Source organism: Miscanthus floridulus, chromosome 8 (assembly GCF_019320115.1).
Source record: "Miscanthus floridulus cultivar M001 chromosome 8, ASM1932011v1, whole genome shotgun sequence".
Classification (NCBI taxonomy): Eukaryota; Viridiplantae; Streptophyta; class Magnoliopsida; order Poales; family Poaceae; genus Miscanthus; species Miscanthus floridulus.
This window is the reverse complement of record NC_089587.1, coordinates 136,565,408-136,637,496: the sequence shown is the minus strand read 5'-3', so window position 1 is coordinate 136,637,496 and position 72,089 is coordinate 136,565,408. Positions and strand designations below refer to the sequence as shown.

The 72,089-nt window shown below is 47.2% G+C and overlaps 1 protein-coding gene and 1 pseudogene across 1 annotated transcript; both read left to right on the top strand.

Annotated features, from left to right (window-relative positions):
• The first annotated feature begins 21,591 nt into the window (after positions 1-21,591).
• LOC136477294 (probable protein transport Sec1a) lies at positions 21,592-59,553 on the top strand. The gene is made up of 21 exons (XM_066475415.1): positions 21,592-21,926; positions 22,766-22,821; positions 23,534-23,615; positions 29,702-29,780; positions 30,920-30,970; positions 31,056-31,152; positions 31,250-31,282; positions 32,567-32,695; positions 34,720-34,911; positions 35,075-35,158; positions 35,255-35,353; positions 35,431-35,504; positions 38,147-38,243; positions 38,906-39,031; positions 39,112-39,207; positions 47,864-47,980; positions 48,067-48,144; positions 49,168-49,358; positions 58,846-58,936; positions 59,087-59,176; positions 59,254-59,553. Exons 1-21 carry the CDS (start codon positions 21,857-21,859, stop codon positions 59,305-59,307), a joined length of 1,986 nt encoding a protein of 661 aa, XP_066331512.1. The 5' UTR covers positions 21,592-21,856; the 3' UTR covers positions 59,308-59,553.
• Positions 59,554-60,231: 678 nt separating this feature from the next.
• Positions 60,232-63,002, top strand: LOC136469912 (uncharacterized; annotated as a pseudogene).
• The last annotated feature ends 9,087 nt before the right edge of the window (positions 63,003-72,089 follow it).

The following is a 72,089-nucleotide window of genomic DNA, read 5'->3' as shown; positions in this document are numbered from 1 at the left end:
CAACATAGTTTAGTACATAACTTCATAGTTTCAAATACATTGCCAGATCTTAGTCATGTCCCACCAAAAGCATCTTCAGGTACGAGAATTAGGAGAGACTGTGCCCAATGGTCTAGTCTTCATCCCTAGCCGGGAGAAGGCAATACTTGCAGCAACCAAAGTAGAACTGGTCATCTGCAACACGTGGAAAATAAACCCTGAGTACGAGAAGGTACTCGGCTAGACTTACCCATCAAAACTAGAAATAAAGGACACCAAGGGTCATGCAAGGCTTATGAGGTGGGCTAGCTTGACACAGTTGCATAAAAGAGCTTATGAATATAGTGACCAATTTAAACTTAGCATCAAGTTTATTATCATTTACCTATCCACTAGATTAGCACCTGTACTAGAGCACTCACTTATTAGGAGCAACCAATATTAACTATAGTAGGTATAATAAGGCTATCATCATCATACCATCATTCCTGAACCATTATGTTATTTAGTGTATCTACTTTGGAGATAAGCCCGTCAAGTTCTTACTATCCAGTGAGAGACGGTGACTCAAATCGAATTACAACTCAGCTGAGGGGGTATTCCTAACTCTCGTCCTAGCATACTTTGCAAGGGTAGCCGTGGGTCACCTTTGGTACAACTCAGGAACCAAATTCATAGATTCGATCAGCGCCAGCACTCTCAGGGATTACCCTTCTGCCAGGACGATTAGGACTTTTAAATCACCTGCCCTTGGACTCACGCCTACGGCTCCCTTCCGAGGCATACTTTATACTTATCGACTCTCGGCCTGAGTTGACCTACTTGGCTTCGTGGTCGGTCTCCAGACCCGGCCAACTAAGAGAGAGGCATGCGTTCAACATGAACAGGAAAGGCTCCAAGATTCGGTCCTTAAGCGACATAGACGGAGTCACTGCAAACTAGCAAGCCTCCGCCCGATCTTCAATTCAAATTAAGACAGATTCTTTTCCACGATAGCAAATATAGCCAACTGTGCCATATGTATATCCCTATAGCTCGCAGGTGATAGGAAATCACCTGACTTCTACCGCATTTAAGCAGGGCTAAGCACTACACGAGCCTAAGCTACATAGGATTCAGGGTATCAGTATCTGGACAAGGATTGGATAACCAATGCAGCAAGTGTTTGCATCCAACACCTAAACTTAATGCAACAATATATATGTAACAATAATACTTTAATTGCATTTTAGAAATTAAGAGGTTTAATATGCTCTGGGGCTTACCTGGGATCCCACACTGAGTCAGTGTTAGTTAGACGACACTCGCTAAGTGGGCATCTCCTATCCTAGCACTTGTCTAGTCCTTCCACCTTTGGGATAGGTCCACCATACACCGTCTTTGGGTTCGGCTCCCACATCACGTCCTTCACATGGTTCATCTAGTGCACCTAGATGAGATGCAAGATGCAAGTGCATGAATATGAAGAATGGTAATACAAGAGGCATCACATAAGCATTCAAGACAAACACAAGATTATGCAAGACATAGACACCAATAGCTATTTAACTAACATCACACAACTAACTATAGAGAGCAAGCACATCAAGCATGACATAGGTTTTACAAGGTCACAAGCATCATAACTTGATCATCAACAAGGGCACAAGCCACACTTAGCAACACATGAAGTAAACAACCACAACTAGCATATGTCTATTTCTGGACTAGAAACAATAGCTTCATGTTTCGATCATAACTAGAGTTATACAAATCTAATAGCCATGCAACAAGACATTATAGAAAGCTTATGACATTTTCTACAATTCATCTTTAATCATCTTAGCATGATTCTCTAGCTAACTAAGTCAAATATACCCATTTACAAACACTGGTCCACAATTGACAGAGAGCAGCCATTTCTGAAGCCCAACTTTAAACAGGCATCACTCACAAACCACAAGACCAAATATCACCAAATTTTAACAAAAGCTAGATACATTAATTATCTACAACTTTGTTATTATCACCAAAAGCTCATTCAAATCCTAACTAGATCAAACACTAGCATCTTTTAGATCTGCTCAGAATACAATCAAAACCTGACAGAAGACTTAAAAGTCATGTAACTCCTACACTATCTAGCCTATGACCTTACAATTTGAACACAAGCAAGATCATGAAATTTTCTACAACTTTTGTATTCACTACAACCATAGCAAACATCATTTACACCATGAAAATAATTGCACAAGCAAAACTACAATTGCAACCCAACAGCAGTGGTACAGAAAACTGATAAGAACTTCAGAGAAGCACAACTAGAGTTCTAGACCTCCAACAAACATGAACCATAACTTTTTGAAAAGCCTAGGAAGTTACCTACAACTTTCTTATTCTCATATTAAGATGATTCTATAGTTAGAAGGGTCAATTAATCCAATAATTGCATCTCTATCCAAAACATAGACAGAAACTGATATGCCACTTTAAACAGCTATAAATGGAGTTATACATGTCCAATAAATGTGTTTCTAGACTTTTTAGAAATCTTATCAAATTCTAAACAACTTTTCTGTAAACACCTAAAGCTAATTCTACTATTAAGAAGGCCCCACAGTAAGAACAAGGAAACCCTCTCTGGGTTGGGGCAGAAACAGCCACAGAGATTTAAGCAAGTATAACTCAAGATCTACTTAACCAAAAATCATGATATTTAGCTTTTTGAAAAGCTTACCAAAAGTAATACAACTCATGTATTATCATAAAGTCATGATTCATAACTTAACTAAACCAATTAATTCAAGCATGCGGGACTATTCAGAGTTGGAGCAAAGCAATACAGTACATTTGTTATTTTTATAACTCTTAAAATATAAATCCTATACTTCTGAAATTTTTACCAGACAACAACAATCACTTTATGAGCACTCCATAAAAATGTCACATTTATTTGAGCAAAAGAACTACAGCTATGAAAAAGACAAATACAACTAGCATTAAAAACCTAACTGCATAAATCTATTTTTACAGCTAAACCTTTAAACTAAAACATGTAATATTATAGATCTAGTGCATAGATAATTTCACAAGAATTCCAAAAAGTCCTCATTTACTATTTTACGAGTTTTCTATAAATTACTACGAATTTTCAAAGTGGAGCATTCAAATCTGTAAAAACCAGAGAAAAGGAATTGAAATCTTGCATCGGGGTCCCTGTGGAAAACATAAATTAAACGTCAGCGAATCGACCCTTCTCGGCACTATTCACTAGAGTCACGGTTTCTTCACATAACCCCCTAGAGAAGATTCCATTTCCACGTGAGGTCCTTCGCCTTCTTCACCCGGCCGGAACAAAGCAGCACGCCGGCGCTCGCGCTTCCGGCCACCGTGGTGCTCACCGGCGGTGAAGGAGGGGTGGAGGAGCACCAAGGGAGCAGAGCGGACCCGCAGGACTATCTTGCTTGGCCTAAGATGGGCCCAAACGGCCTGGCCATGGCAGCGGCGAACTCGGCCCTCCTCGGCCATGGCAGCGTCCGCGCACGCCCGGCAATTGCAGCTGCGAGGCGACACGGAAGTGGAGGTGGACGGCAACGTGCGTGTAGCTAGGCATGGAGAGTCCGAGGGGCAGCAACACTGGCAGTAGCGCTGGCAGCAGCAAGCTCAGCGGTGGCATTCATGGTGGCCGTGCGAGCGAGAGGTAGAGAGCGAGAGGGGCGATGGGAGGGCGAGCGAGTGAGCTAGAGGGGAGCTCGGCATCCACCTCTGGAGGGCACAGCGGTGCAAGGATGTGCATCACACATTGTAGCGAGCAGGGCACACGGCTGCAATGGTGGGCGTGCTCTGTGCATGGCGGCCACGCCCTGGACACGCGCTGCCCAATGGGGCGTTTTACCGAGCACGTGGCAGGCAGCAAAGCGATCAGCGTGGGCACGATTCTGGGCCGTTTACAGGCTAAATTTGGACATGGGCCCAAAAGCAAAGTTGTAGCCCACATAATGCTCTACAATTTCTATTTAAGGTGCACTACCATAAGGGCTATGTATTAGCGATTAATTGTGCTCCAAAGTGATAGTGTCAGCGCATTGACAGCGATGAACAAAAGTCCAAAATTGATGGTCAAAACAAAGTCCAACGAGTGCCATCTTTTTATATGCTCTTCTCCCTGAACTTAGCTCCAACCTTTATTTTGGGGTCAAGTCAAGTTGCTTAACGAATTTTGGAGAACGCAGAATGCCAACGTCGTTGCTTAGCGAAATTCCAGACTTAGAATAAGTGCTGAAGACTATAGCCGAATCAATCTTGTGACCTTTGTTTGTCAAGCTTAGATGTAGATTTAGACTTGGGTCCTTAAATAAAGTTTGTAGTACACAAACTATACTACAACTTTTATTTAAGGTCAAACCTTGTATCTTGAATATAAACCATTCTTTTACCTTGGTCAAAGTAGCATCTCGTTAACCCTAGAATTAGAGTTTTCGACCAATTGAGGCCTTTTCTTGACATGTGCTCAACACAAACCCTTCATGACTTTGGTTGTGGAGTTCAATTAGAGTCATTTGGGCAAGGTTGCAAGGTTTGGTTGATGACCTATATTTCCATTCACTTAATATTGCAATTCAAGCACTTAGTAAAGCCATTCCAATAAGGATATTACTTATCATTTCATGTGACTTTTTGATTCCAAACTTCATGAAACTTTTCTAATGATCAATATAGATGGATATTGATGTGAAACACATGAAAGAAGTGCATCCAACATTACTCAAGCATACTTTTTGAAAAGGCAACATGTAAGCAATGGTGCATGGTCCAAGTTTAAGTGGTGGCTCATTTTCATATGTTTGACCTAACGTCTCTAACACCACTTAACATGTCATGGTTGAGCTCAAACCCATTGCTTAACTGGTGACAAACACGTGGGGTGTTACAACATTGGCCTTTCCTAGGTGATAATGGACTTCCAAGTTATAATCCTTTATCAATTCTAACCATCTCCTTTGCCTTATATTCAGTTCAGACTGAGTGAAAATATACTTGAGGCTCTTGTGATCTGTAAAGATATGCACTTTGTTGCCCAACAAATAGTGCCTCCAAATCTTTAGAGCATAGACCACAGTAGCCAGCTCTATGTCATGAGTGGGGTAATTCACTTTGTGCTTTTTTAGTTGGCGCAAAGCATAAGCTATCACATATCCATCCTTTATAGGCACACATCCCAACCCCATCTTCGAGGCATCATAGTATACATCAAAGGGTCTATCAATGTCCAGTTGGGCCAACATAGGAGCAGTGGTCAGAAATGTCTTCAGAGCTTAGAAGGCTTCTTCATAGGCTGGGCTCCAATCAAACTTAGCTTCTTTTTGGAGCAGCTTGGTCATTAGCTGAGCTATCTTGGAGAAATCTAGAATGAAACGCCGATAGTACTCAGCTAGACCAAGGAACTGACGAATCTAGTGCATAGACTTGGGAGACTTCCAATCCAATACATCTTGCACCTTGCTGAGATCTACTGAAACGTCATCAAGTGTCAGCACATGCCCCAAAAACTACACTCAATCTAACCAAAATTCACACTTGCTGAATTTAGCATATAGCTTGTGCTCCCTTAGTCGAGCAAGTACTATCCGAAGGTGTTGGGCATGCTATTCATCATTCTTAGAATATATCAGGATATCATCACTGAATACCACAACAAACTTATCCAGCTCCGGCATAAAGACTGAATTCATCAGGTACATGAAGAAGGCAGGAGCATTGGTGAGACCAAAAGACATCACTAGGTACTCATATAACCCATATCTAGCATAAAAAGTTGTCTTTGGTATATCATGTGGTCTAATCTTGATCTGATGATAGTCTGATTGGAGGTCAATCTTTGAGAACACCTTGGCACCAGCTAGTTGATCGAACAAGGTATCTATGCAGGTAAAGGATACTTGTTCTTAACTGTTACCGCATTAAGAGGGCAGTAATCCACACACATCCGCAGAGTACCATCCTTCTTCTTCACAAAAATGGCTGGGCAACCCCATGGTGAAGAACTAGGATAGATGAAACCTTTTTCCATCAACTCTTCCAGCTGTTTCTTCATCTCTGCCAATTCCTTTGGAGCCATGCGGTATGGGCATCTGGAGATAGGAGCAATACTAGGCTCTAGGAATGTGATGCACCAAAATCGAACAACACATAAGCTAGATGGGAATCAATGGTAAACATACCAGCCATCATCGGTTCTTGCTGCAATATTTGCTTAGCATCTATGAAAATTCACCTATCCAGATCAAGTGGCAAGCACCTTCCTCTTGATCACGGTTTGCTTGACTAGCCTAGAGTTCGCCGATGGTTTAGCAGACTAAGCTGGCTGGTTCTGGGGACACGCTCGGGCATAGTGGCCATCTTTTCCACATTTGAAGCAAGCGTCCAGCTTGTTTCCAAACCCTTGGCGAGGTGGGACCTGCTATCCCTAAGACTACTGGGGATGCATCTGCTGTGTGGGTGCATGGTACTACGTGGAAGAAGTCTGAGAAGTTTGCTGGGTTGCCGAAACAAAGGCCCTCCTGATGATTGATAGGGCCCCGTCGGACAACCTATACCTTCTGAGTATGAGGGTGGCTAGAAGACCCCATAGCCACCCGCTTCCTCTTCCACTCTATCTGGGAATCTTGCTGCAATCCCTCCAAGGCAATGGCAGCATTCATCATTGCCCCAAAAGTCTGATAGTTCGCAGTGTACAACTTCTCCTGAAGGATATAAGAGAGACCACGAAAGAAGCGGTCCTTCTTCTTGTCAGTGTCCACATGAATGCCAGCATACTAGGACAAGTGATTGAACTTATTAACATAGTTCATCACTGTTATACCCCCCTATCGTAGCTCTAGGAACTCAGTTAGCTTCCGGTTGATGACACCAGTAGGAATATAGAACTCTCTGAATGCTGTGGTGAACTCCTGCTAGGTTGCTAGATGATCTGGCTACTGCATGGCATGGAAGGTATCCCACCATACACTCACGGGCCCTAATAGTTGCTGTGCTACAAAGCGCACTTTCTGCTCATTGGCCACATTGAGCAACAGAAACTTCTGCTCTAGAATGTAAAGCCAGTGCTCCGCATCCAGAGGCTCATCTATCAGTGTGAAAGTGGGCAGGTGGGACTTGAAGAAATCCTAATAAGAGGAGGGTCCCTCAGGACGGCGGGCACCACCCCCGTTCCCACCATTGCCCCCATGGCCACCGCGGGTGAAGCCAGCAACAACTTGTGCCATTAGCTCCATGGCATGGGATGACTCTTGGTGAGCAGCCATTAGTTCCGCCATCATCTCTATAACATCCTGCCTCCTCGAGGCTAGGCCCGCTTACATCTGGTAGCTTTCCTAGGACATAGACTGCCCTCATAGACCAACATCAGTCTTTTCTGCACACTTTGTCCTCACTCATGCGCCCCTAAGAAAACTTCCTGGTCAGTCACCCATCGCTCTAGGCCAAGCACGCTTAACCTTGGAGTTCTTAAGAAATAGGCTTTGAGAAAAGAAGTTGCAACTTGTTGGCATGAGTATCCTATTAATCCTATTAAGCCCTAGGCCGGGGTGTTACATCCTCACCCCCTTAGGAGACCAACGTCCTCATCGGTCAACCCTAGGCCAGGAACATCCCCTCTTAGCCATGTCCGTGTGTCTAGTGCCAGCGCATGTGCCATGCTGGGTGACCACTCTAGGTCCACACCAGCCATGCGCACCATACTTGCACAACTAACACACGCACCCGTGAAACCGCAAGGGTCGGCTCTGATACCATTCTATAATGTCCCGCCTCCTCGAGGCTAGGCCCGCTTACATCTGGTAGCTTTCCTAGGACATAGACTGCCCTCACAGACCAACACTAGTCTTTTCTGCGCACTTAGTCCTCACTCATGCGCCTCTGGGAAGAACTTCTCGGTTGGTCACCCATTGCTCCAGGACAAGCACGCTTAACCTTGGAGTTCTTAAGAGATGGGCTTCCAGAAAATAAGTTGCAACTTGTTGGTATGAGTATCCTATTAATCCTATTAAGCCCTAGGCTGGGGTGTTACATCCAACTGTAACAACCCAAAAATCCACACACCAAAAATCACAACTACAAAATTTTTGTTGTTACCCTATGCAATGTTGAGTGACATCTGTAGGAGCCAACCCTAGGTGTTGCATTAGATGTAACCCAACTAGACAATTTCATGAGCATGGCATGTCAATTGTTAATTATGTTTATTTAAATCCTAACAAATAAAATGTAGAATACATTGTTAATTCAAATGATGATTTGGATTTCCATTTGCTTTATGTAATGTTTAACAACTCCTTTAAAGTAATAAACCATAAAGTAATTATTAATCAAACCAAAGAATAAATGCTTAAAAGAGAAAACTATTTCTATTTTTGTATAACAAAACTACACCTATTATACAAAATAGCTAAATAAAGTTCCTAATATGTATAAGAGTGTTGTGGACCTCATATCTAAAACTCCAATGAATAAGTACACTAGTTTTGAATTCAAATTCCAAATCAAATTTGAATTCAAACAAAGAAGAAGAAAAATTAAATAGAAAAAGAAAAGAAAAGAAAAAGGCCTCGTAGCCGGCTCGGCCTGCTCGGCCCGCAAGCCAGCCCTGCTTCGCATGCAGGCCAGCCCAACATGCGTGACCGAGTGACCGACCCAGCAAGCCAGCCCAGCACGCGCTCATGCCCGCGCGCCCTTCTGCTTTCCCTTGCTGCCGCTGCCACCTGACCCCACGCGTCAGCCACTCCCGGTCACAGTATCTTCTTCCTCCCCATGCCGGCACCTCCTCCAACCGAGTCCCGACCAAAACGACAGGCGTAGGCCCAGGGTCACGCAAATCACCTAGCCCTGTCCCTTGGCACCGCGCCCATGCAACCCCTGCGCCAACCACCCACACCCGTGATACCGTTTGATGCCAACGGCGCATCGCCAGCCGTCTGCCCCGTCCGCCATGGATGAAGCTCGGACCCTGGGGCTATAAAGCGACGCTAGAGCGCCCTAGGGATTCCTCATCCCATGATGCCGCTGCTTGGTGGCCCAACAGCCCACACCGCACGGAGAGAAGAGGGCCGAGAAGGAATTCAAAAGAGGAGAGGCGAGCAGGGAGCTCGGAGACGCTGATCACCGGAGCCAGAGCTCCACCCCAAGCGCCTACCCTGACGACGCGCCTCGCCACCGCACCACCACCGAACACCGCCAGCGCCACTTGGTGAGTCCTTTGGCTGAGACCTCCTCCTAGCCCTTGGACGCCGTAGCAGTGCATGTGCACGCCGCGCTCACAATGCCGCCATCATGGCGCAGCCACCACTTGCACACCCGGCCACCTCGCCGAACTAGGAAGTAGCCATAGCACCACCGTGACGCCTAGAGGATAGTCGTGTTGACCTAGACCCCGTTAGCCGACCATAGCGCCTTGGCCACGAGCACCGGACATCGAGCAGAGCTCCACCATGCACCACCACCGCGAGCGGACTCCGCCACGCCCTATGGTCATCGTCGACGATATACCCTATCTCCCGCTAGCCGTCTAAAAGGAAACGGGGCACTAGGACCCCTGGAACAGCCCTGAGATGCCCCGCCGGCGAGCACCGCCACGACCGAGCCGCCGACCACCATGGCCAACGCCCTAGGAAGCCCTGGCCGCCACCTTGACCCCACCACCGTATTCGCCGAGGCCTGACGAAGCTTTTCCCCACCTCAATTGGATGCCAACGCCGATGTGGGAGCTCGCCGGTGAGCACACCACTGGCGAGAACACCACCGGGGAAGGAAGCAGAGGATTCCCCTCACCGGCCACATGCACCTGCACTCGGTGCACATAGACTAAGCCAAAGGGAAGAAGGATAGACTCGGTCCACTGAAGACCCAGCCTACGGTCCATGGACCGTGAACACTAGTTCACCGTGAGCCATGTGGTGTGGGCCGAGCTATGGACGAAGCCCAGTGGAGGCCCTTGGCTACGATGTGGTAGCGCCATAGCATGCCACATGGTGGGCCAAAGCCCAGCCCATATCCAGGCCCAACTGGCCCAGTTCGAACCCGGTCCGTGTTGACCGTTGATCGGTCAACGTTGACTGATTGACCAGACCCACATATCAGCGACACAGAGACTCTAGACCCACTTGTCAGTAGGTGACGTCATGCTGACATCATGACGACATCACGTGGTCCCACCTATCAGCAACAACACAGCCGAGGTGACGTCATGATGACATCACGGTGACGTCAGCTGCTGACGTCAGCAACTCTGGCCCCACCTGTTAGTGATTATGATCTGTTGACCATTGACTCACCCGTTGACTTGATATTGACTTTGACCGGACCCACATGTCAGTGACCCAAGAGCCCCGGTCCTACCTGTCGGAACTAATGACGTCATGCTGACGTCAAGCTGACGTCAGTAGGACCCCACTTGTCAGCTCAGAGCTGAGAGGATGACGCCATGCTGACGTCAGCATGCCACGTGGACCAGTCACAGTGTGACACGTGTCAGCCCAGGATTAATTTAGCCTTTTCCATTTTTAGAGATGAATTAAACTTTGGAAATTCATAACTAATTCATACGAACTCAGAAAAATACAAGACCAGGACCAAAATTCATCTAAAATCGAGCTTTATGCAATGAACCCATGTTTGAGTGCATTTGGCTCTTTTAAATTTTCATTGCTTCTTGGTGCTACTCTATAGACGTCGCTAACGCGACTATAATTCGAACATATGTAGACTCAGAGGAGAACCAGATGAACGAGAATCGTGAGTACCGTAAGGAGTACGGAGATGACTACACTAAAGGTGCCACATCCTACCCAATCTCGTAGCACCTATTATGCATGGCTAATATAGAACTACTATTGCTTTACTTTACTGTTATAATCATACTATGATAGGACTTGTATGGTAGTATGCTTACTTGATGGCCTCTACCTTGACGCAACCTTACCCCTGCATACCCTGCCATTAGGCTAGACACACGCTTACTGCTATATTTCATTTGCTTGTACTTCTACTACGCTTATACTACATTAATGCGTGGTGTTATCTGGGCTATGGGGAGAGTGCTGCATGTGTGACTTGGGTGTGTGGAGGGTGAGGGTTGTGTCAACCAAGTTGGAGTATACGACGAGCCTAGGGTAAACCTTGCCATGGGGTGCTACCTGGGCACCCCTAGAATGGATACCTGTGGTGGGTAAATGGTATATGAGGTGGTCCTAGGTGTCAACCTGTTATGGGAGGAGCCCGAGATGGAGGTGCTGTGGTGGCATGATAAATAGAAACCCTGATGGAGACATTCTGGCTTGGTCATCACTAAGGACTTACTAGTACTTAGATTCACCGGGAAGCCTTACGTACCACTCGCCCTATATGGTGCGGGATGGTCGGACTACTTGATAGGATATTGCCACTACTGCTAGGTTGATAGCAGATAGTGTAAGGAGGTACGGGGCGTGGAGGATTTCCCCCACACCCTTCCAAGACTTCATGGAGACCTTGTGGACCCGGCTCATGACTCACAGTTTCAGTCACCCTAGACTAGACTTGGGGTGTACCAGGGCTAAATGGTAGAGTGGCATTATCCTAGGCTAGCAAGCGGCCGGGATCAGCCTAGCTGACAATGGTCAGTGAAGAAGGCAGATCTTGTGGTTATGTGAAATCTCTACAGAGTGTATGGTTGATCGATCGATACATGTGCCGACTTGTTGGCTATGGACCTTTCCTGGGTTTCGCTTAAACTAGATAGTGAGATGAGTCCTTCTCTTCTTTCCCCGTAAGAGAGTGTCGATCGTAGCCAGGGGCTACGGGCCATGAGACAGTGCCGAGAGGGAGTTGGCCTATCGACTGAGCGATGGTATGGTGATAGTGTGGAGATGGTGGTATATCGATCCCCGGATCGAAATCTGGCTCTGGGCGGGAATGGGGTGGAATGTGTATGGGAATGGTGTTAAAACTTGACCAACTATTATTATACAATTGATATGCTAATACATAGGAAACCCTAGCTTTATAGGTTCCTTTTTTATTATATCCAACTTGCATCCAATTTCCACAAAGCAATGCTCATAGGGTGGGAGTGGCTAGTATAAATCATACTGATAAATTTTGGCACACAGGTTCTGCTGAGGAGTATAGCTTCGAGGAGTTTGACGGTTGAGGGGTTTGTTCCTACGCTCAAGTTTGGCGATCTTATCTTCAAGCTATTCTAAATGAATGCTACTTTTGATTCCGCCAATGTGGTGATGTAATAATTTATATAATTCCGCACTATTTGTACTCTGATATTACATTGTATGGATATGATATTCGACTGGAATTTGGGTAATATGATCTACAATGGTCTTATTACACTTTGACTCTGTGGATTTCCCTTTACGGAAATCAGGTCGTTTCAATCTCCATGTGAGTTATCGGAGGCAGCGGTGGCGGAGGAGGAGGAGCCAGAAGTGGAGCCCCATGGCTCTCCCCATTGTGCTCATTGGCCTAGCCACTCTTGCCTTGGCCCTCGCCAAGACCGTGAGCTGCCCTAGCACTAGTGCTCCCATGTCCGAACCTTAGATTCATCTGTAAGAGATAGGAACCATCCATTTAGAACAACCTTCCCGATCAGAAGCACAGGATTAGAGAAATGATAGCACATTTATTAAAGCATTCTTTTAATTAATCCTATCAATTTACTAATCCAATTATACGTGTAGGGAGATTTTAGTTTAAGCAAGATGCTATTATCATGATGCATGTATCGTCCTATACGTTCACTCAAGCCAGAATATAGCAGCATTCGTAAAATTTTTGACACATCGCACACACACTTTCCGTATGCTAGACGATTTCTTACGTAACGTAAGTCAGTGTACCTATAGAAAATTGATTAGATCAAACCAGTGCCGCAATCCTAGATAGACCATATTGCTAGGGCTGATACTTATTTATATAATTTAATCGCATCCTACTTTTCGTAAAACTTTTGTTGGTCAAATTTTTAAGTTTTGAAAAAGAGTGATGAAACTCGTAACCATTATTGGCTCTAGTACCAACTATGGTAGAACCGCCCAAGATAGCACGCTTACGGAGGCAGTTGTCTTCCACCAGACACTAAGCACCCGAAAGCAGGCTACAGCGGGCGGTATCCGTCGGGCACACCGCGAGAGAGAACCCGAAGATCCACATTTTTCCCAAGGATCCAATAATGAGAATGAGTTACAATACTTGTCCATTTCATATATTAGAGTTTCTTAAAAAATTACATTATTACATTATCAAATGTCAGAGTGCGGAATGATAAACAACGGAATTTAAAATAAACATCTAACGATAAGAACAAGGATCTGTCTAAGCCCACCAGAAGAATCCTCCACACAACGGTACTTCTCATGCATCACCTGCAACAGGGGTAAATAAACCCTGAGTACACAATGTACTCGCAAAACTTATTCGACTAGTAGGAATAATTTCCTAACTCTAAGGAATATGAGAAGCTTTATGGTTTGTTGGTTTTCTTTTAGTAGAAAGCAATACTAATAGTGAGTCCTTATTTATGATATTATTATCAACCGTATTAAGTTATTATCTATCTAGTCTATGTAAGCACTTGTTCTACTTTCAAGCAAGAGTTGAGCAATCAGTTCCATTTCACAACCTTCCATGTTTTAGTTCTTACTATGGTGCTAAACCATAGACAAGCCGTACCAGATTTCTCGATGATTCGTGAATCAATGCCCCCAGCTGGATACCCTGAAAACACACGTCTCGCTTGTACTCTAGGCATAAGCAGGACTAACCCATCACCCTCCTATCCTAGGTGTCTAGGTCCCCATCCAAACTTGGACTCCAAGCCTCTACTCCTGAGTCTCAGACTCAGTGCAGTGCAAGGACCTCCACCATCCCCGCATCAAATTAGTTGGCCGAAAAGAGCTGGATCCACGATAAGAGAGCAATGAGTTTTACATGTGCCCATACCCAAGTATGTGCTCGGGATAATAAGTCTATGACTTGCCTAGAGCCATATGCAACGACCGGTCCTTAATTGACACAGACAGGGAAAAAGTGTAACCGAGCTATGCCCTGTTGGCCATAGGACACAACCCCTTACACCCAATAGTACCCAAACCATATCCCTGCCCCATCACCATTTTCCTTTCCACCCTTTTATCTTGAGCGATCATATTTATCACCTATTTGTGAGTAACAGCAGGTTACTCACACTACCGATATCCTAAGCATAGCTGCTACTTGACCAATGCTAGTAGGACTCATGAGTAGATATATTTATACATATAGTTTCCATAAAATGCCTATCACTTAAATGCACATGATATATATATATATATTCAGTGATCATAAAATAGGGGTTATACACCGGGGCGTGCCTTGGGTAGGCAACGGGTCAGCAAAGTCAGCACTAAAAGGCTCCGGGGCTCCCTCCTACACGAGGATCTCCTCCTCATACTCCTATTCGTCCACCGGCACGAACTCTACCAACTCGTGATCTATATGCATGAAATGATGATGCAACACTTAGTATTACGGCAACAACAACTCTTAAAATAAGAATGCATCTATCAAACTACTAAGTAAGTTCTACCAACTAAAGTGCTAAGCTACCTACTGTTACCACTAACAAGTATAAAAGCATGACATACCTTACCATAGCAACTAATGGTATTCTTACTCCTAATACTGATTTACTCTATATACGATAACACAAGGATAATAGCTACTCTATTTATCAACCTACTCTAGGGCTACAAAATTTACAGCAAGTATATAATAATCTAATGAATCTACTGTAAAAAATCTCATAGCTATATGTATCACCAATGTGCCACAAAAATTCCTACAAACATTAATCTACATAATACTAAGCTCTCTAGTTTGAATTTATAAACCTACCATTATCACAACTAACTATAATCTAACTACACTAACATGTAGATGGTATTTTTGTGAACCTAACAAAATTGGTTCCACTATTTTTGGACAACTACACAATTTACTATAATTTATCAAAGTTCAGCTAGAAATTATATTGAATAGACATTCATGAATTTACTGGAAAAATGAAAACTGATTTCTATCTCGTGGTCCAACGCAAGCGGCTTGGCCCAAACTGGCGCAATGCGCGCGTGCACGGCATGGCTCACGTGGGGGCATGACCCAGCCAGGCGACGATGGCCCATGGCTGGGAGGGCCCGCGCGCGCCGATCAATATGCAGAAATGCCCTCGAACTACTCCATAATCACACGGGCGCTAAGCACACTATTCTGCTAGTCTAAATCTTACAGCTACACCCTCGAAAAATCCTACCTTCACAACAGCGATACCCCTGACACCCGCGCCTGCGCTCCGACGCGGCGGCGTTGGCACCGGCGACTACACCGGCCACATCAGACCTTCCCCACCCTAACTACCGAGCTAGCCCTTACCTAAGAGTGAACATGAAGTGCTGGGCGAAGGAAGCGTGAGCCGAGACGCTACAGCGAGGTCAGACCACGGTGGCGGAGACCCTATAGTCACGGCGATGGTGTTCTGGTGAATGACAGCAAAGCCGAGGCAAAAGGGGTAGCTAGTGAGCTCAAGTGACTCACCACAAAACCCCTCGAGGCAGTGGTTTGATCGAAGATGGTCCCACATGCGTGCAGCCATGAGGCATCAATGGCAATAGTGGCCGTGCGGCGGTGCGCGTGAGCGCGCTTAGGGAGCAGCGACACCAGTTCGGCGAGGCGATAGCCAGGCCCACTGGTGTGGTGCGTGAGACCGGCGGCAGGGCCGGCTAGTATGTTGGTAGGCGTGCAGTGGGTGGCCAGGATGTGGCAACGGCAGTAGCGGTGGTGCGAGCTACGCGCCAACGCATGGTGGTAGGAGGCCATGGCCAGCAGCGTAGGGCCATGCGCGCGATCGTGCTTACATAGGCACAGCAGTGGCGATGCGGCTAGCATAGCAGCACGTGCTAGGTAGGCTAATGCCATGGTGCTAGGCCAACAGAGGCGGTGACCATGCCTGGAGATGGAAAACGTGTCATGCACGCTTTTTTAAGCTGCTACAAAAACCAACTCGATGATCCAAAAGCCAAACCAGCCATTCTATCCTCAAGTGGGTACATAGGGCTATCGAACTAAGCCAAGACACCTCACCACTTCTTAACCCGATCGTTCTACAAAAATTATCGAATATGGCTTCGTCGACCCATTTTCAAACTTACGCGAAACGACTAAGCATCAAACGGTTCGCGTTGAATTCCTTTTCCAAGCTACTTGATACACTAGCTAGCGAACCCCGTCCTCGACCGCATATTTTATCGTCGCCTGTGAAGTTTGTACTACAAACTTTATCAAAGTTTCGCATAAGCGTTCTATAGCATTTTTGTTCGATAAAAAATCACTTAGAATACTAAACGATATAAAGCGACATGAAATATAACATTTGTTTCTTATTTCAGATGAACGTTTCAAGTGCTGTACATGGATTTACACTCTATATTACACATATTTACACATAAGTATGATGCTCATGCAGTGTTTTAGCAAAAACTATACAATGTAACACCAATGGTGTTACAGACCCCACTGACACAACTAAGACGGTGTGGATCAGGACCTAGCTCCTGGCCAGATAGGAATGTGAGCTCATCGACTTCCTGTGCGCCAATCGTGATGTCTTCGCATGGAAACCATCAGACATGCTAGGCATACCATGGGAGGTCGTCGAGCGCGCACTACGCCTCGTCCCAGGCTCAAAGCCCGCCAAACAATGCCTGCACCGCTTTGACGATGAGAGGCATAGGGCCATAGGCGAGGAGGTCGCCAAACTCCTGGCAGCCGGCTTCATCAGAGAGGTATTCCACTCCAACTAGCTTGCCAATCCTGTTCTTGTTAAAAAGAAGACCAAGAAATGGAGAACGTGCATTGATTATACTGGCCTCAACAAGGCGTGTCTTAAGGATCACTTTCCTTTGCCATGCATAGACCAGATAGTCGACTCCACCTCGAGATGCGAGATCCTCTCCTTTCTGGATGCCTACTCAAGCTATCACCAGATCATGATGAAAGAGTCTGATTAGCTCGCAACCTCGTTCATCACCCCGTATGGTTCGTACTACTTTGAAATCATGCCTTTCGGTCTAAAGAACGCTAGCGCCACCTACCAAAGGTGCATGCAGCAATGCTCCACTGACCAAATTGACCCGCTCGAATAGCCTGATCAAACCAAGCGGCCGAAACCAATAATCGCTGTCTATGTTGACAACATAGTGGTCAAAATGGCTCAAGCTTGCGACCTGATCGCAAACTTGGCCGTGACATTCATGAACCTCCAAAGATTCAACATCAAACTGAATCCTAAAAAATGTGTTTTCGGGGTTCCGAAAGGGAAGTTGCTTGGATACATCGTGTCCGAATGCGGTATCAAGGCCAACCCCGAAAAAATGATGGCCATCTCCAACATGGGCCCTATATGCAACGTCAAGGGCGTACAAAGGCTCACCAGTTGTCTGGCTGCCCTGAGCCAGTTCATCTCCCGGCTCGGTGAGTGAGGGATGCCTCTCTATAAGCTACTTAAAAGGACAGACACGTTCGTCTAGACTGAGGAAGTATAGTAGGCTTTGGAGACCGTCAAAGCATCACTGACGTCGGCCCCAATCCTCATCGCTCCTGAACAGGGAGAACCCCTCGTCCTCTACGTCATATCAAGCAACCATGTGGTGAGCGCCGCCTTGGTCGTCGAAAGGGAGGAGCCGGGACACCATCTTAAGGTCCAATGACCCATATACTTCGTCGGAGAGGTACTCACTGACCCCAAGGTCTGGTACCCCTAGGTGTAAAAACTCCTATACGCCATGCTGATGGTGACCCGAAAGCTCCTGCACTACTTCACCGACTATGAAGTCACGGTTGTCACTTCATACCCACTCGGAGACATCGTCCACAACCGTGATGCCATGGGACGAATCTCCAAGTGGGCACTCAAACTCATGGGCCATGACATCAGGTATATTCCCCGTACCGCTATTAAGTCTCAGGCTCTCATAGATTTTGTTGCCGAATGGACGGAGGTCTAGCTACCGACACTAGACGTCACCCATGAGTACTGGACAATGTACTTCTATCGGTCCGTCATGGTGCCCAGCTCGGGGGCTAGAGTGGTTCTGATCTCCCCAGACTGGAGTAGGCTCCGCTATGCCATCCGCCTCCACTTTTTAGCCTCAAACAATGCCATAGAGTACGAGGCCCTCATCAACGGACTACGTATCGCCATCGAGCTTTGCGCTACGCAACTCTATGTTCATGGAGATTCAGAGCTGATCGTCGACCAGGTCCTGAAGGAGTCCTCCTGCAAAAGCCCCCTCATAATGGCATACTGCCAAGAGGTGCGCAAGCTCGAGGACAAATTCTAGGGGATCGAGCTGCATCACGTCCCCTGAAAGGATAACAATGTCGCTGATTTTCTCACAAAATTGGCCACCAGACGGGATCCGTCTCCGAGCGGGGTCTTCATCAATGACCTCCATGAACCGTCCACCCACGTCTTGGAAGGTCCGATCCAGACACATCCCGACGCCAACCCAGTGCTCGAGGGCTCTGACCCCGATGCTAAACTAGCGCTCGGGGGCTCCGACCCTAGTGCCTCATCCATGATGACATCGCCCGCCGATGTTGCCATGTTGGCACTCAATCAAACCGATTGGCAAGCACCACTACTCGCCTACCTCCTCGAGGAGGTTCTCCCACCCGAAAGGACTGAAGCTCGACGAATCGCTCGACGTGCCAAGACGTTCGTCGCCATTAGTGGTGAACTCTATAAGCGAAGTCCATCGGGGGTACTCATGAAGTGCATCCCTACCAACCAAGGGAAACAACTCCTCCTTGAGGTCCTACACCTAGAATCTACAGACATCACGCGGTCCCCATGGTCCGCTAGGTCGAAAAAACCTTTCACCAAGGGTTTTACTGGCCCACCGCACTACGAGATGCTGAGGAGGTCGTCTACAGGTGCGAGGGATGCCAGTTCTATGCTTGGCAAACTCATCTGCCGGCACAGGAGCTCCAAACCATCCCCATCACCTGGCCGTTCGATGATCTAGGGGCCTTCGACATGGTAGGACCCTCTCAAAAAGGGCCCTAAGCGGCTTCACTCAGCCTACTCGTGGCGGTCGACAAGTTCACCAAATGGATAGAGGCTAAGCTCATCACCAACATCCGCTCGGAGGGAGGCAGTCAAGTTCTTCCTCGACATCATCTACCGGTTCGGCGTTCCTAACTATATCATCACTGACCACAGAACTAACTTTACCGAAAAGAAGTTCCTAGACTTCATTGATGGATACGACATCAGGATAGACTAGGCCTCAGTCGAACATCCACGTACTAATGGCCAGGTCAAGCGTACCAATTGCATGATCCTCCAAGGACTTAAGCCACACATCTTCGATCGACTCAATAAGTACGCGGGGCGATGGGTTGCAGAGGTCCCAGCGATAATCTAGAGCCTGAGAATGAGCCCAAACCGATCTACAGGGTTCACACCCTTTTTCCTAGCCTACGGAGCTGAAGCAGTGCTGCCCTCCGACCTCGACCATGACGCCCCAGAGTGAAGGCCTTCGACCGTGATTGAGCCGCGGAGGCTCAGCAAGACACGATCGACCTACTCGAGGAGACCCATGAGACGACCGTCATCCGCTCCGCTCGCTACCAGCAGATGCTCTATAGGTACCACGAGAGGAAAATCGGAGGAAGGATCCTTGAGGTCGGAGACCTTGTGCTTCGAAGGACCCAGTCGACCAAGCAGAAGCACAAACTCTCTCCGCCATGGGAAGGACCTTATACGTTGACCGAAGTTATCCGACCGAGCGCCTACCGACTGAAGGACGACAACGGCGACGTTCTCACCAACACATGGAACATCGAACAATTACGTCATTTCTTCCTCTAAAATTCGGTCTTTACCGTTTTCTTTCATTCAAACGTTCGCTCCTACAAAGCACCTCGCCCCGAACACTTTCGGCCCGGGTCGCTCGGGGGCTCCATGAGGGTACGATACCACCTCTTTTATCATATGGTAAATATATTTTTTACCTGAACGAAAGAGCCGCGTTTGTTAATCTGTATTTCCACACACGGGCACTGTGGCCACCTCTGTTAATCTTGAGTAACAAATGTGTTGTATTCGAGGCAGACACGATGCCCGCTTGGGTAAATAGTTTTTGACCGCTTGGATAAATTATTCCTATACAAGTGTTTGGTGTCAACAAGGAACTCAAATAAAATATTTTGAACTCATAATAAGATTGTAAGAAGGTTCAAATAAGAAGATTAAGCTGGCATGAAGACAAAAATATGTCAAATTAATATGAGGATTTATGAAATCATTTCAATTTTTCACACTAATTTTTTTTCTTACTAACTAAATCTTGGATAATTTTATAAAAACTCTTAAGCCATTTATTTTATTTAGCATAAACTATTCACAACCCAAAATAAAAAAAATTGAATGGTAGCAAACTATCCTATTAATAAAAATCTTGTACCGAGATTCACGGAAGTTATACCGATTATAAAGAACCAACTTATTCCATGTCATAATGACAAAAACATTCAAACACATGAACAAGCACACTAAATGATATGGTCATGTTGACGCTCATTAAGTCTGCACAAAAAAAAACTAGGACGCCTGAGACCGCACAAGACCTAACACGGATAGTATAAAACTTCAAATTATGATATTTTTATGAGTAAATACTCATGTGCCTCACTAGGGCAGGAAAAAAATCAATCAAAGTTATACTTTAATTTGATAAAAATTTAATAAGACATTGTCATATTATTATAAGTACTAACTTATATTATGGATGTAATGATTATTAAAAGATAAATTATAGCTTTATATTTCATGGAAAGAATAAAAATAAAATATACTTCCTCTATTCAAAATTATGTCATTTTTAAGAATCAAAGCATCTCAAGTTTGATGAAAATTACAGAAAAATTACAAAGATATGACATCAAATAGGTATACTATAAAAATATAATTGATGAAAAATCTAATGATACTTATTTGATATTATAAATATTATTATTTTATTAATAAATTTAATCAAACTTAAAATACTTTGACTCTTCAAAAAAGTTAGAATAACTTACTTATAATTATAATTTGGGATGGAAGGAGTAGATGGATATGTCCTGTATTCAACAGTTCGGCTTTTCATGTACTCCTTTTGATCCAAAATAACTGCACTTCTATAATTTTTGGTAAAGAGATCAATATTCCTATAAAGATATAATAATTGCATTTTGAGAAAAGAGAAAGTAGAAAAGACAACTAGAGCCAGTGGTCTTAAACCGGTTTTAATGGGATTTTATGTCCCAGTTTTTAATATACCCGTATTTTTAAATCAGTGTATAAAATTTTTATGAGAATAAAACTCTCTTTATTACCGTAAAACTTTATCATCTCTCTTCGTAAATACTTTGCTACGTAAGTATATTCAATGCCATAAAACTCTCGTGAAACCCGTATATTTTCCCGTTTTGTTCCGATTCACGGCCGTTTTCGATATGCTCGTGGGCTATTTTCGAGGCCAACCAAGCTGCAGGGCAGTACCGTAATTTCCGTGGCCAGTTGCGGCCGACGACCTCTCGAGAACGAGAACGACTCTTCCTCTCCCGTTTGCTTCCCCTGCCAGCACTCTTCCGCGTCAATCTCGCGCCCGTTCCCGCTTCCGCTGCCGCTTGCCAGCTTCCTCGTCGCCGCCATCTTGCTCCGGTCCCGCCGCCGCGGCCGCTGCTTCAAGTGGGAGCCGAGTGATCTCTCTGGCAGAGGACCCAGGCTGAGTCGGCGTCGCCGGCAGCAGACGCGGGAGACTTCGCCGCCATGTCGTTGGACTCGGAGGCCTCCTCGCAGGGCGGGGACTACCGTAGCTTCCGCCAGATCACTCGAGATCGTAATCCCTCTTCCCATCCCGATTTGGATTTGCTCGCTCGCTGCTGCTGGAAATGGATCTGGCAAAATTGCTTACGGAGCTTTTTTTTTTGAAACAAAAATTGCTTACGGAGCTGGAAATACCGACATGCGGTTTGTTGCTCTGGAGTCTAACCTCTAGTCGCAGTAGAGAATTATACGGCGTAGTGACCTGTGCTTAACCCTGCATTGCTGTTGCCAACTGAGTGATGGCCCGTTGGTTTTGCTTGCCACACTTGTGGCTTCAGTGTGCGGCGGATACCTTGATCAAGAGAGTAGTGGCAATACAATGAAGTGGGCTGTGCTCTCCTCAGCACTAGTAGCCAAACAATTTGATACCTGATAGAAGTAACATGGCCAAAATTTACTTGGAAAATCAATAATGTTACTGGATTGAATATAGCCAAAATATAGTGACACTGTTAGGCTAATAGCTTTCGGAATGTTAGGAAGTGTTGGACAACTGTCATCTTGTTATACATATTTTATGGAAAAAGTCATGTAGTATTGCCTCAAAGAGGAATCTTGATATGGAGTGATTTTCATGCATAGTTAACAATTGTGTCAACCCACCACTTTGCAGATGGTCATTATTAATAATTTTCTAAGTATCCATCCAATAGTTTTGTAACATCTTTGCTCACTGTATCATATACAATCTTGTTTGTTTTGTTTAACTGATTACATATGTATCGGTGGACCTTTGCGGCTACTTATGTTTGTGTTAACTAATATATTGCATATATTGACTTGCTTGAGACTAAAAGGATTTCGATGCTGCTGCTGTTGGGTTTATAAATAATTGTGCTTTGACAAATGCAGGTTTATTATTTGAAATGCTCAGATCAACTAGGAAGAATTCGAAATCAACATGGAAGGTATCCTTTTCCTTTGAACATTTTTACTAATATCTGGAATGGTTTTCTTGAAGTGCCCCTGTATTATGAAGTACTTACCTTGAAGTTTCATTTTGTCAATTTATTGTGTTTGTTCCTAACTATTGCTAACTGTCTTATGGTTGATGTGATTATTTGTTTTTATCCCTCGTTTATGCATATTTCCAAGGGACCATCCTTGAGTTTTTTTTTCCTATGTGAAGCAATTTCAGATTACTTGCGTTATTGGATTGGTACACCGAGATTACACCCTGTCAGTTTAGTGCAGCTGCTTTTTTTTGTGTCTTATGGTTTTTATGATGTAATAACTGGAGAAACATCGAACCTAGCACTCTTAATTGATCTATGTGCTTGGTCAATTTGCTTTCTGACATTCTCTAGGTTCAACTGATTTTGCTTCATCTGGCAACAAACACAATAAAGGGATTGCAGGCATTCTATGGAACATGTGTGTTCAAGAAAAAAAAAAAATCTATGGAACATGTTGTGATGAAGTAATCTAATGTTGCTTGACTAATTTGTTTCCAAAACCAGTTTAACTATGTCTAAGAACTTACATTCTTTTTATTGACATATTTGGTATATAGTCTAAAACGCATGAGATAATTGTGACATTTGTTTTACTCCCATTTTAGAATAAATAATCCTGAAAAAGTTTTGCATTTTATTCACAAATTGTCATGATCTCTTCTAGGTCCTTATCATGGATAAGTTTACAGTCAAGATTATGTCTTATGCATGTAAGATGGCAGATATCACAGAAGAAGGGGTTTCATGTAAGTGGGCAGGCATGATTTGTTTTTTGTTATGAGTTTTGTTTTTACTTGCATAAACAAAGTTTCCTTTTCCATTGCTGCTAGAGTATATAAATAACAAAGTGGGAAAAACAGATGTAAACCAGTGGATTGCCACACTCACCTGTTGTTTTGACATTTTAGATCCCCTAAATACTAAAAATTCATTAATTTAGGACTTGCAAAATCAGGCATGACTTTCCATAATTATTGAAGAGGCGGTTTTGCATGGGTTGGGATGGTTCTTCAAGTTCATGATAAGGGGTGGGGGTAGGTGTCCAGCCATAAATGTACCTACTACGGGTGTGAACAATTGTTTAAACTGCTATAAATGCGTGTTTGTTCTATGGTTCTGTACTAGGAATTTTGTAACATTTTAGCTGAGTTACACTAGAAGGCTCTTCTGGTTACACTATATACATTTCCAAAATTATCCGCATAGAGTATTTCTTCAGGCAGACACCCTGTGGACTGATAGAAGGACCTTGTTGATATCGCCACTGAATAATTTGGTAATTAGTATTCAGTAGCCTAATGCAGTCTGCCTTGTGTGCAGTATAACTGCATTTTGTGAAATTGTGAATTACCATTTTGAATCTATCGCATCCCATGAGACCTATGTTTTTTTTAGTATTTGTGTTGGGCCAGGAGGGCAGCTTGTCCAAACATGGCCGCTTGGATTGTATTGCAAAAAGACTTAGGATACAATGCTACCACTGCATATATGCAAGTGGTGTACCTACTTTCTTAGGGGCATTATTCTAACTGCAATAAAGCAGATGCATGATTCCTACTTGTGCCAAGGCCACATGACAATGGTTGCCAAGGAAAACATTACAGAGAATAGTGAAAATAGCTTATAGCAGGTAACATGAAAAACAAGAAACTTAGGCTAACTACTGACAATTCTCCCCTTTAGCCTTGTGGTCCTTGGAAGTGATATGCTTGAGCCCAATTCTTCCCCTCATCTCTTCAAATTTTGATCTTCCAAGAGACTTGGTTAGAATGTCAGCCAGCTGATTAGTGGTGGATATGTGATCAGCCTTGATACTTCCATCTTCCAAGCAGTTTCTAATGAAATGGTACTTGATTCTGATGTGTTTACTGCGCTCATGAAAGACTGGATTCTTGGCTAGAGCAAGTGCAGACTTACTGTCAACCTTCAGTTCAACCACTTCCACATTCCTTCCAAGGAGGTCTGCTAGCAACCTGGATAGCCAAATAGCTTGTTTTGCAGCTGTGGTAGTGGCAATGTACTCAGCTTCACAACTAGATAGAGCTACCACCTTCTGCTTCACAGACTGCCAGCATACAAGATTGCTTCCCAGGAAGAACAGAGTGCCACTAGTGCTTTTGCTGGTGTCAATGTCCCCAGCCAAGTCACTGTCGCAGTATCCAACAAACCTTGCTCTCCCTGGAGCTTTAGTGTAGTGAAGTCCGAATTCCAGAGTACCAGCCACATATCTCAGGATGCGCTTGATGGCAGCTTGGTGCTCTGCTGTTGGTCTTTCCATGAACCGACTGACAAAGCCAACTGAGAAGGCTAAGTCAGGTCTTGTGTGGACCAAGTATCGCAGGCTGCCCACCAATCTTCTGTATTGGGTAGGATCAACTTCTTCAGCCGTGCTCTGCCTGCTCAACCTCAGCCGTTCCTCCATTGGTGTATGGGCAGGGTTGCAGGCATCCATGCCTCCTAGCTCAAGGATCCTCTTGGCATAATGGGTCTGCCTCAGAGTGATCCCAGCTGAATCTTGATGTACTTCGACTCCCAGGTAGAAAGACAGAAGGCCGAGGTCGCTCATGTCGAAGACCTTCTTCATCTGAGCCTTGAAACCTTCTATGGCTTGAGTGCTGGCACCGGTGATGATCAAATCATCAACATAGACACCGATCAGCAGCAGCTCCTCCCCTGTTCCTCGCCTGTACATCGCAGCTTCATGGTCGCTTTGCTGGAAACCCATCTCCTTGAGGGTGGCATCCAGCTTGGCGTTCCAAGCTCGAGGAGCCTGCCGCAGGCCATACAGAGCCTTGCGCAGACGGTACACCATCTTCTCCTTCCCGGCGACGGTGAAGCCAGACGGCTGCTTCACATACACCTCCTCCTTGAGGTCGCCGTTGAGGAAAGCAGATTTGACGTCCATGTGGTGGACGCGCCATCCTTCTTGGGCTGCCAGCGCGAGGAGAACTCGGACGGATTCCATGCGCGCCACGGGAGCAAACGCGTCGTCGAAGTCGATCCCTTCCTGCTGGACGAAGCCCCGCGCCACCAAACGCGCCTTGTACTTGGTCACCGCGCCCCGCTCGTCCTTCTTGAGCTTGTAGACCCACTTCAGAGTGATGGGCCGATGACCGGGAGGAAGCTCCACAAGTTCCCAAGTGCAGTTCTGCTCAACTGCCTTGATCTCCTGCTCCATGGCGGCCTGCCAGGCAGGATCGCCTTCAGCCTCCGTGAAGTTGGCTGGCTCGCCGGCGTGCGTGAGATGAAGCTCGGCGAAGAGACGTGAAGCCGGCAGCGGTGTGGGTGCGTCCCCGATGATGTTGGGCATGGTACGGTACCGCAGCTGCTCGCCACCGTAGGAGGCATCAAGGCGATCGTCGTCGTCCTCGAGCGGTGACGCGAACTCAACTGGGTCCGCCTGCTCTGTTTCTGCTGCTGGTGAAGCAGAGGAAGCTGGTGAAGTAGAGGAAGCTTGTGGATCATGCTCCCTTGGAGCTGGTGACGGCGTGTGCGGCGGGGCTCCGTCTGTGTCGACTCCCCAGAACTCGATGTCGAAGTCACTGGAGGCGGAAGCAGACGTCCCGGCGGCCGAATTGGACCAATCCCAGCCGCGCCCTTCATCAAACACCACGTCGCGGCTCACCTTCACGCGTCCCGTCACCGGATCGAGGACCCGATAGGCCTTGGCGCCCTCGGCGTAGCCGATGAAGACCCCAGCCTTGCCGCGGTCGTCGAGCTTGCGCAGGTGTCCGAGCTCCCTTGTGTAGGCGACGCAGCCGAATGTACGCAGGTAGCTCACCGCCGGCGCTCGTCCATGCCAGGCTTCATGGGGGGTCTTGCCTTGCAAGCTTCTTGTTGGCGCGCGGTTGAGCAGATGCACCGCCGTCATTACCGCCTCCCCCCAGAATTTGGCCGGCATGGACCTCTGCTTCAGAAGCGCGCGCGCGGTCGCCACGACCGTCTGATTGCGCCGTTCCACAACACCGTTTTGCTGCGGTGAGTGTGGTGCAGAGTAGTGCCGCTTGACTCCTTCGGCGGCGAAGTACTGCGCTAGCTCGCCGACGGTGAACTCTCCTCCATTGTCGGTCCGCAGTACCTTGAGCTCACGGCCGGTCTCCTTCTCTGCTTCGGCCTTCACCCGCTTCACGGCATCCGCAGCAGCATCCTTGGTCGGCAGAAGCACCGCCCACATGAAGCGGGTGGCGTCGTCCACCATCAGCAAGAAGTAGCGGCGCCCTCCTGGCGTCGCCGGCGTCACCGGCCCACATAGGTCGCCGTGGACGAGGTCCAAGGGCGCCTGCGCGCGGTACTGCGCCTGCTGCGGAAATGGCTTGCGGCGGAGCTTGGTAGTGACGCAGGTGTCGCAGACTTGCTCCGCATGCTTGATCACCGGCATCCCCCTCACCATCTCCTTCTTGCCGAGCTGGTGCAGTGCCTCGAAGCTGAGATGCCCGTAGCGCTCATGCCACCTCCATGACTCGTCCTCTTTCGTGGCGGCAAGACATACCGGCCGCGCGGCCTCCAAGTGCAGGACGTACAACCGACTGGGCCCGCGATGTACCTTGGCGAGAAGACGACTACGCCGGTCCCAGATGCGGAGCACTCCATGATCAATCTCCACCCTGGAGCCTCCTTCGTCGAGCTGCCCCAAACTCATGATCGAGTTCCGGAGCGCTGGGATGTAGAAGACGCCGTGGAGGACGCGCTGATCTCCGTTTTTGGCCTGGAAGACGATGGAGCCGGTCCCCTTGATTTCCACTCGAGACGAGTCGCCGAACCGCACCGTGCCGCGCGCCGTGGTGTCGAGCTCGGCGAAGAGCTCCCGGCGGCCGGTCATGTGATGCGTGGCCCCGCTGTCGAGGTACCATCCGTCGAGCGCCTCCTCGTTGGCGCTGGTGTTGAGGAAGACTCGCGCGCGCGGCTCGTTGATGTCGAGGGAGACCGTGGCCTTGGAGCAGACGGCTTCGTCCTTCTCGTCAAGCTTGAGGAAGCCGTGGGCGAAAAACAGAGCACCATCATCGTCCTCTGCTTCTGCGACGTGAGCAGCTCCGCCACGCCCTCCACCGCGCCTTCCTCCTCGATCACCTCCAACACGGTAGCCTCCTCCGCGTTGGTTGCCACCGCCACCACCGCGGTCACCACCACCACGGCGCGGCTGGCGGCAGTCGCGCGCCCAGTGGCCGCGATCACCACAGTTGAGGCAGGTGTCGTCGTTTACCCCGCGATCGTCGCCACCGCGATTTCCCTTCCCGCGCTGCTTCTTGCCGCCGCGTGGACGACGTCGTGGTTCCTTGCCCGACGCGGAAACGGCAGCCTCCTCCTTCTCCTTGGCACGCCACTGCTCCCTTGTCAGCAGCAGTCCACCGATGGCGGCCGGTTCCGCGTCCAACGCCTCCATGTCGTCCACCGTCTTCAAGCGTCCAGACACCTCCTCGATGGTGAGGTCCTGGAAGTCCAGAAGCGTCTCGATGGCGATCCGGAGCTGAGCGTACTTTGGCGGCACGGCGCGCAGGAGTCTCTCCACCGCGCGCTCTTCATCGATGTCGTTGTCGCCGTGGAGAAGAAGCTGCTGCTTCAGGGCCATCAAGCGAAGGGTGAAGTCCTCGATCTGCTCTCCTGGACGAAAGGCGAGCTTCTCCCAGTCGCTGCGGAGTCGCTGGAGCGTGGCGCGGCGCACTCGATCGACTCCGATTCGCGCGGCGGCGATGGAGTCCCAGGCCTCCTTGGCCGATCCCTTCTCGGACAGCGGCATCTGCATCTCCTGTGGCACGGCGGCGATGATCGCCTCCACCGTGCGCCTGTCCTCATGGTATGGCAGGTCCTGGTACTCGATCGCATCCCAGAGTTGCCGCGCCTGGAGCTTCAGCTTCATGATCGAGGCCCACTCATGGTAATTTGTCTTGTTGAGCATCGGCCAGGTGGAACTTGCGCCAGAGTCCTTGTACACGGTCTGGATCACCGGCGAGCGGCCCCTGGCCCGTCCGCGGCGGCGATCCTGATCCCGATCGGGCGACCGCGTCTGCCTGCGCTCGCGCTCCGGACTCCTCCGCGGAAACGGGCGGCGATCACGCGGCGGATCCTCCTCCACCAACTCTCGACGCAGAGCCGCGGCCGTGGCGGCTGCGTTCCGAGCTGCTGCTGCTGCGGCCTCCGCGGCCTGCTGCGCCTGCGCGGCTGCGGCCTCTGCCGCGGCCAGACGCTGCGCCCGGTGCTCGGCGGCGGCGGCTGCTGCTGCTGCTCTCTCTGCGGAGGTGGCCATGCTCTTCCCTATCTCTCAACCGGCTCTGATACCAATTGTTGGCTGCCAGAGGGCAGCTTGGCCAACAGGCCGCTTGGATTGTATTGCAAAAATGACTTAGGGATACAAAGATGCTAACCACTGCATATATAGGCAAGTGGTGTACCTACTTCTTAGCATATTCTAACTGCATAAAGCAGATGCTATGATTCCTACTTGGTTGCCAAGGCACCATGATCAACTTGGTTGCCAAGGAAACACATTACAGAGAATAGTAAATATCTTATAGCAGGTAACATGAAAAACAAGAACACTAGGCTAACTACTGACATTTGTATCATAGATCTTTATTAAATGACAACAATAGTGTTTAGAAACTTTCTCCCTTAAGCCCAAGTTGAATCATCTCTGTTTTCTTACATATCTTGTCCTTCAACTTCCTGAATATGGCATGCTGGTCATCACCTATTGCCTTGTTTTTTTTTTTTTCATATTTTCTTTCTAAAGTTCTATTCCCATTCCTTCAGATTAAAGTGCTCTTTGTGAGAATATGGGATTTCCACTAGATGCTTAATCTGACGTAGAGTCCGAATTATGAAAATTGTTTTGCAGTGGTCGAAGATTTATATAAACGGAGGCAGCCATTGCCTTCACTGGATGCCATATATTTCATCCAACCAACTAAAGAAAAGTAAGTTATAATGCTTGAAATATTCTTGTTACAAATCTTGTATCATAGAGCGATAGTATTTTCATTTTTACATTTGGAAATAGTCTGTATGCCTGTATAAAACACTGTAACTGGATAAGTATGATTAGAACAGCTATCTATATTCCACTACTAAGTGGTTTGGCTAATAAGATGCAGATACAGTTTTCTGGGTGTTAGTGGCTTTTGGACATTTTGATCTTTTATATCCATTTTGCAGTTATGCTATCTCTAGCCTTTGTACAAAAAGTGTTCTTTAACACAGGAGGCTCCAAAAATGCCCAAAGCTCCAGTTTACATGGACTCATAGCATAAAACCTGACCCTCAATTCAATGTGTGATAAACCAATGGCCAACATAATTCCTGTTGTTGAATGAGGCTAGCCATAATAAAATTTTGAATTTCACGCATCAATTAGTTCATCCATGCTTAAGCTGCTGAAGATATATAGGACAATCTGCTCATATGTCAATATTTATACTCACATCCAGGTTCAGCCAGGACAATCACTTCGTGTGACATGGGCTAGGACCCATTCCACTTTTGGAACTCTCTTTGTTGCCCTACCGAACATCTCATTCATCATAATGCTGTTATTGTTTTTTTATAAGTTTGTGCTAGCCAATTCTCGATCTTGTCTTGAATTTAGGATATCTGGCTATAGGATCATGTTAAATTTGATTTGCCAGCATTTACATCCAGATGCTTAAGCTATCGAGTTAAGGTGGCTAATCAACTCAGGTTGTGTCCATAAATGGAGATTCAGATTCAACACCTTATGATTTCTTCCAAATCTGAAAATCCTAAAAATGTCAAGACCGATCTCCCTTTTCCAAACAGGCTCATACTGTCATACAGCAACGGTAATTAGTGTCTGAAACCTAGAGATCAGTAGATTACTTCAAGCATGGCAATTCGTGAAGAGATTTCACTCTTTGAGTGTATGTGACAATGGAGGGTTGACATTACCGTTTGCATGTTTGCACTTATTACCCATGAGCATAGAGCATGGCATGTGCTGAATTGATATAGAAAACAAACCTTGAGTTCTGCTTGCAGCCATATGTTCCATCTTTTGATTTGACTGATGCTCTTAACCATCATACCATGGTGATTGCAGCATTGTCATGTTCCTATCTGACATGTCAGGAAGAAGCCCTTTGTACAAGAAGTACGCGCAACATATATTTCCACCCACTTTTTTTATGGATACTTGCTTTGGTGTTTTATCTATTGACATATTACTTGTGTTGCAGGGCATATGTGTTTTTCAGTTCTCCCGTGCATAAAGAATTGGTTGCTCAAATAAAAAAGGATTCAAGTGTACTACCTCGTATTGCTGCACTTAGTGAGGTTACATGGCTCTCTTGCCCCTTTCTGTTTTACTTGAGTATGTCAGATTGTTATGTTGGTTATTCACTATATCTTGTTCTTTTTGTTTATCTTCCAGATGAATTTGGAGTACTTTGCTATTGATTCCCAGGTAAGCATTTTCGTTAAAAAAGATCATTGGTTCCTGATACGGTTTTTTATCCTGTTCTATGGAAATACATATATTTCTGTGATGTTGACTCATCTTGTATCATATAGCTTGGATTAGTTGTAATGGAGACCATATTCTTGCTCTTAAGTCAAGAAGCTGTCATAAAAATAGAAATGAATTCTTATGTTCTGTTTTCCTCCCATTAAATCTTTCATAGTGGCTGGATTTGAGGCCTCATATTTTCTTTATAAGTTGTGAGTTTATCACAAAAACAAGGGTGGGAGTGGGAGGTGGTAAGGTGAGAGGGTAAACTGTCTGGTTTGCCCCTGAGAAATTCAGTTACCGTTACTCATTTCTGTTCCTTTAATCCTTTTAAATATTTTTGTTCCCTTTTGATGGTAGGATGAGATGAAAACAACATTCGATTGTAAGATGATACATAGGCATACTTCTATATAGCTCGAAGTATCCATGGATTTAGTGTAAAATAGCAAATATGCCTGTGTTACAACGGTTTGAAAAACCCTCTTTGCTTCTCCTCACTGCTCCATCCACCCTGTTCCAGGCCTCTTGAGACATTCTGTATTTCGGAGTCCTGATATGTGGATGAGGCCACGGGCTCGGTAGCCTCGTCGGCCTCAGTGCTCAACAGCGTTTTGTTGTGACAGGATTGCATCTTCTATGTTCTCATGGCTTGTTGTGACAGGAGCGCATCTTCCATGTGCTCGCTCTATCTGGCAAGAGAGGCGTAAGCTTGCTGTGTTTTATATAGGTTTTTGTTGTACAAATTCTCCACGTGGAATTAAATTATCGTCCTTATGGCCTGCAACGTTGCATAGTGTTTTGTTATGCATGTAGGGCCCTGTAACAATCCCGCCTAGTTCATGTGAAGCCGTGATGACTCAGTAGACTACTTCACTACTATCACTATTGGGCCTTCGCGTGCTTCAGCTTACTTGTATAAAACAATCCTGGCAATGCGGGCAATGTTTTTCTAGACTAATTCACATGAGGGCCATTCATCTAGCCAATAGATAAAGCCCAGTTCAATAGCTACTCCCCAGTTGCCTGTGTCAGGGGCTCAAAATGCGCCGCAGCATCAGTATCGCACGCGGTGCGGAGGAGCATACTTTTTGGTTAGACAAGAAAAAAAAGAAATAATTTAAGGAGGTTTCTAGAAGCGATGGAAAAGAAAGCCTATTGCTTTTAATATTAGGGATATACTTGATAACTTCTGTAATTGCATGAGTAGGGTTCCTCACTCAGCTTGGTGATTGCGTGCAGGGTTTCATAACTGACCATGAGAGGGCATTGGAAGAACTTTTTAGTGAAAATGCAGAAGGATCTCACAAGTATAATGCTTGTCTGAACACAATGGCTACTCGTATATCTACAGTATTTGCAACAATGAGGGTATGCATACTTGTGAAAGCTTGTGTTGCTTGAATCTTGTACATTTTGTTTTCTGATACATGACCAGAAGGTCCCGGGTCCTGGTGCAAGCGGTAGAGTCTTACCGCCTGTGACCGGAAGGTCCCGGGTTCGAGTCGCGGTCTTCTCGCATTGCACATGCGAGTGTAAGTGTTATGGATTGGCTATGGATAGATGGATTAGCAGAGAGACCCCGGATAGCTGCCCTTTCCTCGGGAACTATCTTAGGATTTCTTCTTGCTTGACTCTAACTGATACACGATGGTCCCTTTTATAGAGACAACTTACTTGACCCCTAAGTAATATGCTAACCGAATCAATCTAATTTATCTCTTTCCTAACAAACCAATCTAATCTAATCTGACCCGTGTGGGCCCCTGGCTGGCTCCACCTGCCATAACAGTAAGGCTTGCCACTGACACCCTTCGCCAGACCCCGCACACAGCGGGAGCTCTTTGCACTGGGTACGCCCCTTTTTATACATGACCAGAAGTGTCTACTGTGAGAAAGATGGACCAGAAGTTAGAGAAATAGGTGGGTTGGGTTGTTTCATTAGCCCTCTGCCCTAACCAAATGCCTGACCTTAAATTTACTAACAAAATATGATTCACTGCCCACGAGGTTTGGTGGTCAATTGGTTAGGGACAAAGGCAAACCCTGGGTCTTAATTTTTTCTGGGGTCACTGAAAGTAGATGAATATGCATCTGTATTGATTTCTTGAAGGAGAGATTGGTTACAGGATGCATCTTATAGAGAGACTTAAGGCTAAGTAATAGGCAACACTCCAGGGGGACTAACCTGATCGTTATTAGCCAGCTCGTGTGGTGGCCTGACCCAACCCACATACACTTCTACTTTTTTTTTCTTGAAAACGCAGGAGAACTGCACTTCATTATATTAAGAAGAAAAAAAGGGGGAAGAAACCCCGAACAACACATACCACACCACTCCAAAATACAAAAAAACTTACACACGCGCCTGTGCGAACATAGAAGGCGACCAGAGCTAGATTATCCCTAGGTTACAGAATTACTGAGGGGAGGGGTGGGGGTGCCAAGAGAGATAGCCCCCGAGCCCCAGCTAAAGCCCACAGCCGATGCTCCTCCAAAGCAAAACCCAAAGCAGCAGCCAAGTTGGAAGCAGCCCCATCAAATACACAACTATTACGATGATTCCACAAGGTCCAGGCTCCTAGGATTACAACAGAGTTGAAACCTTTCTTTGTTAACTCAGCAGTAACATTGCTTGATCTTTCCCACCACAAATCAAAGGATGAATCTGTAGGCTGTGGGGAAAAAAGATGGATACCAAAGTGTTTGGAGTAGAGAGAACCAGAACTTCCGAGTGAAGACACAAGACACAAGAAGATGATTGATGGTTTCCTCCTCTTGATCACGGAGAGGACACTGCTCCGGGTGTGGCCGCCCCCGCTTTGCCAGCCGATCCGCCGCCCAGTACCTGTCATGTGCAACCAGCCACATGAAGAAGGCACTTGGGTGGGTGGAGCCCAAGTTTTCCAAATCCTCTCATAAGGGCCAAACTGAGTAGACCCAATGAAAAAGCCTTCATATGCAGACTTGGCCGAGTACTGTCCACTAGAAGAAAAACGCCAAATGTGAGAATCCTCAATTTCTGGTTGTAGTTGAAAATCATAGATGAGATCCCATAGACAGAGAATTTATGATGAAAAAGGATAAGTCTCCTTGCAAGTTAATCCCAGATGGAACAACTATTATTTCTTGGAACAAGGAAAAATGGTTCAGTAGGAAGTGAAGTTGGAGGTAGCCTGGTGATAACTGCTGTACAGTAAAGACGATGTAGACAATTCTGAGATCCGCTGATGTTATTGTTCCTGAAATTAGATTTTGGTGATAACTTTGTTATAATTGTTATTTCTTTATGCTCCCATCCACTTCCAACAAAGCATCTCAGTGATTGACCTGTGTGCGTCCCAACTAACTGTTGGCTTAAAATCTATTGAAATGTATTTTTCTATACACTACAGGAATTCCCTCGTGTACACTACCGTGTTGCCAAGACGATTGATGCTTCTACAATGACAACACTACGAGACTTGGTCCCCACAAAGCTTGCTGCTAGTGTATGGAATTGTCTTGCGAAATATAAAACGACAATACCTGAATTTCCTCAAACAGAAACTTGTGAATTGCTTATAGTAGACCGTTCAATAGATCAGGTATGTGTTGAACATATCTGTGGTTTAACCTTTATTCTGCTTCTACATTGAGTATATGGTATTCATCTTTTTATACCACTTTGTTTCTTTGGTACTTAGCCCACCCCAACTTGCTTGGGACTTAAAGGCTTTGTTGTTGTTGTTTGTTTCTTTGGTACTTCAGATTGCACCAATTATTCATGAATGGACTTATGATGCTATGTGCCATGATCTGCTTTGTATGGATGGCAATAAGTATGTTCATGAGGTGAGCATATAAACACACTTGCTGATGTTTTAACATTGTATTCTATCTATTGCCTCTGTTGATACTAATTGATTCTTTTCTTTGACTGAAATAAAGGTTCCAAGTAAAAATGGGTCGGCAACTGAAAAAAAGGAGGTCCTGTTAGAAGATCATGACCCTGTCTGGCTTGAGCTTAGGCATGCACATATAGCAGATGTAAGATTACTCCTTAATCTACCTTCTTACTTGGTTCATGTATTCAACAATTGCATGTTTAACCATGACTGTTGCAGGCAAGTGAGAGACTACATGATAAGATGACCAACTTCATTTCAAAGAACAAAGCTGCACAATTGCACCAAGCACGGTTTGTTGTTTCAACCTGAGTATTATTATACCTGGATAAATCTTTATTAGCTAAGATGTGTTCTCCTGTTCTTTTCCATTCTGATTTTCCCATTTGCAATGAGCACTAATTAGATATTAGATGTGGGCCAGTTTTCTGCAGACACTTACTCCCCTTTTCTGCCAAGTAACATTGGGTTTAAGATTTGTCTACAATAGATAGTTGATATTGCTTATTAGATGTATATGTTCTCTATGTACTTTTCCATTGTATAAGGGGGTTTGTCCATATTTGCTAATACTTGCACATGTATATATTTGGCCCTAGAGCCCTCATAATGAATACAAGTGCTATTCATAACATTTCTATCCTGGATTGATCATACTGTGTATATCATAAATAATCATTGTGGTAACTGGACTTGTGTTGGCAGCATTCCGGTTTGTGTAAAGGTAATGCCATCCACATGACATTTCCATGGTGAAATGCATTAAATAATTCATTTCTGTGCATAGTTCTCTCTCTCTGCTAGTTCAAATACTATTTTTCATGTCGATTAGAAATCTGTTTGTGACACATTTCAAGAAATTTTGATAGGTTACACTCATATGTGAAACGTGATATATTGCACTTTAATTCATCTTATGTGAGCTTATTTGATGCATGGCACATGAAAACTTGAAAATACATATTTTATGCTCCTTGAAAAATGTCAGATTTTGAACATGGTCCTGGATAGGTCAGCCCATGCCTTCAGTGCCACCACCACTGCTCACTGCTGGCCTGCCGCGCTCCCTGGCTTTCCGCTAAGCTCAGGGCCATGGTGAACCTATGGCCCGAATCCTCAAACCCAATTAGCTTGCCAAGGACAGACAGCTGCTGAGAAAAACTCTGTTATAACATGTTGTAATATGGTAGAACTGTTTAAGAAATGCTATGGGCTTGTTTGGTTTGGTGGCCAACCTCTGGCCAGGCTCCAGGAAGCCACCTTGGAGTTGTTTGGTTCCCTGTTTAGGCCCTTTAGCCAGGTCCAACTTAGCCACCGACCACCCTGTGGCCTGGCTAGCTGGAAACACCGGAGCATCTCGTTTCCGTGTAGCCTGGCTTGGCCAGCGCTAAGTCGTGGTTCGCGTCACCTTCCACCTCCCGACGCGAACCTCTTCCAGGTCCTCTCCCCTCCCTCCGACCCGCACCTCCACGCCTGCCCCCACCCTTGTCGGTCGCCATGCTCGCGCCGCATAGCTTCGGCAATGCGGTCAAGCTCCCAATTAGCGCCCACGACAGAACTTCCCTCGTCCAATTCGCATGGTGCCGTGGAGCTCCGCTCCGCCCACGACTGGGCACCCATGGCGCCGCCGGTCACCCGAAGCTCCAACAACGCGCAGATCTCCCATGGCGGCGGCGCTTCTTCGCGAACGAGACACTCGTGTCTTCCGCAGCACTTCTCCACGACTGCGAACGAGCCGGTCATCCGCCGTGAAGCTTCTCGATGAACGAGCCGTTGGGCATCCGAGCTGCTTCTCCACGTGCGCCGCCACTCGAGCACATGCTCCTCTGTTCGCGCCACCGCGCCGCTCGGCCACGTGCACCGAGACAGCACTCCCCCAGCATGCAAACCAGCTGTTCGACAAAATGCCTGAGAGGGTAACCTTACCAGAATAGAGAAGAGGTAATTCTATGCAATGCAAACCAAACAACTAAACACACCCGGTGCTAGCCAGGCTTAGACAATGCATGCAACCAAACAACTAAAGATTGGCTTGCTGGAAGCTGGCTTGGGCTGCCCAGGCTCCAATCCTAGCCAGGCTTCAACTAAGGCAGGAAACCAAACACACCCATAGTAGCTGACCTGGCTTAAAGTAACCTGATTTGATACTTTGCCACTCCTTGTTTTGAGAAAGGGTTATCACTCTGTACCCATCTTAACATAATTGAACTACAACAATCAGAATCATATTTGACCGATTGATAAGTAGCAAGTGGACAAAAACTGTTCTATACCAATCTCTATGAGTTAGGATAAATCTGTATTCCATTTTGAACCGAGATTGAAGTGAAACTGTTGAAGTCGTATAGATATCATACCTGCATTGGAGAGGACATAAACTTGCAAACAGTTTTCGAGTTAACCTTGAATGACAAATAGTTTGATGGGACAGCTTGATTCCTTAAAATGATTTTTGTTCTATGGCTGCTTTGATGTAAGGCCCATTTCTGGTTTGCTGTGTTTTGTTAACTCTGTGTTTCTGTTTAAATCTGCTTTGAGAAATTAACATCCTGTTTCATAAATCAGATATAATACTTTTCACCTGCTGTCATACAATGATCAATTGTTCCCTATTTTCAACTTATTTTTGTCATTGAGTTTTTCTTGAGTAAGTAAACCATATTTCCTTTGATATGGGAAATCGAGAAGATCTAATTTTACAGCGTGATTAAGAGAAATCAGGTATATGCAAATGAAAACAATCAAATATTGGTTCACCAAACAAATTACTATAATTTGCTGCAATGCCAAACAGAGCCTTAATTGGAAGTAGTAATTTCTTAAGCTTGGTCATTTACGCTGACTTACAAACACGTTTGTTAGTTATGTTCTTAACTTCTTGTTTCAATGTTGATTTGAGTTTAGGGTTGATTGCATTTCCCTTTTTTATCACCAGAACCGGTGGGGAATTATCTACAAGAGATTTACAAAAAATGGTTCAGGCTCTTCCACAGTACAGTGATCAAATTGATAAGCTTTCCCTGCATGTTGAGGTTGGTTTTATATTGTCTTCGACAAACTTTAAGTTGTTCACTGTTGCTTGTCTAGTGTTGCACTGCATTGCTTATAAGTCAAACATGGGATTAAATGGATTGATAAAGATCCTCTTTTTTTTTTCCTATTCCGATATTATGGCCATCTTTTCAAATGCTGTGTTTCTTTGTTCTGAGTAAAAAGTTTATGATTTTATCTGTCTCCTGCCCTGAAAATAAGTTCATCTAAAAGAACGTTGGCATATAATAGACATCCCATTTAAAATGCAACTCTCTTCTTTAGGGTCACAATATCTAAATAGTTATTTCTAAAAAGAACCATAATTTCTTTTTCTCAAATATAGATCCAATATATTCTTTTGTTTGATGTTTTTCCTGAAGCAGTTAAACAACTTATTATTTTTAACTTATTATCGTTTTGGTTAAAAGTGTTATTGTTTTCTTCCATATCATTCCTAAACTCTTATTTGCCTTTAGAGTAAAATGCACCAGAGGTCCATGAACTTGTGATGGGGTTTCATCTAGGTCCATCAAGTTAATGGGCCTCTGGTGTGTTTTACTCTTTACTTAATAAGTGTCCTACATATGTATATTTTTGTTCATTACATGAAGCATGTACAGAATGATTCTGTGTTGTATTTCTGTCACTTAATTTTATACAGATTGCAGGAAAACTCAATAACATAATACGGGAACAATGTCTTCGGGATGTTGGACAACTAGAGCAAGATCTTGTGTTTGGCGATGCTGGAACAAAAGAACTAATCAACTTTTTGAGAACACAATTGGTAAATTTATATTTGAACTACATAAGTTGACATATTGGACTTCTCCAAATGTTATATTCAGATTTGCTGACTCAATGCAGGTTGTAAGTCGTGAAAATAAGTTACGCTTGCTGATGATTTATGCAGCACTTAACCCGGAGAAGTTTGAAAGCGACAAAGGTGCAAAATTGATGCAGGTAATTCTTAAGCCCAAAATTTTATTTGACAACATCAAGGCTTTTTAAATTTTATTTTAACATGTGTGAACTGTAGTTTGTTAATTCAATTCTGGTTTTGCATCTGGGATGGAACGTTTCGGTACAGGAGCATTTCAGTGTACCATTATGGATTTATATTTATTCATAATCTTGTGTATACAAAATAAGAAAAAAGTGAAGGAGAAAAATGAGAATGGGATGGGTGATTGGGTTTTGTCAGACTATCCAGCCCAAAATACCTTTTTTTTTCTCGAATACGCAGGAGAGCTGCGTACCTTTGTACTAAGAGAGGAGAAAACCGGCCCCTTACAAAAATCACCACCTCACTCCGAATCGAACCATGAGGGGTGAGAAATACAAGTTAAGGAGACTAACTAGAAAAGAAGGAACACTCTGAGCTTAGACCGAACAGGACAAGCAAGGCTAATCTAACCAAGCACGTCACTGTGACCAAGGCCAAGGGCAAGCAGGCCCATAGCACCAGCTAGGTACCACAAATGATGCTCTTCTTTGAATGCTCGGTGGAGGGAGGTGATGTCTGGATTTTGACCATCAAAGACACAGAGTTTGTGTGCTTCCATAACATCCAAGCTGCAAGGATGATGAGTGAATTGAGCCCCTTCCGTTCAACTTGAAGACCAAAAGGAACACTCTTGATCGTTTTTGGCCACCATTCCGCAAAGGACGGCGAGTTGCAGTGAGGCACGCAATCTTGAAGACCAAAAGGACTGTGAACTTGAAACCAAAATTGGCAGGCGAACACACAAGTGGTGAGCAAGTGCTGTCTGTTCTCATCAGGGCAGGGAGCCAGGGACTGGATATCTCCAACCAATGCATCACCATCTCCACCAGTCCACCACAACAGCATACATAGCAAGCAGAGCCCTTCAACAGTGTATTTGAAAATCTACCTTGGGTTAAAGTCCACCTTTTGACCTTGAACCGTGCCCTTGTTTGAAAATCAACCCAGAACTGAAAAGTTGGGTGACATACAACCCATAATCTACGAAATCGACACATTACCCTCTTGGGGGATTATATCCTACACAATAATTGTATGGCGCCCTCCTTATCCAGGCCACTGCCTGCGATTGCTATGATTCGTTTTAACGGAAGTTGTCTTCACGCCGGTATGTAGCGACGCTGTTGGGCAAGCAACTGGATCACTAGCACCCATACTCATAAACTATCCATCCCAATTATCCAACCCAAAATAAAGTGGATAATACCTAATGGGTATGGATAAGGGAATCTTCCCCAGCCGCTGACCTCACCTGCGTTCCATCGAAGACGGAGAGACCTCTGTCGAGCTCGCACTAGCCCTCTTGGTGGTGGCAGTGGCGGCGTCCATGTCAGCCGCCGGTAGGAGCCACCTGAACATGGATCTGGGCTCTCTCCGGCGGCTGAGCACTGGGCCAATGTGGGCCGGAGGCTCGGTGGGCGCCGGCGCCATGGTTGCCGAGACCGAGGTTGAAAGGGGCACGGTGGCCCTGCCCATGGGGCGTGAGGACCCTAGGCAGTAGCAGTTGCCCATGTCGGCTGGCACTGGCGGCGAGGGGGATGGCAACACAGGGGGCTCGCGTGTCCCCGCTCTGACCTGTTGATGGTAAGTGCTACTAATAGGCGGGTGGAGGAGGTGGGCGTGTATGCATCAGCAAGAGCCGGATGCTTACCAGGTGAACGGGACTACTTCAGCGGCAGCCTCATTGAGAGCACCAAGAACTACAGCAGGGTTGTTGCTCTTTTAAAGAAGTCATCCTCCTGCAACGCAAACAGGTAGGTAGGTGCTTTCAGTAGAGCACTTGAGTTGAGGATGAATGTGTGCGATGTCAGCTTCATTTCATTTCATACTCCATCATCTTATGTGCTGGCCATGAAAGGGAAGCCTTGAGCTCTGCAGGCTCGGGTGGACCTCAGTGGCGGTGACTGGGGAGGACGAGTCGCGAAGAGGATACCCTACTAGTTCATGAGTTGGAGACAGCCTGTATTGGTTACTTGGAAAGTAGTTAAGTGGGTAATACGCGCTAATACCCTACCCAAACCCATCACTAGATGGGCAATCCATGTCCTCCCCAAATTCTACGGGTATGGTTTGGGTACAGATATTGGTTATATACTGGCATGGGCGCGCGGCGGTGCCGGAACCTGAGGGGCCCCATCGACGACCAGGAGAAGAGCGAGGCGAATGGCGGAGGTGGACTTGCAGCCTGGCGCTGCGGCGTTGGTCTCAAGCCTGGCGAGGCACTCGCGGAGGCAGGCGGCGCAGACGCCCATGAAGGTCTTCTCCGGTGGAACTTTGTACTGAACGATTGGAATGTCAGTTGCTGTTTGCGTCTCTGTCTGAGGTTGATCTGGCTGATGGAAATAAACAGTCCAGATAAGGAGGGCGCCACCCCTGCATTCCTGCTTTCAAGCTGATATGGATGTTATGGCTGGATTGGGAAAGCATGGGTGTAGTGTACATTATAAAGCTAGCCTCAAAGCAATTGATTCTATAAACTAAGCTAACAAACCAAGTTTGCTATTCAAACAAATCTTCTAGCTAGCCGTTCTCTTAACAAACTGACTAAAGGATAGACGACAGCTTAATATCTAAGATGCTCACTTGTCTGGACCCTTGGATGTGGATCCTCCTGCTGCTGGTCAGGGTCACGATTCTTCTTCTTGTTCCTTTTACGTAGTATCCCTGGCCCACAAAGGAGTCCACAGTATACATGCCCTGTTGTCACCCTTTTGCCATGCCAGCGTCCTCTTCTCCACAACAAATAGCAAAAAGGACAGAGTGATCCATGTCAGGCTTACTACATTTTTCATTCTCTTGCCTTACTTTAACTCCCCAATTTCTGGACATCTCTGATACCATGAAAGAAGATAGGCGGAATGAATTCTCTATTGCTGTAGGCTGTATACATACAACAGTGAGTTTATATGCAAGGAAAGAATCAAAGATATCCTCTAATGTGCTTTAATCTAGCCTAATTAATACAAGCTATAAAAGTACATGCAGATATGATCTGCTATTAGGGCTAATAATTTGGTAGAGCCTAGAGACCGGAGGGAGTAGCTTTGGGTGGGGGATGGCCGGTGCTTCCATGTCCGACGTTGAGAGGGCACCGTCAGGAACACAGGCAGCCGAACCGAGCCTAAAGCAAGGGCAACAACTAAGGTTGTTCTTGCCTAACCTCCTCCCTAACCCATTCAGGGGATCTAATACAAGTTTGCCACACACACACACGCGCGCGCCTAATTCCCTATTCCTCGATCCCTGCTGCATGGCCGGTTCCTACCACGATCGTGGGTGAACCCACATCGCCAGGCGTGTGGTTCTTTCTCTTCCTGCTGTAGCCCAGCCCGGTCATAACATCTCTCTCCCATTCCAAGAACAGCTCGTCCTCGAGTTGAGAGGCAAGTTAGGAGTCACGAAATTGGTGCACTGGTTCCCAAGTGTCTTCATCAGCTTCAGTTCCGTCCCATTGCATCTAGAACATGCCATACGCCACGGCAGACTGCAGCCCGAAGCACACATTCAGGTATATCCTGCCGCGCTCTATTGGCAGAAGGGGTGGTGCAGCAGCAGGTGCAGTGCCGTGGAAGGGCTTGAGGACGCCGACATGGAAGACGTCGTGGATGTGGGCGCTCTGGAAGTGCGAGATGATAGGCAACCTTGCTAATGCGCTCCGTGACATGGAAAGGACCTGCGTATCGTGGACCAAGCTTCTCGGCCTTGTGCTCCACCAGGGTGCGTGCTTGTTTGTTCAACACGTGTAGACACACCCAAGCTCTGACTACAAACTCCAACTCGCGGTGATGTCCATCATAATAGTGCTACACATGTTGCCCTGTGCTTGGACCAGCCAAGCCCACGACCAGTCACCGGTGATGCACCACAAGTACATGGCAATGGTCCGGTTCACCACCTCAGACTGGCCATCCGTTTGAGGATGGAAGGCTGTGGTCATCTTCAGCTTCATGCCAGCCATCTCCAGCGTCGATGATGTGCTGATGGAGTTGTGACATGGCCAGCAATGTTTGGAAGTCGCGGATGTTGAAGTAGAGCTTGAACGGCTGTCCAGAGCTGGAGCGGTCGGGTATTCAACAGTAAAGTCGAAGCCATTGCTCATCCATTGATGCTGAGGAACTGTAGAAAGGTGCTGATCAAGCATAAATTTGAGACTATAGGCCTGTTTGGACAGCCTTGCTTCACCGGCGGAGCAGTTTTTTTCAGCTTTGGCTCCATGAGCAGCTTCACTAGTGGAGTTGAAGCCGTTTTGGTAGAATGTTTGGCAGAATAGCTTCTCATGGTAGATAAAAAGAGGTAAAGTCCATAATACCCTTATTCTTTTCTTTGTCTTATTTTTTCTTTCTTTATTATTTCTTTCCTCCCTCTCCGATTCCCTTATCTTCTTCATCCACCGTCTTTCGTTTCGGCTCCGTTCATCCCATGACCGGGGCGCCACCCTTGCCCTCGCCTATCTTGCCGCTCCTTGTGTTGCGCCGCCTCCTCTTTGCCCCGCTGTCACGTGCTGTGCTGCCTCCTCTCCGCTCACGCTCATCGCGCCACTCCACGTGCTGCTCCGTCCACGACTACGCCCCCACCCCCGCCCTAGTGACTTCGCTGCGCTCCGGCCCTACGTCGCCGGCCCCGTGCTCGGCTACTCCGGCCAACTCCGTCAACTCCATCCAATTCCGGCCCTCCACCGTCGCCCTGTTCCGCCCCTTCGCTGGCCTTGCGCGCAACGATGCACTCAGGGCAAACTGGACAACGGCCACATGAGGTCCCACGGGAGCGTCGCGAAGCGAGGCAAAGCTGGTATTTTCAGCTTCACCTCCTTCGTCGCACTCACTCTCAGCGGAAATCGTGGGGCTTCGATAGCGAAGCGGAGTGGCCAGGGGCATTTGGCAGCTTGCGAAGTGGTACCAAACGTACCCTATAATGGTTAGTGTGTAACACAAATCGCCATCACCATTAGTAGGGCCTTCAATGCCGCATCGTTTGTACTAAGCTGACCAGTTCATGCTCATATGCAGTAAGTTTGAGGTGGCGAGCTGTGAATGGCCGGCTGAAGGAAGCCAATGCCCCTGCACCTTGATCCCCTGCACCTTGATGGAGGACAGCCCCAAATCCAGAGCCAGATGCGTCACAATCTCCGTCTGCGGCCGCTTGTACTGGCACCGCGCATCAGTCTTCCGTCGTCTTGAGCTACCTAGTAACATCCTCAATCGTGAGCGTGTCCATGTCGAGCAATGTCTTGATGGACAGGGCGATCTGTGCGTACTAAGACGGGACGACGCACAGATACTTGGCGACAGCCTCCTCTTCCTTGGCCGTGTAGCTGAGGGTGGTGAGTTGGCTTATCAACAACTGCATCTGTAGTGCAAAGTCCTCAACCGCCTCACCATCATGGAATGCGATGGAATCAGTACTCCTGCCAAAGCTACTGTGCCTTTGCCTTGCGCATGCAATCGTAGCCAACACACATGATCCTCAGGCTGTCCCAAGCCATCTTTGTGGTATCTTTGCTCCTCAGGTCTGGACATACTCTGGCAGCATCGATTGGAGGATGGCTGCCATCGCCTATCGGTCCTTGACCTCGTTTGTGGTGCCGGTGTTCACCGTGCACCACAATCCCTGAGCTTGCCTTCATCAACACCACTCACTTGCCAAAGTTGGTGCAGGTGAGAATTGGGTACGATGTTCCCAATCTCCCTCACTGTCCTCTGCACCAAGAATGGCTGTCATTCTGGTGACGAAGACGTCCGGTGTCCTCGCAGGTCTAGGGAGAGGGAACACCCACCTATGCCTGACATCGCCATCGATCTCTCCTACCTCAGCTGTGATGCTAATCGTTAGCCGGAAATCAGGTGTAGTCCCTCAACCTCACACACACTTGAGAGATAGATCAGTGGAGAAGAGAACAGAGAGAGCACAAACACACAATGGAGTGCTGCTGCTTAACTGAACTGGATTGCAGCTGCCCAAACACTTGTATATATACATGTTCTACTTTCAAATACTACAATCGCCATACTAGCCATACTACCAACTACAAGGCCATATTGGACATACTACCAGCCTCATGTCATAGGACGGTAGTACAAAGTTGTGAAAAGGAGCAAGAGTTGATCAGATTACTAACGTCTGCTATGTCATATCTCCACATTGCCAGCAGCTCCTGCTCCTGCCTCTGCCTTCACTGGCATCTAGTGCACCTGTTGTGGGCAGCTGAGACACTATGAGCAGTGCTAGTCCCATCTGAGACAGAAAGCCCATGGTTAGGGCTCTTCCAGCAGGCACACTTTGTGCAGAAAGGGGCTTTCAGATGCACAGGGGGACATCATATGTGAGAGCAATGGAATTACAGGGTAAAAACAATAGATTGATTATGGAAGCATGGAGTACATGTACATATATAGGCAAGGATGATCTAGTGTTGGTTTATAGAAGTATCACCACCGTTGGATATCCTTACCTATCAAGATTAGTAACCAATCTATAGAAAACCATAATAGGCTCTAGGCCCAGGCGTGACTCGTAGACATGGCCAATAGGCCTCTATGCACATATGCAATGATTTGATGCAAGAAACTTTTGTAATACATAGCATATGTCAAAAAGAGGCTAACAAAATTATTTGCATGATTTTTCGGTCACTAGAGAATTAACTATGAATTAGGAAGCCATAAGAATGTTCAAATTTAACTGGAGCCTGGTTCAAACACATTTTTGAAATATTTAGGAAATCATAAGAAAGCTAGCTTTTTTTTTCCACAATTTTTGGAGCTATATTTATTTTCTATGAGTTTTACAAGATCATGCACGCATAAGTGCGAAGGGCGGGCCTGGTGCAAGCGGTAGAGACTTACCGCCTGTGACCGGAAGGTCCCGGGTTCGAGTCGCGGTCTCCTCGCATTGCACAGGCGAGGGTAAGGCTTGCCACTGACACCCTTCCTCAGACCCCGCACAGAGCGGGAGCTCTCTGCACTGGGTACGCCCTTTTATGCACGCATAAGTGCCTACTGTGTACCTAGACAACATAGAAACAAACCATTGGACACTGTTTTCACGGACCATCCGCCTGTGACGTCACCAGGGATGATTCCGGGGACACATTACTTACTGGCTCCATCCCAAGCGCCGTGCCGCTGGTGGTGCCCAGCCCCAGCACTGCGCTGCACAGCCACCCTAGCGCCGTGCCGCTGCCGGCGCTCGGCCCTAGCGTCACGCCCCAGTGCCATGCCGTCACCCCTCCAGTTCTGTGTCGCCACCAACGCCCGGTGTCGCGACGCCATCTCAGCAGCTCCGCTTTGGGATGTCCGTTGCTGCCGATCTCCGCTAGCGCCATGCTGCTGATCCAGTGATAATTTGGGACGTCGTCCCAACTCGTGTCCCAGACACCGACTCGTCAATGTTCCGCTTCGTCCCCGAACTGTGATCCGGAACGGTTGTTTCGGGAATGCGGAACGCCGCTATGTTCCGCGATCCGCGTGACTGTAGTTTGGATCAGGAGCTTTATATGGCCGTTTGGGTTAACAATCTTTTGAGAAAAAGTCAATTTGGGATTTATCTAAGATATGGAAAGTGAATGAGTAATTTTGATACACAGGACCACTGTTTGCATGCTAATTGCTGTTGCTTATGTTCGCAGTGGCCCATTTCACAGCTTGACATCAAGAATGCCTTTCTCTACAGCTTACTGATTTCTTCTAGTCATGGGTCAGTGTTTGCGACCCACCATGAGTTTGAGAGGGCAGGGTGGGGTGGGTGGGTTAGGGGTATTAGTTGTATATGAGGCTCTTTGTATATGCAGTCACACTTGGAATACCGATGGTGCCGCACTTCACAACAGTTTGGGTCCATGGCTGTGGAGAACTTAGTGGATGTTTCAGGTTCATGAGTGCTGTCAGTGTGAGTAAGAACTCGTGGGGTGGATGAAAATCTGCTGCAGTCATGCACTGGATGATGCACATGATAATTGGATAAACCACTGCTCTCAGATCAGGGAAATGAGAGCTGCCATCTGTCGCTTGTGATGACAGATAGGGAGATCTTAAATGGCACTGTCTATTCCTTTCCCAACTTTACAGGATATCCACAGTTCTCCATGCCGCCTGGACATGCCAATCCAACCAAGTATCCATGTAACACAAGTGCACCTATCATGATATGAGTTATGTGTCCCACTATCATCTTTTTCTTTGAAAAAAAAATGGAGTGAGTGTTGAGCGGCAAGTAGCACCAGCTTGGCATTCACAGGAGGCCAAGACCAGGGCACAATTGAAGAATTATCTTTCACACAGTTTAAATAGTTACGCTTGATTTTCATCACCAGGGAGAAGTCCAATGTTTAAATAAACATTTTTATCAACGCAATGTTTTTTGTATTGATAAATAAGGTTGAATGTCACCTGAGATGCATCTTCTATTCCTATCATTGGTAGCGAATCAGGGGTACAATTTTGATCCATGATGAATGATAAACTGCTGCAGTGGTATGGACTGGCCGAAAGAAAATTCTTAAGTTTACATCAAAATATTTAATAATGTGGAACTCCTAACTTCATCAATTTCCTTCAGTGGATCTCATGCTAACTCTCGTCAACAGTTGCATTGAACCTGAGGAGATGTTGTTTACAGTTGGCAGGATTATCTGCTGACGACATGATTGCTGTAAATAATATGCGTTGCTTATGTGGGCCTGATACCAAAAAGTCTTCAGTAGGGGGTTTTACACTGAAATTTGATGTTCATAAGGTAAAGATTCTAGGTTATTTCCCGGCTTGTATTTATATATGTAATCTGGATCTCAAAACATATTTTTTTCCTCCTGTTGATAACAGAAGAAGCACGCACATAGAAAAGAGCGAACAGGGGAAGAATCAGCATGGGCACTATCCCGATTTTATCCTATTTTGGAGGTATGAATCATTGTTTTCTCTAGATTAGTTTAAATATTTGATGCTACTAACGAACCATCTAAAACTTGCTAGTTTGGGTTGTTCACATGGACTTCGTTTTAAATTCTGTTTTCCATGTCGCACATTAACTTAATGTTCTTACAATGCGCGCTAGTAATATAAGTTACCCACTTTATGCACTACATTGAATTTTGTCTGTTTTATTTTGTCAAAGTACCCATATAATATTTAGGAAGATTTATATAAAAAGTTCTGAAGTCAATAAGAATTTCTTATGAAATATCCTTTTACTTGTAGGGTTGATTTTCAATTTGCTAGAAAACATGGCAGAATATTACAAAGACGTTCAAGAACTTCTGGGAAGTCGATGTGAATTTAATCACAACAAAAAAAAGACAATCCCTCTGTCCCAAAATATAAGGACTTCTGGGAATTTTAGGACAATTAAGAAGAGAAAAGTCCATACTCCTCATTGGACAGCTGGGACCACTACTGAGTCCTGATTTGCTTAGTTTGTGGCAGGCTGTTGGGCTAATCCATGCCACAAATCCTAATTACCTTAATTTTGGGGCTGGACCTGTTGACTTCCCAGAAGTCCTTATATTCTGGAATAGTATTTAAGCACCAGAACTCCTTATATTTTTGGACAGAGGGTACTGAACATTCAAGTCCCATTGTGAAAGCCAAAGGCCCAAAAGCTGATATAGTGTAGAAGAAACTTTACTATCTGGGATATCAGAATGATCATATCTCATCCCATTAAGCCATGGAGAGTACAGGGCCTATGGGGTACTAAATGGCTGAGCAGTACTCTAGTCTACTAAATGGCTGAGCAGTACTCTAGTCTGCAGGGCTGCCGTTTGTACAGGCAAACCATCCTCCCCATCAGAAACACAATGAAATAATTGTATTTTTCTCTAAAATTAGGTGAATGCCACCATATAATTCCTTTATGCCTTGGTTTTACCAGTTTTCATTTATATTGGTATAATGATGTGAGTGACGTTCTTACCTGTCCTGCAGGAATTGATTGAAAAGCTTAGCAAAGGTGAGCTTCCAAAAGATGAATATAACTGTATGAACGACCCTAGTCCTAGTGCTCATGGACCGCCAACCAGTAGCTCTGCCCGATCAAGTCCCGCTCACTCTATGCGATCCAGACGAACAGGTGGCACATGGGCTAGACCTCGTGGCTCTGATGATGGATATTCAAGGTGAGTGGTGGATACTCATTTCTTGGTTCATGTTGAGTATGAGCTGAAATCATCCTGGTTAGCAAGAGGTTAGGAAGAGATGCTGTTTCAATGTAGTGTCTTATTAAATAATTAGTGGGACAGGGGCAGCATGTTTTTCATGCATAGATGGTATTTTATTTTCCAACCAATCATATCCCACACTGCAGTCATAACTCATAAGCATCCCTATCCAGCACCCTCATGGCTGTTTCAAATATGTATCCGTTGGACCACCACTACAATGCTGGGATCATTGAGTTACTTACCAGGAGCTGGCCATTGGTAACTTGTTTTGGAGGAGCAGACACTGGAGTTGCAATTTCTGCACAAATGTGGAACTGGCAAAGGAGTGTGTGTTGCCACTTTGCACTAAAGAGGAGCATGATCAACAAGAGCTCTCACTTTCATAGCATTTCCTGCATCAGTGCCTGACTTGGCATTTAAGGATAGCTGACCAAAACGATAGGCTAAAGAATCTTCAATTGCCATTTGAGCTAACACTTCATTGATATCCAATTCATTGAGGGCTAGTGCACTCACTTGGGCCATTGGTCGTTTTGTGCAGACTTCATTGTGGGTTGGATCATAATTGTCCCACAATAGTAGCTCAAACCATTTGCTCGACGATAGTCTCTTAGCTGTCTCTCCTTCTAGAGTGGAGTAGACCCTTTGGACTCAGGCTTGTAAGGAAACTGAGCTGGAGATTTGAAAGGAGTATGCTGCCTTGTTGTTTTTGAATTTGGTAGAGTCCCCCATGCATTGTTGTAGTTTGGTCAACATGATTGCTCAGTGCATGTTGTCAGGAGCTTAAGACTGAACCGGCACTCTGATCTCTTGTTTGACGCCTTTCAGAAATTGGGACAAAATACAGTTCATCAAATCCTGTATTGTGCATGGATATCTCTCAAACTACAAAGCTTCAAAGTTTCAGCATAACATTCCACAGTACTACTGTCTTGCTTCAACTCCAACAATCTGGGTCAGAGCCTCCCTATATAGAGACCAAATTGCGTTTGCACTGCACTAACAACAGTTCCCTAGGAACCCAACTTGTTCTTCTGCTTGTACATCTGCAACCATCGTGCTGCATTGCCTTCAAAATGCAGAGCAGCTGCAGTTGACCACATGGAATCTTCAATATTTCAATTTGAAAGATCTTGAAATAGTGCATTTGTCCTGCTATGGGACTAGTTCCATTGAACTTGGGGGGTTGGGGGGGGGGTGGGGGGGGGGGGGGAGGGGGGCATGACAGTTGTAGTTGTGATGATGATCACAGTGGTGGTGAAGTGGTTGGACGCGCTGTAGTGCCGAACGTATTGTTTGCTCCACGGTCAGGAGATGGGGGTCGGCTGTCTGCTGAATCATCAGAAAAATGATCCAGTTGAGTTGTGCTACAACCTGACCCGTTGCTTCTGCTTGTTTGGATAAGAATTGCTCCTCCTTTCCATTACTGAGCCAGCTAAGTTTGTATTTGCTGCTGCTGAGAGCCAATATCACCGACACGGCCACACGGGTTAACAGGAGATCCATCATCACTTGGTCCCAATGTTCAGCATTTTTCTGCTCAACTTTGACATGGCAACAAAAGTCATCTGTGGAGAAGCTGGGTAACTGCTTGCAAACTGATCAGAAGGTGGATAGGAATTATTGCACACAACTAGATAGCAGGGAACTAAGGGTCTGAATTGTTACCTGGATTACTCCTTATCTAGGCCCTCGTAATGCAAACTGGGTCTGATTGTTTATATGCATAAGACCTTATGCAGGCTGACACTTTCTTCAAAGCAGCTTAAGCCTGCATCCCACTATTCGCTCAAATCTGGCATATCCAGCTATGCAAGTGGGAACTTGCATCCGCACTGCAGCCAACTGCCTTGTCCTTGCACCCGCTTTGCAATGGATGCGCCCGCTCTGCACCTGCTGCCCTCTCGATACCTTCCCCGCCGGTGGACTTGATGACGGCGCACACCTTGAGGACGAGCTTGTGGCAGATGGAGGTGCCGAGGCCAAAGTGCTTGGACACGAGGCGGAGCAGCTTCCCCGTGGCGAGGCCCTAGATACTGACAGCAACATGCTCTTGGACGGGGATGGCGAGCATGGTGTCCTCCTTGGCCAACGTGTTCAGGCTCAGGCGCGCCGTCGCATTTGCTGCCAAGGCTGCCGAGCTGCATTGCCGCGTCATGAAGCTGGGATGCATTCAGGATCGCCGGATTGGTATGCGGTACATGCTTGTGTCCGTGTACGACAAATTCAGGCATCTGGGGGAGGCGAGGAAGGCGTTCGATGAAATGCCAGTGAAGAACATCGTCACTTGGGAATGCACTTGCCGTGCCTCATGTGATGCAATCTCTTGTACTTCATGCATACTTTATTCTCTGTAGTTGGATTATTCTCTGTAGTCTGTAGCAAAATTTATGTAATAGTTTTTCGTCGTAAAAATGTGCTCAATAGTTTAGTGAAGTGAGCTCACCAGCAAAATTTATGTCTCGACTTTTTACGGGAGACCAGAGTTGAGAGGGGCATGATATACCTGGGGTAACCTCAACACCCTAGCAGTGGCGGAACTAGGGGGTGGGCAGCCAGGGGCCACGGCCCCCCCCTAACACCATGCAATTTTTTTAATCCTATATATTTAGATTCTAAAGAAGATACATAAGCAACAAAGTAGATGCAATTATAATCTTATACTACCTTTAAGAATCAAAATTTGCAGCTATGCTAACTTTTTCTCTATTTTCATACTAGTTGGCTTTGAGAATCTTAAAAATGTCATTACAAACCTTTTAAAAAGTATAGAATATATTTTGATGGGATTGACCATGTTTAGCTGGCGCCCTCTAATCAAAATTTCTGGTTCCGCCACTGCACCCTAGCACAGCCAACCAAACACACCTCCTGTGTATTCCCCTATGCAGGCTAACCAGTTATGTTTGGAACCAATCACGCTCATAATACTGTACAACTTCCTATCCAGTTAAACCAAACAACAGCGGATTGTATTGTTCTTATTCAGGTTAAGGATATGCTGCATAACTAGTATATGCTATGCAATATAGTGGAAGCAACCAATCAGACCCTAATCGAATTGGCGTCACAACCTAATCTGTTTCTCCGATCAAAGTCGTTGGAATACTGCAACCACACGGGAGTTGATCCACAACCAGATGAACATGCAGAGAATGTACCTCCGTGATGAGATGTGTTTGTCATCTGAGAAGACAAATTCCACCACTGCCATATGCCAGAGTTCTTGTGGAAGAGAAATCCTGGCACCTGCTTCCCTGGAACTCCATAACTAGATGTACCTGTCAGTAGTTAGCCTAGTGTTCTTGTTTTTCTAGTTACCTACTATAGCTATTTACTATTCACTGTCATGTGTTTTTTCTGTTTCCTTGGCAACCAAGTTGATCATGGTGTCTTGGCAACCAAGTAGAAATCATAGCATATGCTTTATGCAGTTAGAATATGCTAAGGAGTAGGTACACCACTTGCTTATATATGCAGTGGTTAGCATCTTTGTATCAAGTTGTTATTTTGCAATTCAATACAATCCAAGCGGCCTGCTGGCCAAGCTGCCCTCTGGCAGCCCAATTCGCCAACAATTGGTATCAGAGCCCGGGATTGAGAGAGGGAGAGGCATGGCCACCTCCGCAGAGAGAGCAGTAGCCGCCGCCGCCGCCGAGCAGCGTGCGCAGCGTCTGGCCGCGGCAGAGGCTGCAGCCGCGCAGGCGCAGCAAGTCGTGGAGGCCGCCGCAGCAGCAGCTAGGAACGCGGCCGCCACGGCCGCGGCTCTGCGTCGAGAGTTGGTGGAGGAGGATCCGCTGCGCGATCGCCGCCCGCCTCCGCGGAGGAGCCCGGAGTGCGAGCGCAGGCAGACGCGGTCGCCCGATCAGGATCAGGATCGCCGCCGCGGACGGGCCAGGGGCCGCTCGCCGGTGATCCAGACCGTGTACAAGAATTCTGGCTCGAGCTCCACCTGGCCGATGCTCACCAAGTCCAATTACCATGAGTGGGCCTCGATCATGAAGCTAAAGCTCCAGGCGCGGCAACTCTGGGACGCCATCGAGTACCAGGACCTGCCGTACCATGAGGACATGCGCACGGTGGAGGCGATCATCGCTGCCGTGCCGCAGGAGATGCAGATGCCGCTGTCCAAGAAGGGATCGGCCAAGGAGGCCTGGGACTCCATCGCCGCCGCACGGATCGGAGTCGATCGGGTGTGCCGCGCCATGCTCCAGCGACTCCGCAGCGACTGGGAGAAGCTCGCCTTCCGTCCGGGTGAGCAAATCGAGGACTTCACCCTTCGCTTGATGGCCCTGAAGCAGCAGCTTCTTCTCCACGGCGACAACGACATCGATGAAGAGCGCGCGGTGGAGAGGCTCCTACGCGCCGTGCCGCCGAAGTACGCCCAGCTCCGGATCGCCATCGAGACGCTTCTCGACTTCCAGGACCTCACCATCGAGGAGGTGTCTGGGCGCTTGAAGACGGTGGACAACATGGAGGCGCTGGACGCGGAACCGGCCGCCATCGGTGGACTGCTGCTGACAAGGGAGCAGTGGCGTGCCAAGGAAAAGGAGGAGGCTGCCGCTTCCGCGTCGGGCAAGGAACCGCGACGTCGTCCACGCGGCGGCAAGAAGAAGCGCGAGAAGGGAAATTGCGGCGGAGGAGACAGAGGCGGTGGTGACGATCGCGGGGTGGACGACGACACCTGCCTCAACTGTGGTGATCGCGGCCACTGGGCGCGCGACTGCCGCCAGCCGCGCCGTGGTGGTGGTGACCGCGGCGGCGGTGGTGGCAACCAACGCGGAGGAGGCAACCGCGTTGGAGGTGATCGAGGTGGACGGCGCGGTGGTGGGCGTGGCGGTGCTGCGCACGTCGCAGAGGCGGAGGACGATGATGGTGCTCTGTTCCTCGCCCACGGCTTCCTTGAGCTCGACGAGAAGACCGAAGCCGTCTGCTCCAAGGCCACGGTCTCCCTCGACATTAGCGAGCCGCGTGCGTGTGTCTTCCTCAACACCAGCGCCAACGAGGAGGTGCTCGACGGTTGGTACCTTGACAGCGGGGCCACACATCACATGACCGGCCGTCGGGAGCTCTTCGCCGAGCTCGACACCACAGCGCGCGGCACGGTGCGTTTCGGCGACTCGTCTCGAGTGGAGATCAAGGGGACCGGCTCCATCGTCTTCCAGGCCAAGAACGGGGAGCAGCATGTCCTCCATGGCGTCTTCTACATCCTAGCGCTCCGGAACTCGATTATGAGTTTGGGGCAGCTCGACGAAGGAGGCTCCAGAGTGGAGATTGAACATGGAGTGCTCCGAATCTGGGACCGGCGTGGTCGTCTTCTCGCCAAGGTACATCGCGGGCCCAGTCGGCTGTACATCCTGCACTTGGAGGCCGCGCAGCCGGCGTGTCTCGCCGCCAGGAAGGAGGACGAGTCATGGAGGTGGCATGAGCGCTACGGGCACCTCAGCTTCGAGGCGCTGCACCAGCTCGGCAAGCAGGAGATGGTGAGGGGGATGCCGGTGATCAAGCATGCGGAGCAAGTCTGCGACACCTGCGTCACCACCAAGCTCCGCCGCAAGCCGTTTCCGCAGCAGGCGCAGTACCGCGCGCAGGCGCCCCTAGACCTCGTCCACGGCGACTTGTGCGGGCCGGTGACGCCGGCGACTCCAGGAGGGCGCCGCTACTTCTTGCTGATGGTGGACGACGCCACCCGCTTCATGTGGGCGGTGCTTCTGCCGACCAAGGATGCTGTTGCGGATGCCGTGAAGCGGGTGAAGGCCGAAGCAGAGAAGGAGACTAGCCGTGAGCTCAAGGTGCTGCGAACCGACAATGGAGGAGAGTTCACCGTCGGCGAGCTAGCGCAGTACTTCGCCGCCGAAGGAGTCAAGCGGCACTACTCTGCACCACACTCACCGCAGCAGAACGGTGTTGTGGAGCGGCGCAATCAGACGGTCGTGGCGACCGCACGCGCGCTCCTGAAGCAGAGGTCCATGCCGGCCAAATTCTGGGGGGAGGCAGTGATGACGGCGGTGCATCTGCTCAACCGTGCGTCGACGAGAAGCTTGCAAGGCAAGACCCCTTATGAGGCCTGGCACGGACGAGCGCCGGCGGTGAGCTATCTGCGCACTTTCGGCTGTGTCGCCTACACAAGGGAGCTCGGGCAGCTGCGCAAGCTCGACCACCGCGGCAAGGTTGGGGTCTTCATCGGCTACGCCGAGGGCGCCAAGGCCTACCGGGTCCTCGATCCGGCGACAGGACGCGCCAAGGTGAGCCGCGACGTGGTGTTTGATGAAGGGTGCGGCTGGGATTGGTCCAATTCGGTCGCCGGGACGTCTGCTTCTGCCTCCAGCGACTTCGACATCGAGTTCTGGGGAGTCGACGCAGATGGAGCTCAACCGCGCACGCCGTCACCAGCTCCAGGGGAGCACGATCCACCGGCCTCCTCTGCTTCACCAGCAGCAGAGACCGAGCAGGCGGACCCGGTTGAGTTTGCGTCACCGCTTGAGGACGACGACGATCGCCTTGACGCTTCGTTCGACGGCGAGCAGCTGCGGTACCGAACCATGCCCAACATCGTCGGGGATGCGCCCACACCGCCGCCGGCTTCACGACTCTTCGCCGAGCTTCACCTCACGCACGCCGGCGAGCCGGCCAACTTCGCGGAGGCTGAAGGCGATCCTGCCTGGCAGGCCGCCATGGAACAGGAGATCAAGGCGGTTGAGCAGAACCACACGTGGGAGCTTGTGGAGCTTCCTCCCGGTCACCGGCCCATCACTCTGAAGTGGGTCTACAAGCTCAAGAAGGACGAGCGGGGCGCGGTGACCAAGTACAAGGCGCGCTTGGTGGCGCGGGGTTTCGTCCAGCAGGAAGGGATCGACTTCGACGACGCGTTTGCTCCCGTGGCGCGCATGGAATCCGTCCGAGTCCTTGCGCTGGCGGCCCAAGAAGGATGGCGCATCCACCACATGGACGTCAAATCAGCCTTCCTCAACGGCGACCTCAAGGAGGAGGTGTACGTGAAGCAGCCGTCTGGCTTCACCGTCGTCGGGAAGGAGAAGATGGTGTACCGTCTGCGCAAGGCTTTGTATGGCCTACGGTAGGCTCCGCGAGCTTGGAACGCCAAGCTGGACGCCACCCTCAAGGAGATGGGTTTCCAGCAAAGCGACCATGAAGCTGCGATGTACAGGTGAGGAACAGGGGAGGAGCTGCTGCTGATCGGTGTCTATGTTGACGATTTGATTATCACCGGTGCCAGCACTCAAGCCATAGAAGGTTTCAAGGCTCAGATGAAGAAGGTCTTCGACATGAGCGACCTCGGCCTCCTGTCCTTCTACCTAGGGGTCGAAGTACACCAAGATTCAGCTGGGATCACTCTGAGGCAAACCCATTATGCCAAGAGGATCCTTGAGCTAGGAGGTATGGATGCCTGCAATCTTGCCCATACACCAATGGAGGAGCGGCTGAGGTTGAGCAGGCAGAGCACGGCTGCAGAAGTTGATCCTACCCAATACAGAAGATTGGTGGGCAGCCTGCGCTACTTGGTCCACACAAGACCTGACTTAGCCTTCTTAGTAGGCTTTGTCAGTCGATTCATGGAGAGGCCGACTGCAGAGCACCAAGCTGCCATCAAGTGCATCCTGAGATATGTGGCTGGTACTCTGGAGTTTGGACTTCACTACACTAAGGCTCCAGGGAGAGCAAGGTTTGTTGGGTACTGCGACAGTGACTTGGCTGGGGACATTGACACCAGCAAGAGCACTAGTGGCACTCTGTTCTTTCTGGGAAGCAATCTTGTGTGCTGGCAGTCAGTGAAGCAGAAGGTGGTGGCTCTATCTAGTTGTGAAGCTGAGTACATTGCCACTACCACAGTTGCAACACAAGCTATTTGGCTATCCAGGCTGATGGCAGACCTCCTTGGAAGGAATGTGGAAGTGGTCGAACTGAAGGTTGATAGCAAGTCTGCACTTGCTCTAGCCAAGAATCCAGTCTTTCATGAGCGCAGTAAACACATCAGAATCAAGTACCATTTCATCAGAAACTGCTTGGAAGATGGAAGTATCAGGGCTGATCACATATCCACCACTGATCAGCTGGCTGACATTCTAACCAAGTCTCTTGGAAGATCAAAATTTGAAGAGATGAGGGGAAGAATTGGGCTCAAGCACATCACTTCCAAGGACCACAAGGCTAAAGGGGAGAATTGTCAGTAGTTAGCCTAGTGTTCTTGTTTTTCCAGTTACCTACTATAGCTATTTACTATTCACTGTCATGTGTTTTTTCTATTTCCTTGGCAACCGAGTTGATCATGGTGCCTTGGCAACCAAGTAGGAATTATAGCATCTGCTTTATGCAGTTAGAATATGCTAAGGAGTAGGTACACCACTTGTTTATATATGCCGTGGTTAGCATCTTTGTATCAAGTTGTTATTTTGCAATTTAATACAATCCAAGCGGCCTGTTGGCCAAGCTGCCCTCTGGCAGCCCAATTCGCCAACAGTACCGCCACCAATCGCCGCCCCAGGAGAAGAGTGCTACCAACAGATGCTGGAATTCCACCTGGTAGATGAATCACTACCACCTGCGCAGCTGGAATTCCACTTGTCAGGTCTACTACTACCAGCGCTGATAGAAATCCTTGTCACTGCCGCAAAGAGGAAAATGTGGTTGCTGCAGAAATATTTCCATATTACCAGCAGGGAAAAAATTAGAAGTTCTACTTCTTTCCCTTGCTATGCCTTTGGAGGATCTTCACAATGTACAAAAAATAATTGATGGTATTCAAGCGCCACATTAATCCTAAATTCATGAAATCCAAAAAAAGAACTAGAAAATCTCATTAACTGAGAAAAAAAGGAAAATATTTAGTATGCTTGTTTTTGGGGCTTCAGTTTCTAGCAAGTGGAGAGTCAGATGTATATATGAATGATACAATTGTTTTGTATCCAATATAATACAAATAGTAACCGAAGTACAACTCCTTTAGATCTAAACTATGAAACTTCATGTGACAGTATAAATGTAATGACTATAATTATATTCTAAAATGTAGCCATGATGTTATGCTGTTGTTTGGGCAATTATGCTAGTTTTGTATAACAAGCAAAAGAAATGTTGAAAGGGCCATTTTACCTTCATTTAAATCCTTTGTTAATATGTAATGGGAAGGTATGTATGGAGGAAAAGGTAAAAGTCATCTCAAAGTTAAAATTATGTGCATTAGAAATCTGGGAGGACCTTTTTGATAATTGAGTATATATTATCAGAATGTTATCATGTGCGCTAGAAGCTGGTTAGATAATTGCTATTGTGAATTTCTGGGATTTATTGCAAGTAGCATGAATCTTTGTTTGCACACTCATGCATCAGATTTTTATGCATTGCATTATCAAATTTGTGCAAATATAAGTTATAATCTGTTATATAACTTTCAGCAACGTCTGCTGACGGCTTCAATTTTTTCCAGTGATTCTGTGTTGAAGCATGCCTCCAGTGACTTCAGGAAACTTGGTCAGCGTATATTTGTTTTTGTAATAGGTGGTGCTACTCGATCAGAGGTATCTCCAGTACGTTGTTTAGTTGCATTTGTATGTTACAGTTTCTGTAGAGGATGAGTTAAAGTATGTGATGCATTAGAATTCTAAGATCCATCATTTGTGTAAGTATTTTCATGCTGCATGCTGTAACCAGTATTGGAAATTTTCCAGTTACGTGCTGCACACAAGCTTTCATCCAAGCTGAAGCGAGACATCATCCTTGGTTCATCTAGCCTTGATGATCCTCCCCAGTTCATCACAGTAAGTAGCTTGTCCTGTTACTAGTCGACTCTGCGTGATGGCTTGGCAAAACTGAATTGGATTGCTATCGTTTGCAGAAATTAAAGTTGGTGTCAGCAGAAGAATTGACACTTGATGATCTTCAGCTGTAAATGGTGTCATCGACCACTTGGAATGGGTTAGTTCAATATGAACTTTCGCCATAAGTTGTATGTAACCTTTTTAATTTCTTTTTAGTTTTCTGTCCGCTCTTGTTTGTGGGGGCATATCATATTCATTCGGTGAAATGTATTATTAACACCACTTTTACTGGTGAATGTATATAAATAGTGGCCGACATAACTATACGGATCAATTTTTTAGATTGGGCCAATGGTTTGTTGGTTTCATTTTCTCTACGAACTTCTATCCACATGTGATGAGGCAGGTTATACTTTTGAATGTATTCCCTCTGTTTTCAAATACACGAAGTTTGGAATAAGCTAAATAGTTACAACATGTGGGTTTTGGACAGCGGTGGTGTGACCTTCTTTCCCTGATTTTATCCACCTCTACTCAAGTCTTGGTTAATGGAGAGCCAGGTGCATCCATACATCATCAGCGTGGCCACCGTCAGGGTGCCCCCCTCCCCCATGCTTTTTATATTCTGTGGCTTGTCGTAAACGATCGTAAATTTTCAGTCGGAACAGTATTTTTCTTTCACACAAACCAGCCAGTAGTATTTTTTCACGAACCAGCTAACCGAAAAGGCTGCTGAACTCTGGTGGAATATGCATCTAATATGCATCTAGAGAGCAAATGCTCCAGCCGCTTGCTGTGTAACATGCTAGACATCGAATCTCCTTTTATGTGGATGATGCTGTGGTTTTCTTGCGGCCGGACCTGCAAGTCATCAAGAGAATCCTGGATTTATTTGGCCATGCCTCGGGTCTGCGTACTAATCTAACCAAGAGCTCAATCTCCCCCATCCACTGTTCTACCGAGGATGTGCAGCTTACAGCGGAAATTCTGACTTGTGCTGTCAGGAATTCCATTGCACATGTCTTGGGCTACCCATTTGTATTCACAAACCCACCATGGAGGTGCTGCTACCTCTAGTTGATAAAGTGGCTGATCTTCTCCCAGGGTGGAAGGCACTGTTAATGAATAGGGCTGGTCGCTTGATCTTGGTCCACCCCCATTTATTTAATGATTGCCTTTGATCTCCCTAAATGGATAATCAAGGCAGTAGATAACAGGAGGAGAGGTTTTTTAAGGAAAGGGCAGGAACAAATGGAGGTAATTGTTTAGTTTCATGGGAAAGGGTACAACGCCCGCTTGAGTATGGTGACTTGGGGATCCATAACCTTGAAAAACTTGGCTGGGCTCTAAGGATTCGTTGGCTTTTGGCAAAAAAAAAACAGATCCCTCGAGACCTTGGGCTGGTTTTCAGGTTCAAATTACTCAGTGCGCAGAAGCAATAATTCGCTTGGCGGTTGACTGTATTGTTGGTAATGGGGAATCGATTTTATTCTGGAATTGAAGGACCGGTGGCTGAACGGCAGAACCATTACTGAACTTGCCCCAAATTTGATCAAAGCTGTGTCAGCGGCACTTCTACAGCAACTTCTGGACACGGCGGCAAGGCAAGCGACGTCGGCCATGAGCGTGAACGCGACGTCACCCAGACTGAAGATGCCGCCTTGGGCCCAAGACGCGGGATGCGTGTGAAGAAGCCCAGTGTGCGCACCCAGGGCCCAGAATGGGCGTGACCCAGCCCAGCTGGAGGATGGCGTGAGAGAGTGGCATAAGTAGCCGAGAGAGAGAAGGGAGAAGTTAACAAACAACAGAATACTGGTAATATTGTTAAGCACTCTTCTGTTCTATGGACTTCGTCTGAACTATCCCCTTGCTGTGCTCTTCGATCTGTATTCTGTTCTTCTGATTCCCATGCTATCATCTGGTATCAAAGACAACCGATCCCTTCCGCTCTTCCCTGCTCCGAATTGTTGATCGTCGCAACCACTCCAGGTTGAGAGATTGGATCGATCGAATCGATCTTCGTAATTCCCAGCACGCGTCGATCCGATTCGTGAGCCGCGAACTGGAGCAATCCACCAAACGCACTCCACCGCCGCCGCCACCACCGCCGCCGCCACCACCGCCACCGCCACACCCCCACTACACCAGATGCGCTCGCCGTCGCGGAGCTATCAATCCTGACTCGAAGCTCCTCCTGGACGAGATGCATCGGCTCTTCAACGAGTCGGACCGCAAGTGAGATTCTCGATTCGCCGATGCGGATCGGAAGTGGGACGCCCGCCTCGTCGACAGCGAGAAGCGCCTCGAGCAACGTCTCGTCGAGATCGATGATTCCATCACCAAGCGCTTCACCGACGTCGACGAGTCCCTCACCAAACGATTCGCCGACTCCGACCTCAACTGGGAGCGGCGCATGACGGACTCCGAGGTTCGTCAATCCGCTCTCATCATGGCGGTCGAGTAGCGTCAGGACTCCTGCATCGACTCCGTGCTTCAGTCCACGGGTTCTCTGGAGTCCTGGCGTCAGGAGTCTGAAGGAGCCGTGGATGACCTCAAGTTGAAGATGAGCAAGTTCACCAAGTACCATGATCGCTCCGTCCTCGATAACCCTCCTGCGTCGACCGGATTGATCACCGTCGTCCCACCGACTGTGGAGCAGACCGCCGCGTACTCATCTGCGGGACCATCGGCTGCTCGGCCCAGCGGGCACGGCGTTCTTCCGACTACACGGGTGGATAGTGTTGGGGGAACTCTATCCCCAAACCATTCCCCGGCCAATGGTACACATGTCACTCCCACAATTCCTATTCCCCATGGTTATATTCATGAAATCCACTCCCGCACAACCATTCCGGATGATACGCACCCAAATACCCATCGTCTGCCCAAATTCAATTTCCCAACCTATGATGGGGAAACCACCAAACTGTGGATTACCCAAGCTGAGGATTACTTTGATATGTATGGTGTACCATCTCATCTTTGGGTCAAGGTTGCTGGTATGCATTTCAATGGGGCGGCTAAACACTGGATTCAGTCATTAGATCGTCCCAGCCAACTCATTCCTTGGACTGATTTTTGCAAGCTCCTCTTAGATCGTTTTGCCCGCGACCAGCACGAAACCTTGCTTCGCCAAATGTTTCACATCCAGCAAACCTCCACAGTTATAGAGTATGTCGAGAGAGATTTTCCAGCATTGTTGATCAGCTTAAAGCCTACACCAACCATCCTGACATGCATACCTTTACCACCCGCTTTGTTGACGGCCTTCGGCCTGACATTCGTGTTGTTGTCACTATGCAAGGTCCTTCAAACCTCGATACTGCGTATTCTTTGGTGTTGTTACAGGAAGAGGTGGCAGAGCCCGTGAAGAAGTTTGAATATCCCAAGCATGGTGCTGCCACGGGATACAAGGCTAATCTTCGGAACGCGTTCCCTCTACCTCGACCGCCTCAAGCTGACAAGGCTCCAGAATCAGCGGCTGCAGCTGCAATATGATGGTAGGACAACATCTTACACTAGCATCTAGGACTAGCATCTAGGATAGCATTTAGGACAGCATCTTGGACTAGTATCTTAGTATCTAGGATTAGCATCTTGGCATATGCTTGGCTAGCTAGCAGCCTATAAATATGTATCTCTAACTTCTCAGGTTGGTATGGCATTTGTATGAGAAATAAACTAGAAAATTGCCTCAACTCCTAGTGTCATCCTCTCTCGATGAGAGTAAGAATTCTGCTACTACCAAGAGTAAGAATTTAGCGACTCACAAGTGGTATCGGAGCTGTACTATCCTGTAGCCTGAGCATCTCCTGCTCATCTCCTTTCCCAGTCGCGCAATAGCCCCAGCTGGGAGCAGCAGCAGCTCCGGCCGCTCCTGCTCACTCCTCTCCCTTTGCGCTGAAGCAGCCCTCTCCCCACGCAGCAGCCCTCCGGTAGCGCGTCATATCCACAGGGCAGTCTCAGCGCTCGGTCACCTCGAGCACGCGGCGTCGGTAGGAGGCCGACCTTGCCACAGCAGAGGAACGCGAGCGAGCGGTGGCAGAGACCGTTGCGGCGGCGGCAAGGGCGTCGAGGCTGGCAACGGCGGAGCTGGCAGCAGCCAGAGCGGAGGCGGAAGCAGCGGCGGCGGCGGATGCAGCGCGTGCGGCGGCAACAGAGGTCGAGGCTCTACGCGGTAGCACCAGCAGCTCCATTTTTGCTGACGACAGCGCCGACGCGGACCTCGAGCTGCTGGGGAGGGAGGCAGTGCGAGCGCGGGCGGCGCAGTGGGCAGCCGCGCACGCCCACGAGCGTGGCGGCTGCCCAGACAGGCGCGGACGCGCCGGCGGCGCTCTTGGAGGAGGCGCGCACGGCGGTGGCGCTCCAGGAGGAGGCGCGCACGGCAACGGTGGCAGACAGGTCGATGGAGAGCGCGGCCTTCACAGGCAGCGTGGCTCTCTCTTCCCGTATCGGTACCGTGGTTGCCACGGGCTCCAGGCTGTTGTCAGGGACATCAGCCCCGGCGGTGGGTGGCCTACCCTCACTAAGACCAACTACGTCGAGTGGGCTGCGGTGATGAGGGTAAAGCTCCAGGTGCGGCATATGTGGGAGGCAGTCCGGTACGGCGACGTCGACTACGACCAAGATCGACGGGCGCTGGATGCCCTCATCGCTGCAGTCCCATCCGAGATGCAGTTCTCGTTTACCAACAAATGGACTGCCAAGGAGGCTTAGGACGTCATCGCTGCGGCACACATCGACAGCGACCGCGCCCGCAAGTCCACACTGCAGGCACTTCGCAAGGAGTGGGAGAACCTGGCCTTCAAGCTAGGTGAGGACGTTGATGACTTTGCTCTCCGTCTCAACACTGTTGTAGAAGATGGTGCAGTTCGGCGATGACACCTACGGCGAGGAGAGAGCTATCGAAAAGCTGTTTCGTTGCGTCCCCGAGAAGTACAAGCAGATAGCTCGCTCGATTGAGTCCCTGCTGGATCTCTCCACGATGTCGATCGAGGAGGTGATAGGTCGCCTCAAGGTCGTCGACAGCGATGAGCCACAGTCTCTCTCGGGGCCATCACCACTGGCGGGAAGCTCCTCACTCGGGAGCAGTGGGCTGCCTACCAAGGTGACTAGAAGAAGGGGGAGCCTTCTTCCGCGACAGGCGGCCGCAAGCGTGGCAAGCTGTGCAAGGCGCACAGAGGCGCCCAGGCGCGAGGACGTGCTGAGGGTGATGCCCACAGAGGCGCCCAGGGCGGCGCCACCGGCAAGCACAAGTCGACACGAGACGACACCTGCTGCAACTATGGCCAGCTTGACCATTGGGCTAAGGACTATCGACAGTCACGACGTGGCCAGGCCCACGTCGCACAGGCGGAGGAGGAGGAGCCGGCTCTGTTCATGGCACATGCAAGCATCGAGCTACCTCCAACGGCATCGGCCGCAACGGCTCTCCTCCACCTTGACGAGCCAAAAGCACACGCCCTCCTCGGCAACGGCTCCAGCAACAACAAGACTGACGGGTGGTGCCTCGACACCGGCGCCACCCATCACATGACCAGTCGACAGGAGTTCTTCACCGAGCTTGACTCTAGCGTCCGAGACTCCGTCAAGTTTGGGGATGCCTCCGCCGTGGAGATCAAGGGCGTCGGCTCCGTCATCTTCACCGCCGTGTCTGGTGAGTACAGGCTGCTTACCGGAGTCTACTACATCCCCGCATTGAGGAACTTTATCATCAGCTTGGGACAGCTGGATGAGAACGGTTCGCGCGTGGTGGTTGAGGATGGAGTCATGAGGATTTGGGATCGCCGTCGCCGCATTCTCGCCAAGGTATCCAGAAGCGCAAATCGACTCTACGTCCTTAACGTGCAGGTGGCACAACCCCTCTGTCTCGCTGCTCGTCGGGATGACGAGGCGTGGCAGTGGCACGAGCGCTTCGGACACCTTCACTTCGAGGCCCTGAAGCGGCTCAGTGCCACGGAGATGGTGCGAGGCCTGCCATGCCTCTACCATGTGGAGCAGCTCTGCGACATCTACGTGTTGACGAAGCAGATGCGACTCCCCTTTCCCCAGCGGGCGAGCTTTCGAGCCAAGGAGAGGCTTGAGCTTGTGCACGGGGACTTGTGTGGCCCGGTGACACCGGCCACACCGGGAGGACGACACTACTTCCTGCTGCTCGTCGACGACCTCTCCCGCTACATGTGGGTGATGGTCGTCGGCAGCTAAAGATGTCAACGGGGCCCCGTTCCCCGATTCCCCGTGGAGAATTCACCCATTAGGGGACGGGGATGGTACAAATATTCTCCTCATGGGGGATTAAATAAGGAAAAAATCATCCCCATCGGGTATGACGGGGACAGGGATGATATGCATGCCCCCGTCCCCGTTCCCCGCGGGGACCCGAAATGTTTAAGGCCCAATTCCATGTGCACTAAGGAGGCTCCTGCTTAAGCTAGCTAGGCCGACCTAACAGCCTCCTCCCCCGTTCGAGCAATGGCCCGGCCTAACAGCTAACTCCCCCGTTTGAGCAATGGGCCGGATGCAACGGGAGGCCCAATAAAAAAACACGTTGCGTTTGGTAGAGAACTAGAGATGAGGCAAAGCTTTAGTACCACATCGGCTACGGAGCACGGAGGGAGGGAGCTATAAAATAAGGGGCACCCCAGCCAAAACAAAGCAAAATTGTGTTCTCTGGACCGTTAGTTTCCATTTCGGACTAATGGTCCAGCATGGGCCTATGTTTCTGCAGCTGCTATTAGCCTTCAACGCACTTCAGGTGGTGAGTTGATGCGGGGATGGGGATCCCTATGCGGATTAAATCCTCGAGCGGGGACGGGGATGAGGAAGAAGTGCTCCCCATGAGCCTTCGTGGGGACGGGGACGGGACAGTGTGACAGAACCGCCCAATTTATACAAGATAAGTACGGTTGTCCCCGCTAACACGTTGACACACCCATACTTTCACTCATATAAACCCAGTAGTCCGCCGAGTGTCCCGAAAGACCTCGGTAAATCAACATCACAACCAAGATCGCGTGATTAAGCAAATACACATCACATACATCGGGTTGCAGCGGAAATAATATTACAAAGGGGTTAACAAATAATAGTACAAGTTTGGGTTTCAAAACCGCTTAGTGAAAATAACATAGCTTTCAAATGATTACATTAATATAAGTTCCAAATATATTGCTAGCTTAGTGACATCATCCGACAAAAGCATATAGATGAGAAGTATAGAATCACCGAGCCCACCGACGGTTAGCCACCATCATCAACAGGTTGAGAACATCACCTGCAACAAGGTAGGATAAACCCTGAGTACTCGAATGTACTCAGCCAGACTTACCCGTCTTAAACCAAAATAAATCAACAACAAGGATTATGCACGGCTTTCTTTAGTGGGCTAGCTGACTTGTTTGCGAAAAACATAAGCTATCATGAAGAAACCATTTTAAGTATTTTGCATCATCTTTATTATGACCTATCCATCTAGGTAAGCACCTGTACTATAGCAATCACTTGATTAACCAATAACATCCAGTTACCAATTTAGATTTAGCATATCCCATACCATCCAGATAACCATCATTGTTCTATAATAATTACTACGATGCAGTAACTCGAGTCAAGTGCTCACTATCCAGGAGCGATGGCGATTCGAATCGATTCCTAACTAGCTGGTGATTTATTCCTTACACAAACCTCACTCACCCGCTAAAGTGAGATATTGATCACCGAGTCAACTTTCCAGGAATCTCGAGTTTGCCAGGAACCACATGTACCCGGGGGCCGACTGACTGTACTTTGGTCTTATCATCTCGCCCCCGTGTCCTACCACACCTGCTCCGGCACAGTACGCTGCGGACAATTTACTTGGCCCAAAAAATCTCCCAGCTTCGCGGTCGGAAGGTACTTTATCCGGCCAGCTAAATGTAAGGCATGCGTTCAATATGACTCGAGGCCCAACAATGGTCGGTCCTTAATCGACACAGACGGAAACTAACAGCACCCCAGAACCCTGTCTGGTTGCCTCCAACTTTTTCCGTCCGGTCTCTAATTATCCATCACACATGGTTAATTCTAGGATATCATTCTTTCCATAGCTAAATTCTTCCAGTAACCACCTATAATGTAGGTGACCGGATATCTCTGATCGCTACCGGTCTAAGCAAGGCTAAGCAGTTATTCGATCCTGACCTAACAGGGTAAAAAGGTAATAAGGTAGGCAAGGATAGTAATAAATGCATCAACGGTTTCAATCAACTCCTACAACTTAATGCACAATATATAACTCATATATAGAAAGAATTGCTTTTATAAATTAGGAGACTTATAATGCTCTGGGGCTTGCCTGGGATCCGACACAAGTCAGTTCAGTTAGCTTGCACCGTCATGGTGACATCTCCGGTCCTAGCACTTGCTTAGTCCTTCCATCTTCGGGATAGATCCTCCATACATCGTCTTCGGGTTTGGCTTCAACATCATGTTCTTCACGTGGTTCATCTAGCGCACCTATATGAGATGCAAGATGCATGTGTATGAATGTGATGAATTATAACACAAGATGCATCACATAAACATTCAAGACAAACATAAGATTATGCAAGACATAGACACCAATAGCTATTTAACTAACCTCACACCACTAACTATAGAGAGCAAGCTACTCACATCAACTCATATCAAGCAAACAAGTAATTCACAGAAATCACAGAGTCAAGGCTGCAACAGCAGCAGCTAATTTTACTCATAACAGGAGTTGTACTAATCCAAAAGACATGCAACAAGACAATCTGGAAAGCTTATGGAATGTTCTACAATTCATCTTTAATCATATTAGCATGATTCTCAAGTTAACTAAGTCAAATATATCCATTTACAGAAACTAGTCCACAATTGATAGAAAGCAGCCATTTCTGAAACCCAACTTTAAACAGCTGTAACTCTTAAACTACTTGGCCAAATTACACCAAATTTTAATAGAAGCTGGATACATGAATTATCTACAACTTTTGTATAAACAAGTTTCACAACAAAGCACATTATCATGAAGAACTTTGCTAAGTTCCCAGATCTGTCCAAAAACCACATTTGCAAGAAAATAAATATTAACTTATGTTGCAAACACATAATTAGGCAAAACCAACTTTACCAACATGTCACACATGACTAAAGAACACCAGAAAACCTAGTGTCCATGACCAAATAAATTCTTTTAATGCATTTCTTAATTTATTTTAGATAACAAGGTAACTTAATGAACATATACCAAAAGTATACAATAAATTCTATAAAAATTACAGTGGCTCACATATCCTCTCAATAGTCTACTGTACAAATTTCACTCCATTTGAATATGTATAGCAACCTCTATGAAAAAGACAAGTTGCTAAAGCAAGAAATCATGTGAGAACAAGATAAACCAATAACTCACTCATACTTCATCCAATACTCATTAAATTTTTACCACACATTAACTATCACATGAGTAGCATGCCACAAAAATTTCACTTCATTTGGAGCCCTAGATCTATAGTTATGAAAAATAACAAATTCAACTAGCATTACAACCTTACTGCACAAATCTATTTTTACCGCAAAATATTTAAACTAAAACATACCATATTATAGATCCCCTACATAGACAATTTTACAAGGATTCCAAAAAGTTCTCATTTACTATTTTACGAATTTTCTACGATTTACTATGAATTTCCAAAGTTCCTGCAAAATAATTATAAACCAGTCCTTACGGCACTATTCACATGAGTCATAGGTTAATTGGAGACCGGACGGAAAAAGTTGGAGGCAACCAGACAGGGTTCTGGGGTGCTGTTAGTTTCCATCTGTGTCGATTAAGGACCGACCATTGTTGGGCCTCGAGTCATATTGAACGCATGCCTTACATTTAGCTGGCCGGATAAAGTACCTTCCGACCGTGAAGCTGGGAGATTTTTTGAGCCGAGTAGATTGCCCGCAACGCACTGTGCCGGAGCAGGTGTGGTAGGACACGAGGGCGAGATGATAAGACCAAAGTGTAGTCGATCGGCCCCCGGGTACATGTGGTTCCTGGCAAACTCGAGATTCCTGGAAAGTTGACTCGGTGATCAATATCTCACTTTAGCGGGTGAGTGAGGTTTGTGTAAGGAATAAATCACCAGCTGGTTAGGAATCGATTCAAATCGCCATCGCTCCTGGATAGTGAGCACTTGACTTGAGTTACTGCATCGTAGTAATTATTATGGAACAATAATGGTTATCTAGATGGTATGGGATATGCTAAATCTAAATTGGTAACTGGATGTTATTGGTTAATCAAGTGATTGCTATAGTACAGGTGCTTACCTAGATGGATAGGTCATAATAAAGATGATGCAAAATACTTAAAATGGTTTCTTCATGATAGGTTATGTTTTTCGCAAACAAGTCAGCTAGCCCACTAAAGAAAGCCGTGCATAATCCTTGTTGTCGATTTATTTTGGTTTAAGACGGGTAAGTCTAGCTGAGTACATTCGAGTACTCAGGGTTTATCCCACCTTGTTGGAGGTGATGTTCTCGACCTGTTGATGATGGTGGCTAACCGCCGGTGGGCTCGGTGATTCTATACTTACTTCTCATCTATATGCTTTTGTCGGATGATGTCACTAAGCTAGCAATATATTTGGAACTTATATTAATGTAATCATTTGAAAGCTATGTTGTTTTCACTAAGCGATTTTGAAACCCAAACTTGTACTATTATTTGTTAACCCCTTTGTAATATTATTTCCGCTGCAACCCGATGTATGTGATGTGTATTTGCTTAATCACGCGATCTTGGTTGTGATGTTGATTTACCGAGGTCTTTCGGGACACTCGGCGGACTACCGGGTTTATATGAGTGAAAGTATGGGTGTGTCAACGTGTTAGCGGGGACAACCGTACTTGATCTTGTATAAATTGGGCGGTTCTGTCACAGCTGGTATCAGAGCAGATTAAGCATAATACTGTCATGTAAAGTGTTTTAAAAACAAAGTTTTGGTTTTAAAAAGCCTATTTTGACTAAAACTTTAGCTACAGACAAATTTGTCAAAAATTAATTTGCAAAACTATGCTAGCGACATCCTCCTTTATGCCCAGTTAAGGACTATTAGGTGGCTATCTAAGTACTAACATGGGGGTTTTACTTTCGTCGTCCATACGGCGTGCTATTGTATGGATGCCATTCGTTTGAATGGTAATGTATGGATCAATTGTCTCTACGCCTAGGTAAGTATGAGTTGTGAGAGTATGACCATCCCACTATCGGTCTAGGGGAGAGTTAGCTGTGGTTACTGGAATATTTATATGTTACACACATGTATATATAAAGGTACTTAATTGTGGTTATATCTGTCGGGTAGCTATGGATATCGAAGTAAATACATCTGGGGATGTATATATAGAGAGTATCTTAGTTTACTGTTTTCATTGTGTGCTTATTTATCTCTTGTGGGAATGGGCTGCAATGAATTTGCCTGTAGGTATGCTAACCACGAATGCGTAGATTGAATGTAGCTGACGACTAACTATATATCGAGAGAGTACGTGTTATGCCACCGACATAGAGCGTGATTGCCACCTTAGGTTGACAATTTTGTGAGGACGAATAGGACGAGCATGCATCATGATTGTGCTTGTGCATAAATATGCTTCCCTCGCCTTGTTCTAATGCTAAGTAACTTGTGATCAATGTGATGTCACTATTTTCCCTATGTGAAGCTAGCCAAAATGTCTTGTCCCATGATGCTTGAATAGCTGTGCTTGAAGATAGGATGTGATTAGCTTTGCCTTGTATGTTTGCTTCCTAAGGAAATAAAAAGATAACGATACCTTACTACCATGTTCACATGTTTATGTGTAGTGGTGTTACTGTAGGTGCCTGCTTGTTGTGTGCGAGCTTTGTGTTTAGTATTAGTCGCCTTAGCTAATTTGATTGAGTGTTTCGAAATGCTCGCTTAAGACCATGATGTAGGCGTGGATGCTCGTTATCTAGGTAGTGCCGTAGTTGTCACCCTTTTGTCCTCGGTAAGCATATGAATGTGGAAGAGTGCTATCCTAGAGCAGCGTCCAAGTTCTGGTAATCTCAGGGTTGTCGTCTACAATTAAGTTCTCTCTTAGGAACCTGAGCCTGTGCACATGGTTGCTAGCCTTGAATGTTGCGCTACAAAGACTTTATTTATGCCTTTGCTTGACCTTAGGCCCAAGCTTAATTCCCTTGAATGCTTGCATGTGTCGTGGTTGTTCCGTTCCTATGTGGAAGGACCATGCTCAAAAATCCTTGTTGGACCTTATTGCTATTTCTCCTACGGATGAGCTAGTGCGACGCTAATCGCTATCTGCCCTGGCTTTGGAACCTTTTTCTCGCAAATCATGTCATTGCTTTATCGACTAAATCCCTAGTTAGTGCAATGGCTCAGTCCCTTGAATCTCGTGTATTTTGTCTCCAACCCTTTCAAGTCTCTAGATGTTTATCAGTCTTGATCTCATGTTGCTGCCCGACAAGACCAAATCTCATGTTAATCTTTATCTGGTAATCACTTTGGTGGACAAGAGGCGTAAATGGAAGTTAAGCAAGAGTCTCCTGCTTAGTTGCCTTCAGCAATTAGGCTATGTTCTTTTGCGCTGTGTTTTGATCGTTGGATCACCTCCTTGTTGAATCCTCACCTTGTGACTATCCTTGTTTGCTATCCCTCTTTTGCACAATGCTTGTTCTTACAATCTAATTGGTGCCACTAGAAGTTTCACTTTGGTTGTATGTTCAGTAATGGTGCCACGATTAGCGATCTACGGTGCCACGATGGAACCTAGGGCCTCCTTGTGGGCGGCCGACGCATGGTTGTGCTGCTGGGTGCGTGCTGGTATCGAGGTTTCTAGTCATGATCCATTGCAGAACTGCACTGATGTGTTATTT

Bases quoted from the DNA above. Each gene is read 5' to 3' on its own strand.
- LOC136477294 (XM_066475415.1), top strand. From the start codon at position 21,857: ATGTCGTTGGACTCGGAGGCCTCCTCGCAGGGCGGGGACTACCGTAGC. The intron at 30,971-31,055 runs GTACGCGCAACA...CTTGTGTTGCAG, and splicing joins AGAAGCCCTTTGTACAAGAA to GGCATATGTGTTTTTCAGTT. The intron at 47,981-48,066 runs GTAAAGATTCTA...TGTTGATAACAG, and splicing joins TGAAATTTGATGTTCATAAG to AAGAAGCACGCACATAGAAA.